Source organism: Vicia villosa, unplaced genomic scaffold, assembly GCF_029867415.1.
Source record: "Vicia villosa cultivar HV-30 ecotype Madison, WI unplaced genomic scaffold, Vvil1.0 ctg.001464F_1_1, whole genome shotgun sequence".
NCBI classification, from domain to species: domain Eukaryota; kingdom Viridiplantae; phylum Streptophyta; class Magnoliopsida; order Fabales; family Fabaceae; genus Vicia; species Vicia villosa.
Window position 1 is genome coordinate 362,920 of NW_026705626.1, and position 67,416 is coordinate 430,335.

The 67,416-nt window shown below is 35.9% G+C and overlaps 9 protein-coding genes across 10 annotated transcripts in view; 7 read left to right on the forward strand and 2 right to left on the reverse strand.

The window, feature by feature from the left end:
* The window catches only part of LOC131635314 (protein NRT1/ PTR FAMILY 5.2-like), a 2,799-nt gene extending 1,082 nt beyond the window's left edge, over nucleotides 1–1,717 (forward strand). The window contains exons 3-4 of the mRNA XM_058905932.1: nucleotides 1–18; nucleotides 698–1,717. The exon at nucleotides 1–18 is cut by the window's left edge and continues 551 nt beyond it. Of these exons, the coding sequence (XP_058761915.1) occupies nucleotides 1–18; nucleotides 698–1,568 (889 nt within the window). The 3' untranslated portion in view covers nucleotides 1,569–1,717. The remainder of the gene's footprint in view (nucleotides 19–697) is intronic.
* A 520-nt stretch (nucleotides 1,718–2,237) lies between these two features.
* On the forward strand, nucleotides 2,238–4,626 carry LOC131635320 (protein NRT1/ PTR FAMILY 5.2-like). Its single transcript, XM_058905940.1, has 4 exons — nucleotides 2,238–2,476; nucleotides 2,578–2,795; nucleotides 2,893–3,461; nucleotides 3,541–4,626. Exons 1-4 carry the CDS (start codon nucleotides 2,356–2,358, stop codon nucleotides 4,433–4,435), a joined length of 1,803 nt encoding a protein of 600 aa, XP_058761923.1. The 5' UTR covers nucleotides 2,238–2,355; the 3' UTR covers nucleotides 4,436–4,626.
* A 626-nt stretch (nucleotides 4,627–5,252) lies between these two features.
* LOC131635321 (protein NRT1/ PTR FAMILY 5.2-like) lies at nucleotides 5,253–7,685 on the reverse strand. The gene is made up of 4 exons (XM_058905941.1): nucleotides 7,562–7,685; nucleotides 7,258–7,475; nucleotides 6,591–7,159; nucleotides 5,253–6,260 (listed from the first exon to the last, which is right to left on the reverse strand). The coding sequence occupies exons 1-4, from the start codon at nucleotides 7,674–7,676 to the stop codon at nucleotides 5,390–5,392; spliced, it is 1,773 nt and encodes a 590-aa protein (XP_058761924.1). The 5' UTR covers nucleotides 7,677–7,685; the 3' UTR covers nucleotides 5,253–5,389.
* An 8,771-nt stretch (nucleotides 7,686–16,456) lies between these two features.
* On the forward strand, nucleotides 16,457–19,019 carry LOC131635310 (protein NRT1/ PTR FAMILY 5.2-like). The gene is made up of 4 exons (XM_058905925.1): nucleotides 16,457–16,710; nucleotides 16,845–17,062; nucleotides 17,196–17,764; nucleotides 17,934–19,019. Exons 1-4 carry the CDS (start codon nucleotides 16,590–16,592, stop codon nucleotides 18,832–18,834), a joined length of 1,809 nt encoding a protein of 602 aa, XP_058761908.1. The 5' UTR covers nucleotides 16,457–16,589; the 3' UTR covers nucleotides 18,835–19,019.
* A 724-nt stretch (nucleotides 19,020–19,743) lies between these two features.
* Nucleotides 19,744–21,992, forward strand: LOC131635313 (protein NRT1/ PTR FAMILY 5.2-like). The gene is made up of 3 exons (XM_058905931.1): nucleotides 19,744–20,017; nucleotides 20,116–20,902; nucleotides 20,975–21,992. The coding sequence occupies exons 1-3, from the start codon at nucleotides 19,894–19,896 to the stop codon at nucleotides 21,852–21,854; spliced, it is 1,791 nt and encodes a 596-aa protein (XP_058761914.1). The 5' UTR covers nucleotides 19,744–19,893; the 3' UTR covers nucleotides 21,855–21,992.
* Nucleotides 21,993–22,189: 197 nt separating this feature from the next.
* On the reverse strand, nucleotides 22,190–27,968 carry LOC131635312 (BRCA1-associated RING domain protein 1). Of its 2 annotated transcripts, none has more exons than XM_058905929.1 (13): nucleotides 27,683–27,968; nucleotides 27,531–27,584; nucleotides 27,350–27,420; nucleotides 27,096–27,191; nucleotides 26,730–27,007; nucleotides 26,285–26,620; nucleotides 26,040–26,140; nucleotides 25,671–25,857; nucleotides 25,427–25,548; nucleotides 24,309–24,402; nucleotides 23,268–23,433; nucleotides 23,063–23,181; nucleotides 22,190–22,717 (listed from the first exon to the last, which is right to left on the reverse strand). In XM_058905929.1, the coding sequence occupies exons 1-13, from the start codon at nucleotides 27,796–27,798 to the stop codon at nucleotides 22,388–22,390; spliced, it is 2,070 nt and encodes a 689-aa protein (XP_058761912.1). In that variant the 5' UTR covers nucleotides 27,799–27,968; the 3' UTR covers nucleotides 22,190–22,387. The 2 variants fall into 2 exon arrangements, with proteins under 2 accessions (XP_058761912.1, XP_058761913.1); XM_058905930.1 differs by having other exon boundaries at nucleotides 25,442–25,548; nucleotides 27,683–27,965.
* A 10,239-nt stretch (nucleotides 27,969–38,207) lies between these two features.
* Nucleotides 38,208–40,817, forward strand: LOC131635309 (protein NRT1/ PTR FAMILY 5.2-like). The gene is made up of 4 exons (XM_058905924.1): nucleotides 38,208–38,583; nucleotides 38,667–38,884; nucleotides 39,050–39,618; nucleotides 39,729–40,817. The coding sequence occupies exons 1-4, from the start codon at nucleotides 38,460–38,462 to the stop codon at nucleotides 40,624–40,626; spliced, it is 1,809 nt and encodes a 602-aa protein (XP_058761907.1). The 5' UTR covers nucleotides 38,208–38,459; the 3' UTR covers nucleotides 40,627–40,817.
* Nucleotides 40,818–41,784: 967 nt separating this feature from the next.
* On the forward strand, nucleotides 41,785–44,522 carry LOC131635316 (protein NRT1/ PTR FAMILY 5.2-like). Its single transcript, XM_058905934.1, has 4 exons — nucleotides 41,785–42,280; nucleotides 42,419–42,636; nucleotides 42,864–43,432; nucleotides 43,545–44,522. Exons 1-4 carry the CDS (start codon nucleotides 42,145–42,147, stop codon nucleotides 44,440–44,442), a joined length of 1,821 nt encoding a protein of 606 aa, XP_058761917.1. The 5' UTR covers nucleotides 41,785–42,144; the 3' UTR covers nucleotides 44,443–44,522.
* A 1,641-nt stretch (nucleotides 44,523–46,163) lies between these two features.
* LOC131635315 (glutathione gamma-glutamylcysteinyltransferase 1-like) lies at nucleotides 46,164–50,143 on the forward strand. Its single transcript, XM_058905933.1, has 8 exons — nucleotides 46,164–46,471; nucleotides 46,630–46,786; nucleotides 47,810–48,048; nucleotides 48,213–48,376; nucleotides 48,713–48,764; nucleotides 48,954–49,181; nucleotides 49,265–49,765; nucleotides 49,877–50,143. The coding sequence occupies exons 1-8, from the start codon at nucleotides 46,397–46,399 to the stop codon at nucleotides 49,961–49,963; spliced, it is 1,503 nt and encodes a 500-aa protein (XP_058761916.1). The 5' UTR covers nucleotides 46,164–46,396; the 3' UTR covers nucleotides 49,964–50,143.
* Nucleotides 50,144–67,416: the final 17,273 nt, after the last annotated feature.

Below are 67,416 nucleotides of genomic sequence, written 5' to 3' on the forward strand. Positions count from 1 at the left end.
TCACAGCTCCTCAATGAGGTTAGTACTTAATAATTTTTATTACTACAGTTTATATCACCTAATTTAACCTAATCTGAAATAGATGTAGGCTAGACCATAGGCTTCGTTAATCGATCTGACCTATTTTTATTTTTTACTACAAAGAACTAACTCATAGATACCAGACACGACCATGACTTTAACGTGTGTACACTTTGATAGTGATGTAGAAAAGGTTGAATGTAACCACTAACTACATATGTAATTGTCAATGTCAAATTCGCATTCAATTTATGGTGTCTATCCTACTTATATGATTGATGTGAAGTGGCAAAACGGATCTAGCCTATCGAACATGCCTGTTTTGTGGCCTTTTGCATAGACATTAACATCAATTTTTTCATTTTTAGGCCTTAAGGGTGCAAGGCTAGTCAGGCCCACCCGGTCCCGCCCTTATTTTTTACAGGGGCAAGCCAAGATTTTAAACTCGCGCCCTCAACAATAGCTTCTCCGCACTATTTTTTTTGGGCTTTTGCAAGACGGACGGGCATGCCCGTTTGTCACCTATATATTCACTTGTCTTTTTTTTTGCTGAATTATATATTCACTTGTTGCATTTACTGATATATATTCACTTTTTTTTTTGTTGAATTATATATTCACTTGTTGCATTTCCTGAACAAATTATTATAGTTATAATATTGACAAATGTTTATAGATTCCTTGACAAAGCTGCAGTGAAGACTGACCAAACTTCACCATGGATGCTTTGTACTGTGACACAAACTGAAGAAACCAAACAAATGGCAAAAATGATACCTATATTGATTACAACATGTATACCAAGCATAATTATAGCTCAAACAACCACACTCTTCATAAAACAAGGCACAACTCTAGATAGGAGTATGGGACCTCATTTTCAAATCCCTCCAGCATGTCTCATAGCATTTGTAAATATCTTCATGCTGATAAGCGTTGTAATTTACGACCGCGTTTTTGTTCCTGCGATCCGACGATACACAAAGAATCAGAGAGGGATCACAATGCTACAAAGACTAGGAATCGGCCTTGTGATGCACGTCATCATTATGGCTGTCGCGTGCCTTGTCGAAAGAAAGAGACTAAGCGTTGCTAAAGAAAACAACCTCTTGGGCACGTCCGATACAGTCCCTCTTACTATCTTCATTCTCGTCCCTCAATTCGCTTTGACGGGAATCGCAGATGCATTTGTGGATGTTGCTAAGCTAGAATTCTTTTATGATCAAGCACCTGAAGCCATGAAAAGTCTTGGAACCTCATACTTCACAACAACGTTGAGCATTGGAAACTTTTTGAGTACTTTTCTTCTATCAAATGTTGCTTATTTAACAAGTAAACATGGCCATAAGGGTTGGATTTTGGATAATCTAAATGACTCTCGTTTAGATTATTATTATGCTTTTTTGGCCTTGTTGAGTTTGGTGAATTTCATTTGCTTCTTTGTTGTTGCCAAATTCTTTGTATATAATGATGATGTAACACAAACCAAAACAACAGATTTAGCGATGAAACCTGCTTCATCCAATGTTAAAACTGAAATAAGTTAAATTATCTCACAGCTAGATATGCCAAATCCTAGAGAAAATGCAAGGGTTCATCTCTGTCCATAGTTGTGAATTGCGACTCTTTTTCTACGCTTATCTGTTTTCTTAAAGCTCTCAGAAGTGTGTATTTGTTGCGTAAAATCATCAATGAAATTGAGGTGATATTATTTTCTTCAAGCGATTACATTGAAGAATGAGTTGTATCCCTCACTTGTGTACATTGTTAGCATGTTAAATAATTAGCCTAAAAAATACATAAAAATAAAATAAATAAGATAAAAATGCATGAAATAATTTGATTGATTGATTAAACGTGTGAAATAATTTATAACTTATTATATTTATAGAGAATACCATCTACTGAGTCATAAAAACTAGGCAACATTACAAATGACCACCGCCTACTAGAAGGGTTACATCTTACAAACAAAACATATATAAATGCATTGATTGATTCAGATGCTATCAAAAAAGAGAATCTATACCTTTCACCAAATAAATTATAAAACAGAAATATAGCATATATAAACACTGTCATGGAGTTGGAATTTAGAAAAGCCAAAGAGACATTTTAATCAATAATTTTTATTTATTCTTATAAGCTTGTGACTTTTTTGTGCCATGTACATCAATCTCACGTCCACTTCCAATACCAATTGCATGGCCGAAAAGGTAAACACCGCCTAATTCATAATATATGTAAATAAAAAGTGATTACGAACAAGTTACAAAACAAAGAGTGCATGCATATACTCCTATAATAGGAGTTCTACCTTAGTTAGGAAATATCATGAAAATGGTTGAAGAAAAAGGGCAAGAGGATTACAGTCAAGATGGCACAGTAAACCTACAAGGTAAACCAGTTTTGAGATCGAACACCGGAGGATGGAAAGCATGTTCTTTCATAATAGGTAAACTTACTTGAAGCATTTTGAATCACTTTAAGGTATAATGTAATATATAATATGACAAATTATTAATACTTATGAATATATAATTTATGAACTTACAGTGTATGAAGTGTTTGAGAGGATGGCTTATTTTGGGATAGCATCGAATTTAGTAGTGTATTTAACAAATAAGCTTCATGAGGGTACGGTGGAATCTTCGAACAACGTTAACAATTGGTCGGGTTCAATTTGGATGATGCCACTTGTAGGAGCTTACGTAGCTGATACATATCTTGGTCGATATTGGACTTTTGTTATTTCGTCTTTCATTTATCTATTGGTATGAGGGAGATTTATATTCAACATTTGAGTATATATGTTATGTAGTTTTGATGAATTATTTATGTTTGACATGAATTTGATTTGTTATGACACAGGGAATGTGTTTGTTGACTCTAGCAGTTTCGCTACCATCATTGAGCCCGCCACAATGTGCACAAGGTATCCTAGACCAAGATTGCCCTAAGGCCTCACCGTTTCAAAAGGGTATTTTCTTCCTTGCGTTGTACATCATTTCTCTAGGCACTGGCGGAACCAAGGCCAACATTTCTACTCTTGGAGCAGACCAATTTGACGAGTTTGATTCCAAAGAGAGATCCTATAAGCTCTCTTTTTTCAATTGGTGGTTTTTCAGCATTTTCATCGGTGTCCTTTTCGCCAGCACTTTCTTGGTTTACATACAAGACAATGTGGGTTGGGCCATTGGATATAGTCTTCCAACCATTGGCCTCATTGTTTCAATAATCATATTTTTGGTAGGAACGCCGTTTTATAGACACAAATTTCCCTCAGGCAGCCCTATAACAAGGATGCTTCAAGTCTTTGTGGCTGCTACGAGAAAGTGGAACGCGTGTGTTCCAGAAGATCCGAAAGACCTACATGAGCTAAGTATGGAAGAGTATGCATGTAACGCTAGAAACAAAATTGATCACACATCTTTCTTGAGGTTGATTCTAATTACTACTTTTATTCATTCAAGTTTTGCTATACATACTCATGTCTTATCCCCGTTTACGTGCTTACAGAATCCTTGACAAAGCGGCGGTAAAGACAGGCCAAACTTCATCATGGATGCTTTGTACCGTGACGCAAATTGAGGAAACTAAGAAAATGATAAAAATGGTTCCTATTTTGATTTTAACAATAATTCCAAGCACTATGGTAATGCAAACTTTCACACTCTTCATTAAACAAGGCACCACACTTGATAGAAGAATGGGACCCCATTTCGAAATCCCACCAGCAAGTCTCATAGCATTTATAGTTATCTTCATACTGATAAGCCTTGTAATCTACGATTGTGCTTTAATTCCTGCGATCCGACCCTACACGAAGAACCCTAGAGGGATCACACTCCTACAGAGAATAGGAATTGGCCTCATAATCCATGTCATTGTGATGGTAATTGCATGCTTGGTTGAGAGGAAGAGACTCCGTGTTGCGAGAGAAAACAACCTCTTAGGCCAGCGTGATAAACTCCCTCTTACCATTTTCATTCTATTTCCTCAATTCGCTTTAGCCGGGGTTGCTGATAGTTTCGTCGAAACTGCTAAAATGGAGTTTTTCTATGATCAAGCGCCAGAAGACATGAAAAGTCTTGGAGCGGCATTTGCCACAACAAGTTTGGGTTTGGGAGGTTTTGCTAGTTCCTACATTCTATCAACTGTTGCTGATATCACACAAAGACATGGTCGCAAAGGTTGGATACTAAATAATCTAAACGTTTCTCGTTTAGATTATTACTATGCTTTCATGGTAATATTATGCTTACTCAACCTCATTTGCTTTGTGGTTGTTGCCAAGTTCTATGTTTATAATGATGTAAGGCAAAACAAACCAAGCTTGGAGATGAAGCCCAATCCATCTCAGGATAATTCTAGAGTAAGCCAATGCAATCCACAAGAGATTGATGAATCATAGGGACACCATTCCTTGACACGTTAAAGAATCGAGTGAGAGTGGAGAAAGAATCAAGTTCACTGGTGTAAGATTCTTCAAAAGTGTAAGATTTATTTGAGATTAGGATACTATGCAGTATGCACATGTTTTGTTTCCTTAATTTCTAATTTACTTATACATTTAGTATTATTCAATGTAAGTTACACATCAAAGACTAAGATGTTAGATAAGGCCATTGTAATAGTATTATTCAATAGCACTAAAGCAGCATATTCCGAGTGCATTACACATGCATGCACACAGAATGTTGTAAGGGATTGATTACCTAAATGATCGAGCTTAAGTGGTTAACCGGCTCCTGTTAAACATGAATTGTTCGGGGAACCCAAGTTCGGATCCGAGCTGAACAACATTTGACCAGACTTTATTTCCCGGCCGCACTCCTGATTGAACTACATTAAATTACCAGAGAACAGGAGGGTTAAGCCAAAAATCAAGGTTTTGAAAGGGATTAGAGGTGTGTGAGTTGTATGATCAAGATCAAACTGTTAATATCATCTTGACAGTGTGAATTCGTGAAAACTACGACTGCAGGTGATTCAAATCACTCATTCACGCTGTCAAGATGATATTAACTGGAGTCACAAAAAAGCTTTAATTTTCTCAAAATTACCTATTTTAAATTAGAAACGTCCAATCAAAAGGTTAGATATGTTTGAATAGGTGAATGCGGACTTTGTTTACCGCAGCAAATCTGAATCCGGGATTAAAATTCGGATTAGAGTGGTCCCTTTGAAAAATACTGAAAACAACAAATACACCATGTGCAAACCTTCCTTTCACCAACTTTTCCAATAACTCAACATTCAATATACATGGCAGGGACTCCGAAATCGTGTACTACACTAACATATAAATGACGATATGACTAAATTCTCCGTATTACATTTTTTAAACATCAACGGTTCAGACATTTTAACTTACTTCAGTCTTATCATTAGATGAAGCAGGGTTCATCTCAAAGTCTGTTGTTTTGGTTTGTGTTACATCATCATTATATACAAAGAATTTGGCAACAACAAAGAAGCAAATGAAATTGACCAAACTCAACAAGGCCAAAAAAGCATAATAATAATCTAAACGAGAGACGTTTAGATTATCCAAAATCCAACCCTTATGGCCATGCTTACTTGTGAAATAAGCAACACTTGATAGAAGAAAAGTACTCAAAAAGTTTCCAATGCCCAATGTTGTTGTGACGTATGAAGTTCCAAGACTTTTCATGGCTTCAGGTGCTTGATCATAAAAGAATTCTAGCTTAGCAACATCCACAAATGTTTTTGATATTCCCGTCAAAGCGAATTGAGGGACGAGAATGAAAATAGTTAGAGGAATCGTATCATGTGCGCCCAAGAGGCTGTTTTCTCTAGCAACGCTGAGTCTCTTCCTTTCGATAAGGCACGCGACAACCATTATGATGACGTGCATCACAAGGCCGGTTCCTATACGTTGTAGCATTGTGATCCCTCTTTGATTCTTTGTGTATCGTCGGATTGCAGGAACAAAAACGCGGTCGTAGATTACAACGCTTATCAACATGGAGATATTTACAAATGCTATGAGACATGCTGGAGGGATTTTAAAATGAGGTCCCATACTCCTGTCTAGAGTTGTGCCTTGTTTTATGAAGAGTGTGGTTGTTTGAGCTATAATTATGCTTGGTATACATGTTGTAATCATTATAGGTATCATTTTTGCCATTTGTTTGGTTTCTTCAATTTGTGTCACAGTACAAAGCATCCATGGTGAAGTTTGGTCAGTCCTCACTGCAGCTTTGTCAAGGAATCTATAAACATTTGTAATTAATATAATCATATTTTGTTCAGTAAATGCAACAATTGAATACATACGTATGTTTATAAATCATATAAGTTGGATAGACGCTTTGAATTGAATGCGAATTGGACATGACACACATAGATTGTAAGTGGTTACATTCAATCTCTTCAAAATTAATATCAAAGTGTACGTGCAAAAGTTGTGGTCGTGTCTGACATTTGTGTGTCAGTTCTTCGTAGTTGAGAATCAAAATAGGTCAGGCTGGTCAATAGCGCTTATGGTCTAGCCTACATGACTCTCGGGTTAAATTAGGTATTAAAAACTTTTAAATACGAACCTCATTGAGGAGCTGTGATTAATTCTACTCCTTCCTTTATCAGTATATTCTTCCAAGGTCACCTCATGCAGCTCTTTTGAATCAATTGGGACATTAACCTTCCACTTTCTCATAGCAGCAACAAAGACTTGAACCATTCTAGTTAAAGGGCTTCCAGAGGGTAATCTATGTCTATAAAGTGGAGTTCCTAACACAAATATCAATATGGAAACACCAAGTCCAATGGTTGGAATCCCATAACCAAGTGCAAAACCAACATTGTCTTGAATGTAAACCAATACCGTTTGGGCGAAAATGGTTCCAATTAAAATATAAAACACCCACCAGTTGAAAAAGGAAAGTTTTTGGGATCTCTCTTTAGGCTCAAACTCATCAAATTGGTCTGCTCCAATAGCTGAAATGTTGGGCTTAGTTCCTCCTGTGCCAGCTGCAATGATGTACAAAGCAAAGAAGAAAATACCAATTTGAAATGATGAAGCCCTATGGCAATCATTGTCAGCTATACCAGTAGCACATGGTGGTGGTCTTAGCATTGGTAGTGATACTGTTAGAGTCAATAAGCACATTCCCTATATAAAACAATATAATCAAAGACATGTCACGTTTATATGCGCGGTGTGACGGTTACGATTACATTATAAAGTATATGAATAAAATCATTTTGTACCAAAAAGTAAATGGCGGATGATACGACAAAAGTCCAATATCGGCCAAGATAGGCGTCGGCTATGTAAGCTCCAGCAGCTGGCATGATCCAAACTGTGCCTGCCCAGTTGGTGACATGATTTGAAGATTTGACAGTACCTTCATGGAGCTTCTTTGTTAGATACAAGACTAGATTTGATGATATCCCATAGTATCCCATTCTTTCAATCATTTCATATCCTATGATAATAAACACATGGATTTTCAATATTAAGAAATGAAAACAATTGAAGTTAGTAAACTCTGAATTATTAGACATTTTTTACCTACTATGAAGGAACAAGCCTTCCATCTTCCTGTATTTGATCTTAAAACTGGTCTGCCTTTAAGGTCCACTGTGCCATCTTGAGTGTAATCTTCTCTTTCTCCTACCATTGCCATCAAGTTGGAGGATTTTGTGTTGTTTCTAACCCCTCAGCTTTAACTTTAATTTATATCTATATTTTAGAATTATAGCTTCTTCTACCTATGCCCATGCATTAACTGATGGTCCAATATCTTGAAAAAATATTGTTGCAACGTATGTCTTGTTTACAATTTGTTTCTCTCTATTCTTTTTTAGTAACATTATTTTATACTTTTGTCATTTTATTTACAATTTATTTATCTCTCTATTCTTTTAGTAACATTTCCTTTAAATTATTTTGAGACTCACAAGTCACAAAATGTGATAAGCTAAAACTCAACAAAATAAATTATGTACCAGTTAAATTGGCAAATGCTCAATTTAAGCATACTTCAACAGTGATAAATCGTACTACCTCTGTTTTTTATTATTAGTCGTTTTGTATTGTTCACATATATTAATGAAAAATAATAATTGTCCATTCATTAATAACATATGAAAGATAAATTTACATAATTGAAAGGAGAGAGGAGGGAGAATAATAAATATTTAAAGATATAAAAGGAAAAATACCATTAACTATTCATTGAAATTGTAAAACGACTTATATGGTGGTACAATTTTTTTCCAAAGCGACTTATAATAAAAAACGGAGGGAGTATAAGAGATTCTATTAAATAATTAATAGATTAACCGTGATAAATCGTATAAGAGATTCTATTAAATAACTAATAGATTAACCGAGATGAATATCGAGCATGTGTCGTACCCCATGTTACACATCATTTTACACATGCTTGTGATCGGGTTCAGCAAACGGTGACTAGGAGACAGGGAGAAGACAGACCTATCATATGGTTCCGAGAGAATAAGAAGGTGAACGGGATTCCCAACACGGAGTTTCTATTAGTCGTAATTGTTGCTATAATGAACCAAACGGTGTTAGGGTTCCTTAATGACGATGGGAGATCTTGCAATGTCATGTACACTAACATCTTTATGAAGCTAAGGTTACACGATCGACATCTCATATTATATGAAGGAAGGAATCATCTAGCATTCAACGATTCCACCCCTCGCCCTTGCGGTGTTATAGAGTTACCATTTTGAAAGAATAAGAGGATCATGAGCGTGTGTTTCTTAATAATTCCTTACCAAAGCGTCTACAATTGCATTTTACGCAGATCTTTCCTCACAAAATTAGATGCGGTGACTTCTACTCTCCACCTGAAGATAAAGTATCACAACAACTTCTGTGAACTAGTCATTATTCTGGTCAATCTACATGGAGCTCGTACGATACAAGAAACAATACTAAAGAATCCTCATGTGAATGCCCTCACATCCGAAAAGAAAATGAAGAAGACTTCTACATACACCATTGTCGCAGTCGGTCTCGGTGTATGAAAAGTTGAAACCCTACAAGATGACGAACTCATCTTACAACCGGAAATCAAAACAAAGGCCCAGAGAATGATCACATATGAAAACTTTGAAGTTGTACAACTCAATGAGAATCCGCCAAGATCGGTCTATGTGGGAGCTTATTTTCCAACTGTGGTAAAGGAATGACTCATTCAAATCCTTAGAGCCAATGTCGATTTTTTTTAAGCCTCTCTAGATGATATGCCCAAAATATACCACATTATAGCCTGTTACCTATTGAATTTTGACATCTCCGTCCAATATGTTGCCTGGAGAAGGAGATGACATCCCCCCAAAAGGCTGAAGTGGCCATTAATACGGTCCAGAGCCTACTCAACGCCAAATTTACTTCTGAAGTAAGGTCTACCAAATGACTATCCAATGTTGTTAGTCAAGAAAGCATATGAGAAATGTAGAATGTGTGTTGACTACATTGACCTCAACCAATCATACTCGAAAGAATCGTATCAACACTATTTGGCGGATAAATTAACTCGTGAAAAAAAGTATAAGAATATTTCCTTTAAGGTTAGCTCATTTCTCAAATAGTTACCCAGTAAAACAAGATGTCATGGGACCGGTAGTACCTCTACTCTACTGGTCATAATATTGGATATTATATAGACCGGGAGATCTCTCCCAAACTTTGATAAACTAGTAAACAACTCAGTTGGCTAGAAACGGTCATCATTCATGGACGTATATCCTGGCTACAATCAGATACGCACATATGAAGCATACAGGTACAAAACTATCTTTATGACATAGCGGGCTAACTATTGATACAATTTCATGCCTTTTGGCTAGAAGAACACAAGAGCAACTGGTAACTCTAAAACGCATAACATATTTGACTCGACTTGCACATGTTTTATCATTGATTTATCTTTATTTCTATTATTATGCTGGTGTTTTTTCTTTATTTCGGGTACTTAGCCATATGAAATGCCTACGCGAAGAAACGAAGAAAATCGGATGAAAAACGGAGAAAGAAAAAAAGAGTAATTTGCACTCACGGAGTTCAGCATGGTGTTCACCATTGAGGTGGCCATAAGAACAATGACGTGTCCCACATTCTAATGGGAAAAAAGACAAAGTCTTCTCACTTTAAGAAGGTGGCGTTCTCCACAAGGGATGGCGCTTGCCATCCTTTGTCTTCACTTCCTTCACTCCTCCCTACATCCTCTCACACCAAGTCAGTAGCCACCACTTGACATTTTAGGTTTTTGGAACATTATAAATAGGAGTAACATTGCTCTTTTTAAAGCATTCAAACTTATTACAACTTAGTCATAAATTTACATTTCAAAAGCTTTAATTCTTCACATCGGAGAGTTATTGTGTTGCTGTTGTCGGGTTTGGAGCACTTTACTTTGAAGTTTTATTTTCCGCATTTACATTTTGTTGAAATTTATTTTTGCGCGTTTACATTCCATCGAAGTTTATTTCTGTTGTAACAGATTCAAGTCTCCGTTTGGAGCAGGTTCTTATTATAATTCAGCATTATTTATATTTTATAGCTCTGTCTACTTTATTTTGCAAGTTTATTTTATTGCATGTTCTTAATTTTAATTGAATCGCTTAACATGTTTAATTTCGTATTTCAATCAAACGTTTTTAGTTTTTACTTTTATCATGATTATGTGCTGGAATGTGAGGATCGTCGCTTCGAAGGTACTCTATTTGTTATTTCTTAGGATTGCTATTGTGGGTTGTTTTGGTTTTTATGCATTTTTTCTGAACTTAATCTGATCGATTACTATGAAAATAGAGCCGTGAACACGTCGGGTAAGAACGAAAGTCCTCTGATACTTAAGACTAAAAATGATTTGTTTTTGGTTAATAAATAATGCGGAAGCACTTTGTTAATTAATAATGAGAGTTTAATATTTCTAGAAAGTGATTTTAAAACTATTTGTGGACGCATTCATTAGTTTAGGATCTGGTTATCCGAGCGAAAGTCGGAAGCCCTTTTAATTTAAATTTTCCAATCAAAACTAATTTTCAACTGACTAAAGAATTTAATTTCTTAAAATAAGTTTTGCTACTTTAACGCATAACACGTCGGACACGCGAGAGCGGGTGGTATAATTTAGAGAGTAAAATTCAGTTCTGAATATGCGGAAGCGACAGTTCCTGTTTATTTAATTCTTTTTCAAGGTAGAAAATATTGTCTCGTAAGTAATCCAATTTAGAAATAATAAGAGTATTGTTGATCGATTAGATCCACACTCCGACATTATTACTCGAAATTTATTCAAAGTTTATTATTTTATTTTGTTCAGCTTATTCCAAACCTTCTAACAATCGCCTTAGATAAATACCGTAGCAAGAGTAAACGATAGACTGACTGTTTGGTCTTTGTGGGTTCGACAATCTTTTATATTACTCTGATACACTATGTATACTTGCAGAAATAATCCATCGGCTACATACAAGAGGATGATGAACAAAATCTTTGAAGGAAAAATCAAGGAAATACTAAAAGTCTATATAGACAACATGATCGTCAAAGAAGAATGACTAGAAGTGAACATGTATAGCATGCTCCATCGGGTTTGACAATACAATATGAAGCTCAATCCATAGAAATGCACCTTCATATTTAGATCTATCAAATTCTCAGGCTTCTGTCTAAATGAGAGAAACATGAAATCAAACCAAGACAAGTGTGAACCGATCATCAAGAAAAAACATCAATTATGAAGAAGGTAATGAAATTAAACGAGATGCTCACGACCTTAAATAAATTCATCTCGAGGTTTCCCCGGCACGTCTCATTGTTTTACAAGTTGATAAAGAAAGTAGACACTTTGGTTGAACCCCAACATGCAAAAAAAAAAAATAAAGATTAATTTAAAAATAAATTTGTCTACTATGTTTATATAATTAGATTGTAAGCCACTAGTTGATGGAGTCGCCAATAAACTAGTTCCCAAATTGAATGTGGCATTATATTATATGCCTTTAAAACTTCTTTACCCTTGTTATAAAACTTATTCACAGTAGAATATGATCACCTTTTTCTAGTAGCCAGAAATGTGATCATATTTTATCATGTATTATAATTGTTTTGATGAATGAAATAACATAAATGGGTTTTTGTGTTCTGAATTTTTAATTTTTAATATACTCAGTATTTTAAAAGAATTATTAAAACATAAATTATTATATTAATGAAAAAACCGTGATACAAGTCAAAACTCCACAATACTACTATTGTAAGTTAGAATCTTCTTAGTCTTCATAGCAATCAAATGTTGAAAATTAACATCTCTAGAGTGGTGGCACAATTGGCTAGGTTTCATAGTGTCTGAGTTATCATAAGGTCAAGAGTTTGAGCTTCTCTCATTCTAAAATGTAATTTTTCTTTGCTATTAGTCTCGGAGCCGTGTGATGATGAAATATTGAACTTTTTGTTTTGCGTTTTACTAAAAAGAAAAATCTATTCAAAATTAATGAGACTAACTTCAAAATTGCAATTTTTCTTTGCTAAAGTTATTGAGACTCACCCGAAAATTACAATTTTTCTTTGTTAAAATTAATGAGAATCTGCCTAAAAATTGTAGTTTTTCTTTACTAAAATTAATGAGACTCGGAAAAAAATCATAAAACGCAACAATTGTATATTTATTTCACAGCAAATCCTACAATATCTTCATTAAGATTTCCTACTAAAATTTTCAACTGCTCTCTTCCCTCAAGATTTTGCAATATCTCTTTCACTTTCTTTTTTTCCAATATTATTATCATTTTGTATTCAAAATATTATTATTATTATTATTATTATTATTATTATTATTATTATTATTATTATTATTATTATTATTATTATTATAGAAATCATATGTAATATATAATCAATTATTTATTATAAGAATAGTAAAATTGTTCCATTGTAGAATCAGAAATAAAGTAGATTGCAGAAATTGGGGTGGAGTAAAACTTTCGAAGCGATTCAAGATGTGACATTTTGGATAGGAGGTTGTGATCGTGATGTCTCTTTGTTAACTCTCTAAATTATGGCATTTATGTTTGACTAAAACTATAGTAGCAACAATATGTATCATAGGATGTAAGACTTGCTAATAGAACACAGGTACAAGACAAGAACGGGTTGAGCAAGAAGTCTTATCTCATGTTAAGCCATGTTGTGCTGAGATATCTCAACATCCATATTGACATGTAGTATGAGATGTCACGACATCGCACCTGAGCTAAAGTGAATCAGTTAAATCTGTTAGGATTTAACAGTTGCAGAATAATCAGAAATATGATGCGAGATATTAAAGAGGATATTGTGCATTCTTAGTGGGGAAGATTTAAATATTTAACAGGTCAAAAGAATCAATCAGAAAGATCAAAGAATATACAGTTTCAAAATAAATAGATTATTTAAGAAACAAATTATTGAAGACCTTTCTTGTAGCAGAAGTAACTGCTGATTTGTAACAGCAAATTAGTTGTTTTTAGAAGCACAAATCCAGTTGGGTATAGGATATAAATATAAGAATGTGTAACCTAGTTTGAGAACGACTCAATATGTAGAAGTCTATGGTTTGTCTAGGTAAATCTCCCGGGTTGTAGGAAGGTCGTCATGTTCTCCTCGAAGCTGTGAAGCAAGAGAAGTAGTGTCCACCTTGAAGCCTGTAGGCAAGAAGTGTATTGTTCTTGGAGGAAGCTTCTAAGTAACTCTAAGTTATTGTTTGTACTCATGAGTCTTGGCTAGGTATTGTCATGAAAGTGTGTCTTATAGTTGTTGTTTAAATAGTTGTTGCAAGATTGTAACAGTTAGGTATCACTAGGGAGTGAGTGAAGGTTCTCTTGTCTTAGATAGAGTTCTAAGATAAAGGTTGTATTGGGTAGTGACTAGTTAAACCGGAGGTTGTTTATCTGTAAACCAGAAGTTGTTTAGATAAAATAGTACTACTGATAGTGAAATCTTCTTCTTGACTTGGTATCCCCCATAGTAGGTGAGTTTGTCACCAAACTAGGTTAACAATCACTTGTGTTCTTTAACTTCCAGTACTGCGTGAAATTGTTTATATCATGCTTGTGTACTTCATGACAGACCGGATGTCTCGACATCCTATAGGACATTTGGGTCTGTTGCACCAGAATTTCACTCTTGAGTTGGAGACGTTGATCTTAGGTTGACGTTGTTAATCTTCGGTACGATGAACCAAAGTGGGGGTGTCTGCATGGTTAGCACTCCAACACCCAAGTCAATTTAGGGTTCAAGATAATCATAATGAAAGTGGAGATTAGAGATTGTGTACTTGGAAACCCCTATGAAGGTATTTATACCTTGGGCTCAATGAAGCGGATATGATAAGTGTGTTTAATCTTATTGGGCCTTTGGTTGGCACAGAACAATTGTCCTCAAGCCTCTACGCGTGCTTTGGAAGCCATAAGAGTCTTTTAACTAGCATGCATTGCATTTTTACCAAATCGTGATGGAAAATTTGAGCATTAAATGGTGTTTCATCATTGAAACGTTTCATCATTTTTCTTTTCACATGCGACTTAAGGCAGAGAATGGCCTAGCCCTGCTTGTTGTAAACTCGACTGCATCAAAGGGATTGATGAAGAGGTAGTCAAATCCAATAGTTATAAATTTGTGCAATTCGATAGTCAGGGGTTATGCTTCCTGGGCAAAGAAATTGTGAATCATAACGAGGGTAAACCTACTAGATATTTCAATGTCGTCCTCAAGAAACAGACGTCTGAGTGTGGAAAATTTCAAGATTTCCATGTCCCTTACTCAAATGTTATTGCAGCGTGTTCAAGCATACGACAAGATTATTTTTGTGCATATAGCTTATGTGTTCAAAGTTGTTAGCGTCTTTAAGGTCTACGAAGAAAGCTTTTTTGGGGTTTCGACTGAAACAATGTGGCTTTAGTATGAAGGCGACACTTTTTGCCACAATGACAACATGCGAATAAAAAGGAAAGGTCGTCCAAACAGTAGCCACATTAGAACTTTAATGGGCAATGCTGAAAAATACAAATTGAAATGTGGTATTTTTCGCGAAATCGCCCATATGCACAAAAAAATTGTCCAAACAAGGTTGGATCTTCTACCTAATTATGATTGTTGTTTTAGTTCGTGAAATCATTACTTTCTTTCATACTATCTTGTAATTTCTTTAAGCAGCAACGCCAAAAAAAAATTAAAACTTAAATCTTACACTTACACCATAATAGCGATTACAACAAAACACTGATTTAAACTAAAGTTACAACACAATAACGATTACATCAACACACAAACTTTAAATAAAGTCACATCAAATCAAGTCTAGCATACATCATGTTAGATTACTCAACGACAACATCTAGAACAAGTGGATCAACAACACCTCAGTTAACTTCTCCACTATGTGTTTCAAACATATAATTTACATCTAAATTATTTGGTATATGTTGCCAATAAGATATCATTTGGGTTATCATTCGTCAAGGTTATGTATGGCCAATGATATTCTATTTTTCTAACAGTACCACCTAGTTGTTGAAAACTTATTTGATGGAAACAACTTGTCTTTTGAAATTTCAATGCGGATTTAGGCATACCCTCATGTAATTATCCGTTTCAAAGAACACAACATATCAAATAGACATGATTAAGGAAAATGTAAAATTAGTATAAAAAATTTGATATAACACCTTCTTACACATCCTTATTTATAGAAGGTCATGCCCCAACACAAATAACGAGTCCTTCTGACCAATTTTGTGAGTGAAAAAATATTGAACAATAAATTTTTATTTAATTTTTTTAGTTTACATAATTATTAAATATTTTATTTTTAAAAAATACACAAATACTAAAATATATTAAAATTTTAAAATAACAAAAAAAAATATTAACTTTTCATTCATTTTTAATTAATTATTAATTTTCTAAATTATTTAACAATAATAAAAAAATTAAAAAACAAAGGAAAATTAAGAGATGAGAGCTTAAGTGTACCATCTAAGATGACAAATTTATTTTTTTATTATTAAAAATCTGATGAAAAATGGAAAAAAAAGTGGATGTTGAGAATATATTTTTAGATGGAGACATATTGATCAAATTTTTTAAAGTATGTGGCATGCAGGTCAAAGTCTCTCATTTATTAGGGCATAATCCTTTGTTTATTTCCCTTTTTTTCTCATCATGTAACTAAAAAACAATATAATAAATAGTACTAGCCCATAAGTTAGTTGACAGTTATTTCAAAAAGCATAATATGATAATAATGGTCAATGAAGTTGATACCTTAAAATTTAGTTGAGTACAGTAACTGTTTATACAAACTAGATTCTTGTATATGTGTCATCTATACAAAACTCTATTGATCATGTGTCATCTTCACAAAACTCTTCATTTTAACAGACTTAATGTTTTCAAACCTCTATGTTTCCGAACTTCTATGTTTCCAAGTTTCTATGTTTCCAAGTTTCTATGCTTCATTCATACTCATACAGTATATAGCTAGCTTATTAGAATAGCCAATTTGTTCATTGAGAAAGTTATGGCAGTAGTTGAAGAAAAAGGTCAAGAGAAGCACACTGAAGATGGCACAGTAGACCTACAAGGTAGACCTATTTTAAGATCAAAATCTGGAAGATGGAAAGCATGCTCTTTTATAGTAGGTAAGTTTAATCAACCATTTTGCTAACAATTACTTATGAGTTGTTTGACTAATTAAGGTTCGTTCACTCGAAAGATTGTGAGTTCAGTTTTCTTTGTTGATATGATCGATAATATGTAGTTTTTAAACTTACAGTGTACGAAATATTTGAGAGAATGGCTTATTTTGGGATATCGACAAATTTAGTAGTGTATCTTACAAACAAGCTTCATGAGGGTACTGTGGAATCTTCAAACAACGTTAGCAATTGGTCGGGTTCAGTATGGTTGATGCCAATTGCAGGAGCTTACGTGGCCGATGCCTGTCTTGGTCGATATTGGACCTTTGTAATTTCATCATGCATTTACCTCATGGTATGACATGTGAGAATTATTTTCGCTATTTTGTTTAACATAATACTCCCTCTGATTCGGTTTATAAGAAAAAATTTACTTTTTAAATTTATTGAATAACCAATGTATCTGAACAATATTTGTTTTGAAACAGGGTATGTGTTTATTGACTCTAGCAGTTTCACTACCATCATTGAGACCACCACAATGTGCACAAGGTATCCTAGACCAAGATTGCCCTAAGGCATCACCATTGCAAAAAGGTATATTTTTCCTTGCCTTGTACATCATTTCCATAGGCACAGGTGGAACCAAGCCAAACATATCTACTCTTGGAGCAGACCAATTTGATGAGTTTGATACCAAAGAGAGATTCTATAAACTCTCTTTTTTCAATTGGTGGGTTTTTAGCATTATGATTGGTGTCCTTTTCTCCAGCACTTTTTTGGTTTACATACAAGACAACGTTGGCTGGGCCCTCGGATACGGGCTTCCGACCATCGGGCTCGTTATTTCGGTAACAATATTTTTGGTAGGGACGCCGTTTTATAGGCACAGACTTCCCTCAGGTAGCCCTATAACTAAAATGCTTCAAGTCTTTGTGGCTGCTATGAGAAATTGGAAAACACATGTTCCGAACGATCCTAACGAGCTACATGAGCTAAGTACGGAAGAGTATGCATGTAGCTACAGAAACAAAATTGATCACACATTCTTCTTGAGGTTGAACCAAGTTACTTAATTTCATTGTACTTGCTCTGATCTTAAATATAAGCAAAAGAAAAACCTATATACATCTATCTTTTTGCTTATATTTAAGATCAGAGAAAGTACTTGTTTATCGGTGAAGGAGATTTGGTATGATGTATTAAACTTACATATGTGCTTGCAGAATTCTTGATAGAGCAGCGGTAAAAACTGGCGAGACTTCACCGTGGATGCTTTGTACAGTGACACAAGTTGAGGAAACGAAGCAAATGATAAAAATGATTCCTATTTTGATTTTAACAATTATTCCAAATACTATGGTAACGCAATCATTCACACTCTTTATTAAACAAGGCATCACGCTAGATAGGAGAATCGGACATAATTTCGAAATCCCACCATCAAGTCTCGTAACATTTATAGTTATCTTTATGTTGATAAGCATTGTAATCTATGATCGTGTTTTCGTACCAATGATCCGGCGCTACACGAAGAATCCTAGAGGAATCACAATCCTACAAAGACTAGGAATCGGCCTCATGTTGCATGTAATCATGATAGTAACTGCATGCTTGGTTGAGAGGAAGAGACTCAGTGTTGCAAGAGAAAACAACCTCTTAGGCTTGCATGATAAGCTTCCTCTTACTATTTTCATTCTTCTCCCGCAATATGCTTTGACAGGGATTGCTGAAAGCTTTGTAGAGAATTCTAAAATGGATTTTTTCTATGATCAAGCACCACAGAGCATGAAAAGTCTTGGAACATCGTATACCACAACGAGTTTGGGTTTAGGAAATTTTCTAAGTACTTTTCTTCTTTCAGTTGTTGCTGATATCACCCAAAGACATGGCTCTGAAGGTTGGGTTTTGGATAACCTGAACATATCCCGTTTGGATTATTATTATGCATTCTTGGTGGTACTAAGCTTACTCAACTTCCTTTGCTTTCTAGTTGTTTCGAGGTTATATGTATATAATGTTGATGTAAGACAAAACAAATCATGCTTGGAGATGAACCCTGTAAATTCATCTCAGGACAACTCTAGAATAAGCCAAAGCACTACACAATACATTTCTAAGTCTTAGGGGAAATAGGAATTTTTTTTGTGTTGAAATTTCTCTTTGGAAGTGTTTTTTGTTTGGAACTGTGCATGCTGTGGAAATCACTGCAGGCCCAAATGAAGTTAGATTTTGTTGTGTTTAGTTCTACCAAGTAACTGTATGTTTCTTTCAGATTTCTACTATTTAAAGGTTATCACATTTCATCTCAATAGGCTTATTGTTCAATAACTAAGGTCTAAGATCTAGCAACAGTTTTCTTAACCATATCACATTTTGTGGGTGCGCACAAGCGCACGCGTGTGTGTACTGCTTTTGCCAATTACAATACTTTTTTTTCATTTTAGTTTCAAGCACTAGTTCAAAAATAAGAAAGGTCATTAGAAATAAAGAATGAACAAGAGAGAAATAGAAACCTTTCATTCAGCCATGGCATTATATATCACCAGTGACTAGAAAGGAAATAAAACATATATATACACAAATACATTTTGGGAAGCAGAGAGGGTTAGAGATTATGTGACAGGGACTATGTGAAAGAGAGAGACGTGTAATACGACACGGTCCAATATACTTAGCAATCAAGAGATTCTGCATATTCATACCAAAAAAATGTTGCATAAGCTTTCAATCAAATTATTTATGATGTAGTACTTTATTATGTTAATTCTTAAAATATATTTATATGGTAAGATATAATTGGATGTATGTGAAAAATAAATTACATACAAATTAAATCTGTCATGGAGAGGTAGAAAAGCCATTTTAATGTATTTATTTTTGTAATCTCATGATTTTTGGGCCATGTCAATTTCAAAGATCTAATAGCTTGGTTGAGAAGGTAAACAGCCAGCTAACATGCTAATAAAAAATTAATGAAAACTATAAAAAAAAATGACATGCAGAAGTACAAACTAGTTTTTGGCCTTTGGATTTCTACATCATATTGGCTCATGCATAATATGTAAAATATATAAAACCAAACTTCCATAAATACATCAAAAGTTAATAGGAAAGGCTAGCAAGTAACAACCTTGTAAGATTCTCCGCACTGAAGAGCTCAAGTAGTTGGTCTTGTTCAGTATCATGGAAATCAGTGAAGAAAAAGGGCCATTAGAAGATTACACTCAAGATGGCACGGTAGATTTACAAGGTAGACCTGTTTTAAGATCGAAAACTGGAAGATGGAAAGCTTGCTCCTTCCTTGTAGGTATAATGAAGTCTTTTTCTGCGTTATATAAGCTTTAAGAATGTGATTATGTGACATATATGTGTTATGTGTATCTAACACATATAATGTGATTATAGGGTATGAATTGTTTGAGAGGATGGCTTACTATGGAATATCAACAAACTTAGTGGTGTATCTAACAAATAAGCTCCATCAGGGTACTGTGGAATCTTCGAACAATATTAGCAATTGGGGAGGATCGGTGTGGCTGATGCCGCTTGCTGGAGCTTACATAGCAGATTCTTATCTTGGTCGATATTTGACCTTTGTAATTGCATCGTGCATTTATCTCATAGGAATGTGTTTGCTGACTCTATCAGTTTCACTACCATCACTGAGGCCGCCAGAATGTGACGAAGGCGTCGCGTTCCAAAACTGTCCCAAGGCATCTCCTTTGCAAAAGGGTGTTTTCTTCCTTGCCTTGTACATCATTGTTTTAGGCACGGGCGGAACCAAACCTAACATTTCTACAATGGGAGCAGACCAATTTGATGACTTCGATCCCAAAGAGAAATCTTATAAATTTTCCTTCTTCAATTGGTGGTATTTTAGCATTTTGATTGGTGTTCTGTTCTCTACTACTTTCTTAGTTTACATACAAGATAATATAGGTTGGACCCTCGGATACGGCCTTCCAACCATTGGACTCGCGTTTTCAATATTGGTGTTTCTATTAGGAACACCATATTATAGACACAAATTGCCCCAAGGGAGCCCTATGACAAGGATGCTTCAAGTCTTTGTGGCTGCTCTGAGAAAATGGAATGTGCGTGTCCCAAAAGATACAAATGAGCTACATGAGCTGAGTATGGAAGAGTATGCATGTAATGCTAGAAACAGAATTCCTCATACATCTTTCTTCAGGTTGAGTCTACTTACTTCTTATCTTTTAAAAATTTCACCATATAACACTTATTAACTCTTCTCTGTATGCAGTTTCCTTGACAAGGCGGCTATAAAGACCGGACAAAACTCACCATGGATGCTTTGTACAGTGACACAAACTGAGGAAACTAAGCAAATGACAAAACTGATTCCTATTTCGATTGTCACAATTATTCCAAGCACATTAGGAATGCACATTTTCACACTCTTTGTTAAACAAGGCATGACCCTAGACAAGAGAGTGGGAGATCATTTTAATATATCTCCAGGAAGTCTCGTGTCATTTACAATTCTATTCACGTTGATATGGATTCCAATGTATGATCGTATTTTTGTGCCTTTCATCCGACACTACACTAAAAATCCTAGAGGAATCACAATACTGCAAAGAATAGGAATTGGTCTTGTTTTGTACATCATTATATTAGTCATTGCATGCTTAATTGAGAGAAAGAGGCTCAAGGTTGCAAGAGAAAATAACCTCTTAGGTATGCATGATACAATACCTCTTAGCATTTTCATCCTTCTCCCACAGTTTGCCTTGTCAGGGATTGGTGATAACTTTGTTGAAATTGCCAAGATGGAGTTCTTCTACGATCAAGCACCGGAAAGCATGAAGAGTCTCGGAACAGCATGTGCCACAGCCTCCTATGGTCTAGGAGGTTTTCTCAGTACCTTCTTTCTATCTGCTGTTGCAGATATCACCCAAAGACATGGTGGTAGAGGTTGGATTTTGGATAATGTTAATGTCTCCCATTTAGATTATTATTATGCATTCATTGCAGTAATAAGCATACTAAACTTCATTTGCTTTCTGGTTGTTGCCAAGTACTTTGTGTATAATGATGTAAAATACACCAGACCAGCCTTAGAGACGAACACTACTTCATCTCCGGACAGTGGCACTTCACAACCAGATGCCAAGTACTAGGAAAATATGATTGTTGTTTCTTTATGTTTAAAAAATGTAAGTGGCTGATTTGCTTTGTAAGTGGAACATTTGCTTTTGAGCTTTGAATTTGTCAGTAAATTAATGGAAATAATGAATATGAATATTTACATTATGTAATCCCTAAGCCATTATTCCTTCTGTTAGCTTTCAAAAAATAAATTGCTTTTTATTGCAACATTTTTCTTCAATTTAGCCTTGCCAATTTCATATCCTAAAGCTAATTGCAGTGTCTTTTTCAGTACCTTCCTTAGTCTAACAGACTCTTCAGGAGAAACTTGACAATACTCAACTGAAATAATAAGGAAACCCCACAATTTAATCTATTCCTCGCGGATTTCATTAACCATTAGTGTTACATAGCATCCCTCAATATCTAGAATGCCAAAAGAAGATGTATCTTGAACATCCGAACAAGATATAAATCATGTAGATATCTTGTCAAAATTGATCAGATCTTTTGCAAATAAACACACTATTAAAGGATGGACAAAATATCTACCACAAAATACATTTTAACTAACAAAAGGCTGCAGTTTGCATGCAGCAATTGACTCCAGAATCCAAGTGTGACCAATGACTTGGTAACCAGTATTGGCAGCTAGATCCTCTGCTTCACTCAGTCTCTGCCAAAGAATTGAAACTTCCTCCCCCAGCTTACATCCTTGTGGGGGATCGATATTGTAAACCACCAGTACGTTTGCATCTATTCTAACTTCCAATTGATCTTTGCTTTTCAAAACAGCACCTTCTCCCACTTCAACTAAATCTTCAAGATATTTCTTAAAACTCAAATCATAGTCACCAGAAAAATAAAACTTTAAGCCACTGAATATCTTTGGCTCCTGCGATCAATCAGAATAAAGAATAATTCCATATAATTTAACAAATGAGTATCAACAGACGAGAAGGATAAAATAAACTAAATTTTAAAATCACTAGTGACCCTATAGAGAAAGGTGATCTTAAATTCTGCAAATGAAATTGCAACAGAATTTATGTAATATTTGTAACCTCATGAAAACAGAAATGCAATGACAATAGTCCAATTTTCATTTGTCCAAATCTTTTCTCAAAACCGAAGATCAATAAAACCATAGTTCAAAACCTTAACCAAGATGCTTGATATTCTTTGACAATGTTATTTTATGGACTTGCAAGAACATAAAATGGAGTGAAAGAATATTTACCTTGGCCAGTGCCATAAGTCTGCCAGCTTTTGGGCCACCACGGCACCCATGATTGTCTAGATCAACTTCATAACATTCTTCATCTACAAGATAAGTCTCTTCCATGCATGCTCTTATCCCTAAGCAAATCATTAATGCTTGTCAATAATCAAACTAAAATGAGCATCAAATCAGGAAAACAAAGTTAGAAGCCTAAATTACATACAGTCTACTTTAAGGATCCATTGTCCATTTAGAATTGCCTTCAAAACTTTTATCGTCCTGGAGCATGCCCCATTTGCATCCATAGCTGCAATCACATGGGTGACATTTGAGGTCCAACACTTTGTCACTGTAGCACCAACCTTGCTTGCAAAATTAATCAAAAGCACCTACACCATCAAAAAAAAACATATTGATTAGTTTAGTTAATAATATGATAGATATTTGTGAAAATATTTTATTTAAGTGATGTAATAAAAAATATATATTGCCATTGAACAATGGATAATATTTGAATGAAGTAATGTTGAATGAACCAAGTTTGATTCATATCCTAAAATAATGAGATATTAATAGATATACATCTAGAAGTAATCTTTTAAAAAAAAAAAAAGATTACAAAAAATAATAAAAAATTATAATCTTGGAAAAATTACTACTATGTTGCTAAAATATATGAAATGTAGTATATAAAACTTATTTGAGATTGTAATAAATATAAAATAAGTGAATGTGGAGAAACAACAAAATGCTAATTGGAAGAATTGAAACATAATTAAGAGTAATAAAAGTATAGTGTGTCAACTAGGGTTTGAACACATGCACATTTAAATGCACCGAAAAAGCTTTTACAAAACTCCTTTCAACTTTTTTATTTGCATATTTCTTCTCAATAAAATGTCACTTTGTTGTAGAGCGTTTCTTAAATATTGTTTGGCCCTGCTTCATTAAAAGCAGAAGAAAAGTCAGGAAAGGGCAGGCCAAACAATACATAAGCCCCTTGAGAGAGAAGCTTACCCACCAATATTTCCATGAATCACTTCATACCTCACATCCACTCATATGAACACATTATCATTCCTAAAAGTGACTACCCCTTTTACTAACCACCATATCAGAAGTTTATAATGCTGCTAAGCCATAAACATTCTCAGTGCCATCTTCCTACCCTTCTTATACCATTTGGTCTATAGGAGAGAAACAGTTATAATAATGAAGGTAATGAAAGACTCAATCACAGATAGAAAACAACACTCATACTAACCTTTTCTTCATTTGATAGGGCAGATCCACAGAAAACCATCTTTTTACCATCATTCTTTAAACCTCCCAACAGGTTGTTTGGCTGTTGAAATGGCCTACAGCAACAGTGAATATATATAACCTTAGAAACAGTGTTGAAACGAGGAGAAAAGGAGTATGTTCATCATAGCAAATTAATAGCTTCCTTACGTACAAATACTATCAAGGTAATGAAATTTGCAAAGAATTTAACTCTGAAATTCACTCAATTATAATAAATATTTGAGGGAGCTATTGGAGCATATTTGTGCATAACTGCATATTGTTTTAGCCTTCAGCCCTAACTGAATTGCAGACTGGACCAATGACCATCTGCACTCAGTGTTAAAATATGTCTGCAGTACATTAGAAATTGATCCTGTTATCATGAGCATTCTCTCAGTCCAGGCACCTATTGCATTACTTGTATATCTCTTACTTTATGTTAAGGCCTTGGGCCCATATATGATCAGAGACTGGAGCTATGACCACAAAGTGTTATGATATGTCTGCTAAAATAAGTAATTGATTCTATTATTGATTGTATTTCCCTCAATAGAGCACATCTTAGGTCCATATTGGGTCAGAGAATGGATATATGAGCATCAGCACTTAAGTCTTAAGATGTGTTTACTAAACAAAAGATTGGTCATGTGTCTACTACACAAGTGATTGGTTATGCTCTGAAATTCACTACCAAACCTCATATGCTGCTACAATCACATTACTGCATCAAATCTTAATCAAACCAGTTTACAAATACTAGCAACAGAAGCAACCGACTCAATGAATCATTGTAGGCATCAAAATGTGGTTCTTCCTAGTTCCTATTGTACCTCAAAGATAATTCTCAAAAGCAGCGTTTCAAATTCTCTGAACTTGACATTATAAAATACCATTCTAGACAAACACTTAACTTTTAATATTATCTGGTTTGGGAGATGAGTTGTCATATATATAACAGTGGGTTATGCTCTAATATTCAAATATAAATAAACTGTTGAAAGTAAATAAAAGAATTATGTATTAACCAAATGTTGGGGAATAAGCAGCACATGACATTATAAAATACCATGATATCAAACATAAATAGAAGATTACTTCAAATAAACATACAGTTGAGATGAAACAGGATGCTTCTGAGTTGACTTTTTCTTACGACTGGAGTCCTCACTTGGAAATTTGACATCTGAATGAGAGGGACATAGCAAGAGATAATCCACCTGAACAAAAGAAATGAACAAGGTTTTAAAAAAAAAAACACACACACACACAGAAACTCTAAAAGAAATACTGATTTGGAGAAAAAAATTCCAAAAACACTGGTAATTGTAGAAAGTAGTACATGATCCCAGCGGCAGGTAGAGATGTTCATTGCACAAGGGACATGATAAGTTCTTTTACATGATTTGACAAAGCAACCAAGAGCAGCTCCCTTTAGACTGCATTGGGTGCATTTAAGCTTTGCTCCCCTGGCCACTTCTTTCTTCAAATTCTTAACAGTTTCACCAACAAAGTAAACTTGTGGAGCCCTGGTTTCCCAAAGTTAAATAAGTTTCCATCAGCCAAATACTAATGCATGTTCAGAAATATTTGAACAATCCATGATCAATAGAGATTTAATATCTAGTTTTAGAACAAATCCACCTAAAACATACATCCAATGATCTATCATAAAAAAATTATGCATACACAGGACATCAGGCAAACGTACCAGTCAATACAAACTTTATGCACATGCATAACATTTGGTTGCATTGCAGCATCTCCTGTAACTAAAATCCCTTCTTCATAATGAAGCATAGGCCCAGTAGCCTACAAAAATTCACTTGAAAATCAGGAAAACAAATTGACAATGTTGAATAGTGGGAAATATGAGAATAAGATAGCTCTCATGGAAAAAGGAGTGGCATAAGGCAACAAAATAAGTGCAAAAAATTGATGCATGTGATATCTTACCTCTGAAATATTAAAGGACTGGCAAAACGAGCACATGCTTGTACTTGGGCACAAGTCATTTGGTGTATTTGAAGAGATGATTACACCAGGGTCCTTTTCAGATCTAAGGTCCAAGTCACAGCGGGAATCTACAGGCTTATTATGATATGAGGTGCTTTGTTGAATAATAGCATCACCATTAGGAAGATTTTTTTGTTTCTTCATATCTCTCCTAAGACCCTCGTTTTCAGAGGCAGAACTTTCAGACCTGAACTGAGCCATTTTTTCTTTCAACTCACTTTTCCCTGTGGTTGCACTTTTTAATGATGAATATTCAGATTTCATAACATTGAGTGGCTGAAATGGAAAAGTTAAGAGAATGAGCTGCCTACTAAATATAGGAAGTTGCATTTAACTACTTCAATAATCAAGACCATAATATTAAGTGATAAATAATAAATCATACCTGCTCACTGTCTTGACAACTGCAGCAGTTATCAGAGCCTTTGGTGTCACAAAACGGAGGGCTGTCCGGAGCTGATTCTGTCACTTGATTCAAATCCATTTCAACACGATCCCCAATTTCTTTCTGAGAACATGTTATTGAATTACTATTCCTGACAATAAGGTCAGCAGCCCCAAACTCACTTGACATACATGAATTCAGCAGAACCTTATCAGTATTCTTATTACTACAAGCTGAATTCTGAAGAGTTTGGCACCGCTCCAAAACCATCCTATCATCTACATTAATCAATTCACAAAAACTAGCATCAAACAATAAGCTTTATTTTTCTCATACTCAACAAATGCAAAAAGGAAAACAACTCACCAGATGAGCGTTGCTGAAATGTATTAGCACAAAAGGTTGCATCCAAGTTCTTATAAATAGTTACCATATTGTCCACAAAAGGCACATGCCTTAAATCTACCACCAAAAATCAACAAATTAGAGAATGCAACTCAGCGCAAGCAGTTAAACAAAGCCTAAATCGAGAAAAAAACAAGTACTACAAAATATAATCAGCACTCTCTTATAACGCGAATCTAGAACAACATAATAACTGTATGTTGATAATAAGTTACCTATTTGAGCGTATTTGGTGTTACAGAGAGCACATTCAGAACCAATCGTTGCACTCTCCGCCATGCAAGAACTGCCAATAATGAAAATTTAAAATTAAAATAAAAAAAATTAAAAACAAATAATCACAACTGAAAAACCTAGAAATGCTAACATAGATATCATATAGAAGAAGAAACGAACCTGCAGAACAAGTGGTTGCATGGAAGCAAAACTGGTTGCTTGAAAAAGCTCAAGCTACAAGATCCATCACAAAATCAAACAAAATCTCAAATCAGCCACGCAAAACCCTAAATAACAAAAAAAATAATGAAATAGAAAACAAAAATGCGAACCAGAGAGGGCATTTGAGTTCGAGAGCGAGTTTCTGAAAATGGAGCATCCATGGATTCAATAATTTACTGCTACTTTTACCCGCGATGTTGTTGATGGATTTTCCAGAATCCTCCATTTTTCTTTTCTTTCTGTGTTTTGAGATTTGAGATTGCTACGGTTCAGATTGGAGGTGTTTTTGGAAATCGAGAAGAAGTGGAGATGGATGGTTGATTTCTTTCTTAAGGCGTTTTGTGAGATGACGTGGACGGCTGAGATTTTGTTTTGGAAAAGACTATAGACGCGGGGAAAAATGAATTTGATAATATTGGCGCTTTGCAACGGTGACGTTTTTGCTTAAATTGAAAACTGCTCGCGCTCTTTTTTGGGATTTTGGAGCTAGTTCCCACCACTTGTTCCCGCTATGACTTGATGTTTTTTTGCTTGAACTAGTTAACTTGGGCCTTAATATCTAGAATAAAAAGTACACTTTATGTCAGAAAAAGTACATTTTCAAAAAGAGAAAAACTATTTTTATACTTCATTGCTTAAATCAAAGTTTTTAAAACCGTTTTAAAAACCATATCAAATCTGCTAGTTCAACTTATTTAACTTTAATTAAGAAAATTTCTTTATAGACCTCCCAACCTTATAGTCCACCTCTGGTGAAAAACCCAAACTATCCCTGACTTTAGAAATGCATTTCCTAAATGCAAGAAAAAGGTGTTTTCGGAGATGCATCTCCGAAAGCGCCTTTTTTTTTTGAAAAATTGTCTTATTTCGGAAATGCACTTCCGAAAACAACATTTCGGAAGTTCATTTCCGAAATATTGCGCGTTTTGCAGATTAAGCAAAACAGCCCCCTCCCCCATTCAGTTTACCCTAAATCTTCTTCAAACTTCCTCTCTTCAAAAATTTCTACAAAAGCAAGTGTGCAAAAGCAAGTGTGCATTCCAAAAGCTTCCCAAACTCAACCTAAGTCATCCTAATCTCTTCAATTGGTAAGTTTTTGAATTTTTTCTATTTTTAGATATATTATTAAAATCTCTATGAGGGTGTTTAGAAATTGCAAAAACCACATTGGGGTAGGTTGGTACTGATATTTAGGGTGTTTAGAAATTGCAAAAGTAGTTTTTGAGTCTGGTTTTGGGGTCTGCCATGGAAGTTGCAAAAAACTTCATCGCAGGGATGTTTCGGAAGTTCATTTCCGAAAACACCTTCATCCCAGTTTCGGAAATGAACTTCCGAATTGTATCAGAAGTTCAATTTTTTTAGTTTTTTCTCTTGTGTGACATATTAATTGATTTCAATTGTTTACAGGAACATGTCAGGCAACCAACCAGCACGCATCAGACAGGGTAGGGAGACCCAGACTGCGTCGGCTAGACGCGAGCGGGCGGCGGCGCAACTGGCGTCGACACAGGGACGGGGGCAGGGTCGGGGACGACGTGTGCGAGTTCCCGTGGGCGAAGGAGAGGGTACATCTGCTTCAGGATCTAGGAGTCGGCTGACTCGGGTATCTTCTTCCCGCCAACGAGAGGAGGAGGAGGAGGAGGAGGAGGATGAGGAGGAGGTGGCGGCAGTGCCCTACCACGAGCCGGATGGGGTACCGGATGTTGACCCTCCAGCCGGGGAGGAGGATGAGCAGGAGGATAGCTATCCGAGAGGGCCCTTTGACACTTCCGTGCTGATTCACTACCACGATCACGTCGCTCGGCGTATCTGGGAGGGAGAGGTATTTTTTATAATTTAACCGTTTATTTGTCACCATTTTTTATAATTTAACCGTTTATTTTTCGCTTATTTAATATATGTCGCTTATTTGTTTTTTTGTAACAGGAGAGAGAGCCGTTGAAAATGGTGAACCACGCCCGAAATATTTTCAGTCTGTTTAAACCAGCAGCTGAGTGGTTTAACGACCATGTGCGAGGTTCAGGGCTTAGCGGGCTCTGCATGACGGGGTACACCACCATCAGCACCGGCATGCAGGGGGCATTTGTGGAGCGTTGGCACAAGGAGACGTCCTTTTTCCACTTGCCGGTTGGGGAGATGACGATCACCTTGCATGACGTGCAGTGTCTTTGCCACCTACCGATTAGGGGGTCGCTGTTGCACCACTCCCGGATCCAGAGGGTCGAGGCCATTGAGTGGATGACGCTCTATTTGGGCATGGAGCACGAGGTTGCTCACTTTGAGTGCGTCACGACATCTGGGTCCCATGTCCGGTTCACCACACTTAGCTGCTATTTTGAGCACCACCTGGACGCGGCGGCCGAGGCTGAGGAGGCGGGTGACGAGCTATTCACACACTATCACCGCGGCTGCGCTCTCCGATGTTGGCACATGCATGTGGTAGGCGCTGCATGCTTTGTGGACAAAAGTGCAATGTACGTCGACGTGACCTACCTCCGCTACTTCATGGACCTGGATACCGTTCACCAGTGGAACTGGGGGGCAGCTACTCTGGCATACCTCTACCAGAAGTTGAATGAGGCCTCTAACTGGAGGACGAGGCAGTTGGTCGGATCCTGCACACTACTTACGGTACGTTTTATTTTAATACATTATCGTATTTATTTATTTATTTATGTTTCGTATTTATTTTTAATACATTATCGTGTTTCTGTTTCAGAGCTGGATCATCTCCTACTTCTCCCGCATCCACGGCTTTCACATCGATCCTGCGTACGTGGACGTCATGCCCAGGGCCGCCAGATACGTTCTCCAGAGGGGGAACGATGCGATGGGACCATACCGTGGATACCTGGACCGCACGATGCACGACGACGTCACCTGGAGGCCGTTCAGCGACTACGCTCAGATTGTCCCCTTTGACGGCATTGCTCTATATTCAGGCTGGCTGGCATGCGGGACTACCATCATGGTCCGGTATCTCCCTGAGTTGTGAATGCGTCAGTTCGGATTCGTGCAGCGGATACTCAGGTCACCCTTTGAGGCTGCTCCCGACACAGTGACCCGAGTGCAGCTCACTGCCATATGGGAGGACTGGCAGCATCATGTGGTACTGCAGGAGTACCGTCTCACTCGGGTCACTCAGGACTAGCACAGTGAGGAGGGATACGTCACATGGTTCTACCGGGTGTCACATCCTCTTCTGAGACCCGACGTTCCCGGCGCTCCTAGGACAGCACACGAGGAGATCCTAGAGAACCAGCAGGCCGAGGATGACCACGCCATTGATCTCATGCCGATCTGCCAGCGGATAGAGATGCTTGGGCGGGACGCGTTGGATCGAGGTGTCGTTCAGCAGGGCGGTCCAGAGGCAGTCGCCGTGATGGAGATGATCGTCACTGATGCGGGCCGTGCGGCGACATACAGGCGGCAGAGGAGGTCCCAGGGAGAGCGGGTTAGGCACACCCAGTAGTGGTCGGTTTATTTATTTTTTGTTTTCGGATTGTATCTTTAGCACATTATTATTATTATTTGGATTTGGTTGAGCTTGTATATATTTCTTTTTTTTATCATATTAGTATTTTCACCTTTATATGTCGTTTATTTTGTTCGGCGTTTTTCGTTTGATTAAAAATACGGGACTGTTAAGAAAAACATAAAAAAAAATCTCTGTTTCTGCATAATTCGGAAGTGCATTTTCGAAACCCCTCAAAATCTGAACAAAGGTGTTTTCGGAAGTTCATCTCCGAACACACCCCCCATGAGGTGTTTTCGGAGATGCACTTCCGAATTGTGGAAATTTTTTTAAAAAAATCAAAGCTTCGGAAGTCCATTTCCGAAGCAGGGGTAATTTGGGTTTTTCGCTGGGGTGACCCCCATAGGGAGGTGGCTAAAGAAATTTTCTTAATTAAAGTCTAATTTCATTCGGGACAAACAAACCCTTAAGTCTATAAACTATAAAATTGGGATAAATTTTATTTTTAATACAATGGAGGATCTAAACCCAAGGAAAATAATAAGCGGAGAAGTAACTCGAGACGAATCCTTGACCAACACACTTAAAAGATCATCTAGACAAACATCATAAACATGGTAATCAGAATCACGTTGAAAACTCCGTTTAGCTAAGGCGTCGATACACCGATTAGCTTCTTTGAAAACATAGATGGATTTAACCAGGTCACTCAAGTAGAGCTCGTTGCTAAGTACTAGGTTATTGTGAACGATGGTCTAGTCGATGCTCAAAATAGCTTTGAAAATGTCGCGGTCCAGCTCAAGGTCCTGAATCCCAAGGTAGACCTCCGCATAGAGGGGAGCAGTTTTATGTATTCATTAATTGACGGACAGGTGGTGGTTCCTAATTTCCCAAAGGATCTTGACATGTTGGGGGAGTCACTTCGACTTGTTCCCGAGGAGCCCAACCTCAAGGAGATTGCCCACTGAAGTTAGGCACCGAGGAGCAGCCAGGCCAGGATGCCCAGATCATTGTCGAGGAGGAGTAGTTGCATGTTTAGTTGGTTTTTTATTTGTTTGGCATGCACGCTGTTGATTTTGTAATCTCTTGTTGTTCTGGCTCTGCCCGTTTATTATAATTCATGAACAATAGTGTCCTTGTGGACCTTTTTAATCTTTGTCAAGGCTTCGCCCCCGCGACTTGGGAGTTCTACCAGCATGGTACGAGTACGAAGACGGTGGGGCACGGTCGAGTGTTCCCCGTCGAGCAGATGATTTTCTCGTTATAGGAGCGTCATCTTGCCTTTTGTTTCAATCGTGATGTTGCACTTGTACCTGGGCGCACATACTTGGTCGAATTTGCTCAGACGGTTGGTGCCTCGAGTTATACGACGGCTATTGGCCTTGACAGTAGTATTGTTTCACTTTTCGGCATTCCATGGTCGAGCGAGTTTTTCCCCATCTAAGTGTTTCAAGTAATAGGCCTCGTTCTCCGTTTTTGCTCAAACTCAATAAGGGTCTTCTCAGTTTGCTGTGAATTTCCCTTCGCGAAAGTCTTTGTGATTCCTTTTTAGGACGAGGCTGCCGACCTCAAAGTCTCTTTGTATGACCTTGGCGTGGTACCTTATAGCTATTTTTTGTTTTAATGATGCTTCTCATAGGGATGCCCCCGACCTGACCTCTTCGACCAGGTCGAGTTCCTCTCTTAGGATCTCGTTATTTTCTCCTGTATCCATGGGAGCCTTTGTCCGTCTAGAAGGTATTCGTATTTCGACGGGGATTACTGCCTCAGTTCTGTAGGTTAACCGAAACGACGTCTCCCCGGTTGTCGAATGGGGTGTTGTACGGTAGGCCCATAGCACTTTGTGGAGCTCCATGATCCACCTCTTCTTGGTTCCGTCCAATTGTTGTTTGAGTCGTGCAAATGACTTTATTCTCGGCTTGTTCATTTATTTGACGGTGTTCGACGGAGGCGAAATATTGTGTTATGCCAACAGCTTTGAAGAAATCACTACACGGGCGCAAGCCGCGTTCGAGCAAATATTTTTTCATATCGTCCGTCGTGGAAACCTGGACGACTTCGTTATTGAATCTTTCGATGAGTGCCCGGAGGGACTCATTTTTCCCTTGCATGATGGTTTCCAATGACGCTTCTGATTTGGGATAACGCCGTGAAGCTGTGAAGTTTTGGGAGAAGGTTCTCCCTAACTGCCTCCAGGACGTGATGGACCCGTCGGGAGACTTTTATACCAAGGCATGGCCCATTTCCTCAAAGTGGTCGGGAATAACCTGCATTTTATCGTGCCATTGACGCTGCATTAGTCGAGGAGAGCATCAATATTCTCTATGTGCTCGTCATGGTCGGTAGTGCTATCGTATGCGTCCAAATGGGGAGGTTTCTCCAGACCCTTGGGTAGTTTGGTGGCCAAGATATCTACGGACAATGAGACTCGTGACTCGTCCTTGTTTCTGGAACAGGGAGAGCGAGCAGGGGATCCTCGGCGTCTGCGATCCCGACGGGGGACACGGTTCTTTATTGATCTTGTAGTGGTGTTCGTCGGATTTCTTCCCGGGATTCTCCATACTTTTCTTGGATGTCGAAGATAGCTGATTCTATTAGCGAGAATTGCGATCGTGTTTCTTGGCAACGGGGATCTTGGGTTCCCCTCGGTTTGGACGGTGCTCTCGGATCCGAGAAGAAGGACTTCTGGAACGTCTTCGGTGTCTCCAGGAAGGAGATATTGAAGGGTGTGTTTCTTTTAGGGCTCCAATCCTCTCGTTTTGTTGGAGGATTAGAGAGTTGGTCTTGTTGATTGCTTCGTACAATGCGGACAAAAGAGGGTCAGCGTTGGTAGGAACAGACAACTGTTGAGATGGTTTTGGAGCATTTTATTCGGATTTCCTGGATCTGTTTGTTTTTGTATCTTGGACGGTGAAGTCGCGAGTGTCATCCGGGGAGGGAGAGGCGGTTTCCCCGTATCTTCTTGGAGGTATTGCATCCTCCAAGAAAGGGTTGGTGAAATCGACGTTGGACTTGCGCTTTGGAGAAAGAATGATGGAGTGAACATTGTGGTCGTCGTATTGATTGGGTGTGACGTGATTGTTGAAGATTGCTTTGGTCTACGTTCGTAAGGGAAGAGAAGACGGGGGGAGCAAATAATTCCCACAGACGACGTCACTAATCTGACCTGTTGATCTAAACCAAAAAGGGCCAGAGACGTCTGTTCAGTGTTAGTGAAGATGGAAAATGGGGGGTGTACCTGCAAGGCACTGCGACAATCAAGTAAGCAGGAGCACAAATACATTTTAGTGTTTCAAGGGTTTGAAATTGTGTTACCTGACCCTTTCTAGTGAGAGGTTTATATAATGCCCCAAACACTTGGCCATTGGTCTACGTTTTGGACGAGATCATGGATTTAGGCCCAAAACGCGTGACTGCCAGGATTTTAGGAGTAAACTTAGGAGTCCTAGGTGGCTTCCCGACACTAGTCGTTAGTCTGGAAGAAGGGCATTCCTGGTTGTCAGGGATGCTTAACGAGCGGGGATACTCTGCTTCTCGACGGGGAGCATGATATCTGCCTTGTTGTTGGTGTGGAGGCTGATCTGGTCGAGTGCAACGAGGGTGAGCTACCCTTGACATGAAGGGGAGCAAGCCCGACATTGAGACAGGAGAGATTGAGTTCATACTGCCCTTAGATGATTGGGTGAAGACTATTGGGTCATTCTGAGAGTAGGAGCGGATTGGGCCATGCCTAGTCATTAGGCCAATCCATAACACTTAGTATTTTGATCTCTGTCGATTAACTATTTAGTTCCGGGTCGTTGAAAACAAAACAATTCTTCTCGCCGAAGAATCCTATTAAGCTTTAATTTAAAAGATAAAGTTCTTACTTTCTAATATTAAATATTCATTTTCTTTAGTAAAAAATCACTTTTATCCTTTATAATTTATTTTAATTTAAAATAAAATAATAATGTATTAAATATCTTTATGTCATTTTACATTTATAAGTTACTTGAACCGCTAATTTTACCAAACAATTCAATTAGCTTATCAGCTATTAGTCTCAACCATCAGCCATAAGCTACTGTATATGTCATGTACCACCAGCTATAAGCTATTAGCCAACCCTATTTTTACTAAAGAGATTCTTAATATGTAGATTATATACTTTCTTCATTTCAAAATTAGAGTCGTTCAAAATTTTTGCACACAAATTAAAAATTGTAATAATATTGTCATAAAACATTGTACTTTTACTAAATTACCCTTATTAATATATTAAGAGTAGTGTAAAGAGTAATAATTAAAGGGTACAATTGAAAAAATAACAATCATATTTACATTAAAAAATGAAAACGGTACTCATTTTACAATTTTTTTCTAAAACAATACTCATTTTAAAAAGAGGAAATAACTAGAAGACACAAAGACTCCTTGGGGACAGTGGTTTGAAATCCCAGCTATTGCAAAATTTACATTGTTTTTAAAATTTTGATAATTGTTAAAATTAAAATAATTAGAAAAAAAATGAATATTACATAGAATTTAAAATAATTCACAAATAATATTATTTTTTTTTTCAATTAGCGCACCACATAGATGTTTTTGACGTTCGGCTTTGCAAGAGATTAAATAATTTTAAAATAATATTTTCATATGTAATTTTTGGGAGGATTAAAATGAATATGCATTCTTCAAATAAATATTTGTCTCTAAATAAGTGTTACTTGATGTAATTTTAACTTCTATAAAATAAATATGTTTATTATTTTCTACATTATATTAATAATAATTAAAATACACTAAAAGTTTATAAAATAATTTGGTAAAATAATTTTTTTCTCAATCTTTTATTTATTACTCAATCCGTTCCTTTTTAATTGTCACATTTTGACTTTTTACACATACCAAGAAAACTAATAATAATTGTTACTTTTTAACCTATAATTTTTCTTTTGTCTATAATACCCTTAACTTTTAATTATTTCAATATATTTTTTCTCTCTCATAATAATTAGTTATGGGCAATTTTGACAAAACTATAATGATTACTACATTAAAATTTGAAAGTCACAATTAAATTGAAACAAATTTTTTCATAAAAGTGACAATTATAAAGGAAGGGAGGCAGTGCATTTTTAAGTCCATGTAAATTGTTAGATATGATCTTTATTTTATGACAAAGAAGTGTCTTTTTGTGACACACATGTTGCATATGTTGATCATTTGTTCCCTATCAATGATGTTACTTTCTATGTAATCGGGTATTTAGTTGGTTAGAGAGATATACTAACTCCAATCCAAATCTATCTATTATCAATATTTTTGAAAGCTTTGAGATTTTCATAGGGTAACAGAGTTTCGTAGGGGTTGACAACAATGATATGACATTAAGTGGTTTGATATTTTTGCAATGTTTGTTTTTCAGAAAAACTTCTACGGTCGAGTGAGAGAGATTGAGAGAATATTACCAAAGTTAGCCCGTCCCAATCCCACACAAGATGATTAGTTTTGGTATTGAATATTGCTTTGGTCTTCTTATGATTACTTTCTAGCTTGCTTGACCCAAGTGTCTTACTCATTTGTCGTTTATGCTAGTGGTTGTTTTCGAAAGTGATTGAATGTCTTCTTTTCTTGGATGTTATTTTTTCCTTCTTGTATACTTTGGTTTTGTTTTATGTTCTGCCGTGGTTTCAAATTTGAGTATTACTCATACTTTTGTATATATATATATATATATATATATATATATATATATATATATATATATATATATATATATATATATATATATATATATATATATATATATATATATATATATATATTTTCTGTTTTCTCTTTGATTTATGTACCTTGCTATTTTCCCCAAAAAATTAAATGATATATCTATTATCTACAAGACAATTTTTATAAATTACATGTAATTACATTTTATCGGTGTTAATAAAATTCTTAATTTTTAAAAAAATTATTTGAAGTCGTCATACTATTTATGTTAATTAAATCAACGCAAATAAATTAAATCATGATTAATGATGGTAATTAGCTTTATATAACATTTCTTTGTTTGATGCAATGCACAATTAATTGAATACTTTATTTTTTATTTCTTTATGGATACTCGAATTAGTCGGATATATAAAAATAAATATTTTGATACTTTATTTTCTATTTTTTTAAAAATAATTGACTTTATATATATTAATATTTTATTAAAGTTAATGTATTATAAAAAAAACTACTATCATGACTCCCGAACCAACCGCTCACACACATATTTATGTGAAACTCTTAACATACTCTATCACGCTTAAAATTGAATTTTTGGAGCGTAGAAATAAAATAGCGGATGACTTGATAGGTGATGGTTCACTCGGTCTCAAACGAGACTCTTTATACGATATTAAGAAATGAGATTGACCCAAATTCACTTTTATCAAAACTAGCTTAATTAGTCCCACTTTATAAAAAAATAATTGTTTGATGTAAAAATTTTAACAAGTTTGTATAATCAAATTAATTTTAATACATATCAACAAACATGTGTGTTGTTGTTTGCAATTCTTCTTAAATTACATTTTACTAGAATATCTATCTACTTCAATATTTTGAAGTTTTACCCATGAGTGTTACTAATTTTAGTTTTAAAATAACAAGAGCCCGTGCTGAATTAAGAATGAACATGAGATAGAGACACGTACACAGAGCCAAAGCATTAAAATCATCAATGATGGCAATTAGAAAAGATAAATAGTGCACAACATTTTGTACCATGTCGATATCACGTCCTCTTCATAGATTTAATAATAGCTTGGTCGATAAGTTAAATGTAAACACCAAGCCGAACTTCACAGAAGTATTCGAAAACATAATTTGATATATATTTCTCGTCTGTAACGCGTTAGTTTGATGGTGCAGCTGCAACTTCTCAAATTTAAAAACTCACACCAAATGTCCTTATATACTGATCTTGAACCCTCTAAAAAATATAGTATGCAATGCTTTGCACCTCAAATATATAGCTTATGTCAACTCTAACTTAAAGTCAAAATAAAGTTTGGATTTATCTATTTTAAGTTATAAACAGATAGACCAAACCTTTATCTTTTTTATATATAAAAAATAGATAAATAAATAAAAACAATTTGGGACTTTCAAGATGACATATATGAAGAAAGAAAGAAAAAAACGCCAAAAGTGGAAAACACAAGAAATGCAAAACAAAAATCTAGCTGATTCCAATTTATTCGGCTTAAAACATATGTCTGTTAGCTCATGCAAAATGGACAAAATATAAATATATAGGTAGGTAAAGCCAAGCTTCTGAAATCAAATTTCCCGTCCTTAACTTGTGTATATCAAAAACTACCAAACCTTGCATGACACCTATCACAAATCACAACTAGTTGTTGTTCTTGTCCAACATCATGGCAATGGTTGAAGAAAAAGGCAGGGAACAAGATTACACTCAAGATGGTACAGTTGACATGAAAGGTAGACCTGTTTTAAGATCAGAAACCGGACGATGGAAAGCTTGCTCCTTCATAGCAGGTAAAATGAACCGTTTCGCGGTCTTAAATATCGTGCATAATTGGATCATGGTGATATTATGCATGCTTTTTTGTGATTTTTAGGGTATGAAGTGTTTGAGAGGATGGCTTACTATGGGATAGCGTCGAATTTAGTGATTTATCTAACAAGCAAGCTTCATGAGGGTACTGTGGAATCCTCGAACAACGTTAGTAATTGGGCGGGTTCGGTGTGGATGATGCCACTTGTAGGAGCTTATATAGCTGATGCTAAATTCGGCCGTTATTGGACCTTTGTAATCGCGTCATGCATTTATCTCGTGGTATGTTATGTTACTATCACACAAACTCAACAGAAAATTTGGCACATATCTTAAGCTTATTTGCTATATACTATTATTGGTTGCATTCAAGATTGACATAACTGTCATTTAGTATGTTACTTATCTGATCAAAACCAAACATGTCATTCTTCTGTTTGATCACAGGGAATGTGTTTGTTGACTCTAGCTGTTTCAGTATCGTCTTTGAGGCCACCGCATTGTGCGCAAGGAGTTGCAGACCAAAATTGCCCCCGGGCGTCACCATTGCAAAGGGGTATTTTCTTTCTTGCGCTGTACATCATTGCTGTAGGAACAGGCGGAACCAAGCCCAACATTTCAACAATGGGAGCAGACCAATTTGACGAGTTCGAGCCCAAAGAGAGATCCTATAAGCTTTCCTTCTTTAATTGGTGGTTTTTTAGCATTTTCGTCGGTACACTTTTCTCCAACACTTTCCTAATCTACATACAAGACAGAGTGGGCTGGGCTGTAGGGTATGGCCTTCCTACCGCCGGGCTTGCCATTTCAGTATTGGTATTTCTGATAGGAACTCCGTTATATAGGCATAAACTTCCCTCAGGCAGCCCTATAACTAGGATGCTTCAAGTATTTGTGGCGTCTATCAGAAAGTGGAAGGCACGAGTCCCAGATGATCCGAAAGAGCTACACGAGTTAAGCATAGACGAGTATATGTCCAATGGGAGAAATAGAATTGATCACAGCTCTTCCTTGAGGTTAAGTCTAACCACTTTTTATCCCTTCCAATTTCACCATCTTTTTTCATGTCATGAAAATAGGATGTTGATAATTTAACTTGCATGCATTACCTCTTCTTTGCTTGTAGTTTCCTCGACAAGGCGGCTATGAAGACCGGCCAAACATCATCATGGATGCTTTGTACAGTGACACAAGTTGAGGAAACCAAACAAATGACAAAAATGATTCCTATTTTGATTACAACAATCATCCCAAGCACATTGATAGTTCAATCGACCACACTCTTCATTAAACAAGGCACCACACTAGACAGGAGTATGGGGCCACATTTTGATATCCCTCCAGCATGTCTCACAGCATTTATAACTATCTTCATGCTAATAAGCATTGTACTCTACGACCGTGTTTTTGTGCCCGTGGTCCGGCGATACACAAAGAATCCCAGAGGAATCACAATGTTGCAGAGATTAGGAATTGGTCTAGTGTTGCACATTGCTATAATGGTCACTGCATGCTTGGCTGAGAGGAAGAGACTCCGTGTTGCAAGAGAAAACAATCTCTTCGGCCGGCACGATACAATTCCCCTTACGATTTTTATTCTCCTCCCTCAGTTTGCACTGGGAGGGGTCGCCGATAGCTTCGTCGAAATTGCCAAACTAGAGTTCTTCTATGATCAAGCACCAGAAGGCATGAAAAGTCTCGGAACATCATATTTCACAACCAGCTTGGGCTTAGGAAGTTTCCTAAGTACTTTCCTTCTTTCAATTGTTGCTCATATCACTGAGAGACATGGTCACAAAGGTTGGATTTTGGATAACCTTAATATCTCCCGTTTAGATCATTACTATGTATTCATGGCAGTGCTAAGCTTACTCAACTTCCTTTGCTTTGTGGTTATTGCCAAGTCATTTGTATATAATGTTGATGTCAAACAAAACAAATCAGGTTTGGAGATGAACGCAGCTTCATCTCAGAGCAATGTTAGAATAAGCCAAAGCAGTCCACGACAGGATGCCAAGTCCTAGGAAAACACGACCGTTAATCCTTCTATTCGCATTTCGGTAAATAAATAGCTTCAGATCTGTCTCTGAATGAGTGATCTTTTCTTGTTTAGAAACCTTAACATGTTCATAAATAGTTTCGAATTAATTGTGTACATTTAAATTTATAGTCTATTATTCTGTTTTCCATTATCATAAATAATGCATAGTAAAATACAAGTTTATGAAAATAGTGTTTGTAATTTGTAGGAATATTTACTATTTGTTAGTCATTCTGTAAAGGAGAAAGTAATTAATATAAAGTTCAATTTAATTTTTATTTTATTAAAAAATTTATAAACTTAGTTTATTCCCACCTTTCGGTGTAATTTAATTAATCAAATGTAATCAATTCCTTGATACTCTTAGACACTTTTTTTTGTCAAAATTTGGTTTTTTCCGAAAGTGCATTTACGGAAGTATTTTAAACTGAGAAAACTTTAAAATAATTCAACATTCCGTAGATGTACTTTCGGAAAAACCAAATTTTGGCAAAAAAAATTACTTCCTGATGTGTATTTCCGAAAACCATAGATATTTTTGGAAGCGCACATGGTGCCTAAAGACCCCGAGAAGGAGTGGTGTAAGAGTTTCTCAAAAAGTTTTACTTCCTTTTTTATCTACTTTTTCTCTAAAATTTTCTTTCTAGATTTAAGAGTGTGAAACAAGTCACAAGCATATTCCATAAATGTTGTGCCTGCCGGCTACATATGATAATGATATGAACATGATGAATGATGATGCTAACATGCAATGTTATTCTAATCAATTACTAGTGATGAATAGTGACAGTAAACTGTCATATATCTTTGTTTGAGGCAGGGCCGGCCCAACCCGTTTAGAGGCCTAAAACAAATTTTAAAGTAAAGTCTTTAAAATGTATTTCAAAATATTAATTTTGTGATTTTTAAGAGTTGAATTAAATACCAATAGGAAAAGAGGACTATATATTAACAATTCATCTACAATAATATATGTAATTCAAATGTCATTATATATTTTTATATCTAAATAAAAAAATCTGAGGCCTTTTTTAAGCCTAAACTTTTGAGGCCTAAAGCCCTAGCTTTAGCAGCTTGGCCCGGCCCTGGTTTGAGGCCACTAGTCTTTATCATTAGTATAAAAAATATTAGAGATAGATACAAGAGAAAAACCATCATAGCATTAGAGTTACCAGCTTCAAAAGATCTAATAACAGTTTGGTGGGTAAGTTAAAGGTAAAACAGCAAGTAAGTCAGTTGAGAAAGAAAGAGATGAAAAATGTGTGATTCACAAGAACTACTAAACAAAAAATCCGGCGGAATAATCGTTTTTTGTTTTTAACCTTTAGATTTTTGTTTGTTGGCTCATGTAAACTGAAAGTCTTACAACTTAAAGGTACTGAAAGCTAAGTTTCTAAAATCAAAGTCTCTGTCCTTAAATACATCAGAAGCTCAAGAAAAAAAGGTAACAACCTTGCATGATCCTATATAAGAGCTTAAGTAGTTATTCTTGTCCAGCATCATGATGGCAATGGTAGAAGAAAAAGGCTCGGCAAACGGGGAGGAAGATTACACACAAGATGGCACGGTAGACCTGAAAGGCAGACCTGTTTTAAGATCAAAGACTGGAAGATGGAAAGCTTGCTCCTTTATAGTAGGTAAAATGATGCATTTTGCTGCCTTAATATTTTTGAGTACCCCAATTCTTTCACTTTTTTCATTTGATTGTTTTCACATACAGTATAATGTATTATCATTACTTATGAATATTGCATATACATTTTTGTCATTTACAGCGTATGAAGTATTTGAAAGGATGGCTTTCTATGGAATAGCATCAAACTTAGTGGTGTATTTAACAGAAAAGCTCCATGAGGGTACGGTGGAATCATCAAACAACATAAGCAACTTAAGCGGTGCAGTATGGATGATGCCACTTGCAGGAGCTTACATAGCCGATGCCTATCTTGGCCGATATCGGACTTTTGTGATTGCATCAGGCATTTATTTCTTGGTATGAAGTGTGAAATTTAATGTCATAATTTGAATATACGCTACTTAGTGATAAAGGTAGGACTTGGTAGCAATATTGGATGCACAATATGATTGTTTTGTAACATATCATAACAACACATTTGATAGCATAACCTGGCCCCAAAACTTAAGTGATTTACTATGCTACCTATCTTAGGTGATTATTATAAAGTATAAACAGACAGCCCTTGATTTCTTTGACTACAGGGAATGTGCTTATTGACTCTAGCAGTTTCGTTACCATCTTTGAAGCCACCACAATGTGCAGAAGGCATAGCAGACAATAACTGCCCCAAGGCGTCACCATTGCAAAAGGGTGTTTTCTTCCTTGCCCTATATATCATTGCCGTAGGCACAGGGGGAACCAAGCCCAACATTTCCACAATGGGAGCCGACCAATTTGACGAGTTCGAGCCTAAAGAGAGATCCTACAAGCTTTCCTTCTTCAATTGGTGGTTTTTTAGTATTTTTCTGGGTACCCTATTCTCCAACACTTTCCTAATTTACATACAAGACAATGTAGGTTGGGCCGTTGGATACGGCCTTCCGACTGCCGGGCTCGGTATTTCAATATTGGTTTTTCTGGTAGGAACTCCGCTGTATAGGCACAAGTTGCCCTCAGGTAGTCCTCTAACCAGGATGCTTCAAGTCTATGTGGCAGCTATTCGAAAGTGGAAATCATGCATCCCAGAAAATCCAAAAGAGCTACATGAGTTGAATATGGAAGATTATGATTGTAAGGGGAGAAACAGAATTGATCACAGCTCTTCATTGAGGTTAAGTCTAGTTAGTCCTTATCTCTTCGACTCTCACTATACTTGTTTTCCATGTCAGGATAATTTGGCATGAATTACTAATTTGCATATACTACGCATTCTCTACTTGTAGATTTCTTGACAAAGCTGCTATAAAGACTGATGAAACATCGACATGGATGCTTTGTACCGTGACACAAGTCGAGGAAACCAAACGAATGACAAAAATGATTCCTATTTTGATTACAACAATCGTGCCAAGCACATTGATAGTTCAAGCAACCACACTCTTCATTAAACAAGGCATCACGCTAAACAAGAGCATGGGACCCCATTTTGATATTCCTCCAGCATGTCTGACAGCGTTTATAACTATCTTCATGCTGATAAGCATTGTAGTCTACGACCGTGTTTTTGTGCCACTGATCCGGCGGTATACAAAGAATCCCAGAGGAATCACAATGCTACAAAGACTCGGAATTGGCCTTGTGCTGCATGTCATTATAATGATCACCGCATGCTTAGCTGAAAGGAAGCGTCTCAGTGTGGCACGAGAAAACCGTCTCTTTGGCCCACACGATACACTTCCTCTTACTATTTTTATTCTCCTCCCTCAGTTTGCCTTGGCAGGAGTTGCTGATAACTTCGTTGAAATCGCTAAGATGGAAATCTTCTATGACCAAGCACCCGAAGGCATGAAAAGTCTCGGAACGGCATATTTCACAACCAGCTTGGGTTTAGGAAGCTTTCTCAGTACTTTCCTTTTGACAGCCATTGCGAATATCAGCCAAAGAAACGGTCACAAGGGATGGATTTTGAATAACCTAAACATATCGCGTTTAGATTATTATTACGTATTCATGGCAGTACTAAGCTTTCTCAACTTCCTTTTCTTTTTGGTTGTTGCCAAGTTCTTTGTATATAATGTTGATGTAACGCAAAACAAATATGGTTTGGAAATGATCATTCCTTCATCACAGGACAATGGTAGAATAGGTCAGAGCACACCACAACCAGATGCCAAGTCCTAGGGAAAATAGGATTGTTGTACCACTATATGATATCATCTAATGCACTCTCTCAAATAAACATCGCATGAGTTGCACTAATTTTCGACATGAATTTCATTATATATCAGTATTAGCATCCATCAACATCTAGAATACGAGAGAGCAAGATAATTAGTTTTCGATGCCTAACTAATTATCTCTCGTGATTGCAGTTGCCGAAATCGAACCATGGTCCTTCCTACCAAGTCCAACCCCAATCACCACTGGACCAACTAAAAAAAATTAAATATTTTTAATTAATAAAGAAAAATATAAATATTAAAAAACACTTCTTTAAATTGTAATAAGATCGGATCTTGATACACTAATTATGTAAAAATATTTTTACATTTGTATTCAATCAAATCTCTCTACTATTTTTTAAAATAAAAATATCAAATATTTATTTAGCATGATTAATGACTTTTTTTATATAGCTTGATTTAGTGAGTTAATTAGATGCATAGGTAAGAAATTTTGACATTATCATAGAAATCTACTATATCATGCATATGTTCTATATATAAATCAAATAAATAGATTTTATGGTTACTGAAAATATCAATTTAATCATATGTTCTATATATAAATCAAATAAATTTCATAATTAAACAAAATAATAAAATCATCAATTAAAAATTTAGTTTGATTTAGTATTTAACAAATAACACATCAAGCCTCGGTAAGATTTTATATATATATCAATCAGATACAATTATAATTTAATAGTAATTTTTATTTTTTATTTTTATGGTGAATCAATAGTTGCTATGTCAAAGTTGGAAACATGTTACTTATAAATAGCACCTTGCACTTGTATATTTGTAATAACAAAAAATAAGCTAATTGTTTTCTCTTAAAAGAAAAGTAAGACAAAGAAAAAAATTATGATGAATGGATTTTATAAACGACCTCTTCCTCCTCCTGCAATTGATTTCGTCTCTGAAGATGGCAAGGTCAGTGTATGTTTTCAATTTGTTATGTTTTGTATGTTATTGCTAAAATATCTCATATACATCAAATTTAATTGAACTTTTTGGTATAATTATAATGTTTGCATATTCAACAAATGTTAAGTTATTGAGTGTTCTTCATACAAAATTTATACCAAAAAATTTTGATATAAAATTTATATCAAAATTTATAACAAATATTATAAGGTTTTAAAATATTCAACAAAATGTTAAGTTATTGAGTGTTCATCCAAAATTAGAGACTTTTAAAAGTTTAGTTAAATTTTTTTAATAATATAGAAAAATAAATATTAAATACTATCACGAAATTGATTATTTTTTAATAAATATATTTATAGTAAATTATTGAATCAAGTTTACACTATGTGATTTAAAATAATTAATAATAATAAAATTAGTACTACTAGTAAAAAATAAAATAATAAATTTAAGACCTACAAAATTGTGAGGATAAGACAATCGTCTCACTCGCCATTCTTTTGGACCAACAGGATATTAGTGACTTGTATTCTATGGAAAATCAATCTTAATATCTTAGTCACCAAGGTTTAGGAAGTCTAAATTAATGTTATGTATAATAGTCTTAAAAGAAAACTTAAATAAAAAATAAAAATTAAATATAGTTTTAGTTTTTATAATATTTTCAAAAAAAAGATTATAAATTAATTAATAAAATAAATGTGATGATATACTAAGACGAATGAGCGAGTGCAAAATTCGTAGTAGAAAACAGTGGAATTGGATTCATTCTCGCAAATAACTTTCTTCAAACTCTAAACTCTCTAAAATCGCAAAACCCCATCATGTGAACCCTTATTAGAACCGACCGGGACTGTGCAACACGCGCCGAAGTTACGTTTCCAATTCGGAGAGCTCTCTCTGCCGTAGCTTCTAGACGAAACTTATCTCAATTTCCAAATCCAAAACGAGTCAATAGTTTTCTGAAACGTAAGGAGTGTATCATGGCAATGGCGGGATTGTATAGACGCCTTCTCCCTTCTCCCCCTTGCTTTGATTTTGCTTCATCTCATGGCAAGGTTGCCTCTCATATTCTTATTTCTCAACTGCTTATGTATGCTATTATTGTGTACTTGCCACGTTTCTGTATGCGTTTCTGTACTTGCATGTTTGTGTATGGTATTGTGTACTTGCAATTTCATTTTGTGTTGTTCACGTGTTTGTTTTATTGTCACAGCAACTTTTTGTTGAAAGCATTCAAAATGGAACGATGGAAGGCTTTTATAGGCTAATATCTTATTTTCAAACACAATCAGAACCCGCCTATTGTGGCCTTGCCAGTCTGGCCATGGTTCTCAATGCTCTTGCCATTGATCCTGGCAGAAAGTGGAAAGGTATTCTTATCTTCCTTGCTTATTTATCATTTTTTTTATTAGCTTTTTATTTATTAATTTTTAGTAAGACTTTAATTTACAAAAACATGTGATGAAACCTCCCCATATTATATTATCATATACTATTACATTTTGTTTATTTTTGAATTGTTGGTGCCATCAATTCATTGGCAGTATCCTAGGAAGATGCTAATTTTGATGAACTTTAATTTGAAAAGGTAAATGTTAAGACTTAACTATACTGCCATCAAACTTCAAATATATCGTTTGTACTATGGTGTTGGTAACAGCTTCACCTTCAGAGACGTAATGATATCTTATATTTGAAGTTTGCATTAAATTAAGATATAGTATGATAACCTACTAAGATAAAACACTAAAATATGATTTTGAAATGTTTGGGAACAAGTCAAAGTTGCATGTAATGCAACTACAGACAGAGAAGAAGGTGAGTTCAACATTTAGGTCTATAATTCCAATCTAGATAATAGATATCTTCCCAAACAAACAAAATCATCACATACCACAGTTATAAAAATCATTATTATTATGAAATAGTACAATGGGAGAAATTGGTACACTGGGTTTACAACACTCACATGTATTTTTTTATCATTAAGTCAGCACCTCATTACATTTGATCAACTATTATTAGACAAGAAAAATAAAGTAGGTGTAGAAGAGTGTGTGCAACTTGAAGGGTAGGTACAAAGTATAAACATGGCAATGACTATGACACCAGTGATGATTTAAGAAAAAGAATGGAATGTAACCACATGTATTGAACATTAATTATGCTGTTATCAAACCTCAAATATATCTTCTAGTAGCTTTACCTTCAGAGACATAATTATATCTTATATTTGGTACGGTGTTTTGAGCTTTAATTTTACATTTTGTATATTTTCCTTTACATTTATCCAATAGTTTAGTTTATATTGCAAGTTTTTAAAATTTTATGGTTTGCAAATTTATAACTAAAAACAGCTGTTTGACAATATGTTTGTCTTTTGGTCGATGCAGGACCTTGGAGATGGTTCGATGAATCCATGTTGGATTGTTGTGAACCTTTAGAAATCGTAAAAGCTAGAGGTATCACATTTGGTAAACTTGTATGCTTGGCTCATTGTGCTGGAGCCAAAGTTGACGCTTATCATGCTAGTCAGAGCAACATCAATGAATTTCGTAAATATGTCCTCAAATGTTCAACTTCCGATGACTGTCATTTAATTTCATCCTACCACAGAGGTGCTCTCAAACAGGTATGTATGTAGGTGCTTTCATTATTCTTTTTTATCATCTTGCATACCAAATAGTTCATATGAAACTTTATTTTTTAATCAGCTTCTTTGTAAAATTTAGTTTATTAAACTATATATGACTATAGAAGAAATGTTGACAATGTTTACTCGATTAACAATGACAGACAGGAACTGGTCATTTTTCTCCTATTGGAGGCTATCATGTTCGAAAGGACATGGCATTAATTTTGGATGTTGCACGTTTTAAGTATCCTCCACATTGGGTTCCACTTACCATGCTTTGGGAAGGCATGAATTATACTGATGAATCTACTGGAAAATCTAGAGGGTAAATTTTCTTCTATAAATTTATACAACTTTACATTAACCTTGTAGTCTAAGTTAATCCTATAGTTACATTTTTGTCTAGCAAAACTGTTAGGAATGTTAGAGATTAGGGAATGTTGAAATCAATGATCGTAAATCCTTTTTTGTCTAAGTGTTGGTACTAATAAATCAAGTGAGTTATTTTTACAGAAGAAATTAAATACTATTAACAGACCCAGTCAATTTAAACACCAAGATAATTTCATAAATTTTGAATTTGCATTCATTATATGGGTTAAACATTATCTGATCATCTTTTTGCCTATTGTATGTGTAATTTTGCTAATTATTTCTCCAGGTTTATGCTTATATCAAGGCCGCACACGGAACCTGGCATGCTTTACACTCTGGTATTTTTCCTTCCACTATGTAACGAGTCTGAATTTGACACTTCAGCATACACTAATTGACTTCAGTGTGGGTGTTATGTTGTTTGCATCATGCTTGTGATCTTTATTGTTAATGTGTGGGTTGCAGTATGCTTTTATAGTTTGTGTAGTGTTGTATTTGTTATATCATTCCTTCTTCTGATCTTGCAGAGTTGCAAACATGAGAGTTGGAATAGTATTGCAAAGTTCCTAATGGATGATGTGCCTCTTCTATTAAAATCAGAGGATGTGGAAGACATTTACAAGGTTCTTTCAATTATATTCACATCCCTGCCATCTAATTTTGAAGAATTCATCAAATGGGTTGCAGAGGTCAGACGGCATGAGGATGGCGATTCAAGCTTAAGTGAAGAGGAGAAAACAAGGCTCACTGTCAAGGTTTGATATGTTTTATCTCTACTAGCCGTGATTTATTCACTCTTTTCTTACTCATCATATGCTTTACTTCGTTGGTTATGCAGGAAGAGGTATTGAGACACGTGCATGAAACGAAGCTTTTCAAACACGTGTCCTCTTTTCTGTCAAGTTCTTGTGGCAGACAGACACTAACTTCAGGTGATGGAGACGCCTTACCTTCCATCGCTGCAAGTGTTTGTTGCCAAGGAGCAGAGATTTTAGGCGGAAAACTTAGCTCACCGGCAGTGTATTGCTGTCCAGAAACATGTATGAAATGTTGGAAAGCTGAAGATGACAAATCAATAACAATGGTTAGTGGGACTGTGGTAAATGGTAACACAGAGCAAGGGGTTGATGTACTGATTCCTTCATCGTCTGGGAAACTATGTTGCACTTGTTCTAGCAAAAAGAACATTAGGATGCACCCAGCTAGCTCTGATGTGCTAACCGTGCTTATACTGTCCTTGCCATCTACAACATGGGATGGTATCACAGATGAGAAGCTTTTGAAAGAAATACATGATCTGGTTTCACATGAAAATCTTTCTACTTTACTTCAAGAAGAGGTAGTTTTCTGTAGAAATTTCCCCATGAATAGAAATACTTTGATATCTGCTACGGTCAAGTTTGTTCCATCTTTTTTTTACTTGAACTTATCGTATAAGTTTGCATTTCAGGTTCTACACTTAAGGCGTCAACTACATATTCTAAAGAGATGTCAAGAGGGTAAAGTAGACGAAGATCTTGATGCTCCTTCATCTTAGCATCTCACATATTTATTTTACACACGGATAGGAATAAGATCTTAACAAATTTATTATGTAAATGATTTTTTTCTCATATTCATTAGTCCTCTGCGGTCAAATGGCTGTGAATTTCTTTTTTCCTTTCGCATTACATTCAATCGACTACTGATTTATATGATTACTTATATTTTTTATTTATAGATAGATAGTGCATGAGTAGTGACATTTTCACAAAATTTTAATTAAATTTGAGATAACAAGTGTCCTTTGAATAGAAACAAACAACATTAATAATCCAAATTATTCTTATCCGTAAAGAATTTGATCTCGGAGGTAACGAAGCATTGATGAAAGTCACCACTATAGATGACAGATGTATCTAATCTAATGGGAACAAAAAAAAGGCTTAGTAGTGAAAGATTTAAAATGAATAATGGTTATAGGATTTCTTAATGCATCCCATATCCCATAATCTTCTAGCTTAATCTTCTAGCGTAGGGTGCAAAAATATTATAATGCCTTCAAGTTTTAGAGATGTATCTCCGGACGCACTAAACGTGTACTGAAATGTCAATTATTTTGGAGATGTATTTACATAAAACTTTCGGAAGTGTATTTTCAAAATATTTCGAAGTAGAAACAAAAATAGAATGGAAAAACAGCTTGGCAAAATAAAAATACCATTGATATCATAAAATCATCAATACATAACTTCAATATCTAGGTGGACATTGCAACATCTTGATAATATCATCGACCGATGTCGAAACAGTTGCATCCAGCTCGATCAGAATTTTTGATTCTAAACGAAAAAAGGTTCTCCACAAAGCCCTTGAATCATCGGTTGTCTTTAGCTCATAGTTGCTGAACTCAAGCTTCCATTGTTTGTTAACTGATAGCGAGCGGTACTCGATCTTCACAATTTTGTGATTGTCACCATATGATAGAAGCTCCTGCAGTGTGTATGGAAGATCTTCAAGCTAGGTGTACTCAATGATATTAAATTCTCCTGATGGTGTATTGCAGGTAAAGTGAAGAGTTCTAACATGTCAAATGATGTTCATTATGATGTATTGTGTTTTGGTATGAAACAAAATGACAAGTGATCTAACATAAAAAAAATGACAAGTGATCTATATTTATACTAGTGAGAGACAAATATGGACCTCAGAAACCCTATCTTGTACCAGGACACGTTCCAGAAATGTATCTCCAGAATCACCCTTTATTTCAGAGACGTATTTCTAAAACCTTCCCTGACATAACATAACATAAATAGAACATGACATAAACATGTAATCAATGCAGAACTTTTTTGGCAAACTTCAAAATGTATATATTAGACATCATAACACGTTAATACAATGTCACTTACAATAAATTGATAAATAACTACAAAAATGAACTGAAACACTTATCACCGTCCAAATCTACAATTATTGGTGGTACCCCATTTGACTTTTTCCTTCTATTTATGTCTCTTTCAATTTTGCTCAATTTGGTGAACTCTTGCATTCTTTCAACAAATTGCTCAGACCAAGTCTCGACTTTGGTTGTATAATGAGCTGTCCACTCCGGTGATGTAAGTGTATAGGATATCGCAGTTTCAAATAAACTTGAACAAAATGCTGCGGATTAAAAACCCACCTAACACAATTAATACGATCATTTGGATTTGGAGGTGGAGTAGTGCACATTGAAATTTTTTCTTCGAGAAACCGTATCTTGTAATATCAATACATACTCTGTCATACGCACTTGCTATGAGGTGACCCATTTGAGAAAAACTCATCAATTTATCCTTCAGTTCAGGTCCACTAATGCAAGGAACATGAGAGTGCTAAATTGCCTCATTTTTATTTATTTATTCCCGAATAGCCGCGTGTATAATTCTTTATTTCTCCTCAACTCTTGGATAAGAGTAAGGCGGACAAGTGTGTGGTCCTCTTCTCCTATACCGAGTAAAGCAGAAACAACTCGGAAACCGCAGCTACCGTCACCTTTGACAATGACGAATCGTTCAATGTAATTGTGCATAAAAATTGACATTTGCTCGATGAATGGAATTTTTTGTGGAGGCGATGAGGAGGTGGTTTGCTAATGCAAGCTCATTTAAAACATTTTACTAAGATTTCATAGTCGGTGAATCGGGAAATATTTTGTCAACGTGTTCAAAATATGATGGACTCCGCATTGTTGAATAGTCACTTGGTGTAGGATCCTTCTTAACAAAGCTATACTTTTTACATGGTTTACTTAAATACTTTTTTTAACAAACTTTGAGGGATTAATAGCAAATGTAAACTTTGGTTGTAATGCCTTGTCCAATTTTGTTTTAGGAGAGTTAACCTCTTTTTGTCGAATGCGACAAGTTTCACAATCGAACCATGATGGTTCTTCATTCTCATTCTTAACTTTCCAAACATCTACTATAGATTGCTTTAGAGCTTCCATGATGGTTCTTCATTCTCATTCTTAACTTTTGGGTTTCTAAAATCTTACACTTCTAAGTATGAAAATATCGTTTTGTTTGAAGTTAACTTTTTAAAAGCGTTGATGGCTTCTCTGTGTAGATTTTCAAAAGCTATTTGTAATTCAAAATAAGACATCTTATCAACGAGTTCATATTTCGAATGACTTACATTGTTTTTCTTCTTTTGACGTTAACGGGCCGAAAGACATACATTGGCCCTTTCTTCACTATCACTTGAGCTTTCTTCACCCGAGGAGTCACTATCACTTGCCCAATCAACATAAGCTTTTCTAGACTTTCTAAATTTCTTGTGTTGACCATTTTGCTTGTCTTTGTCAAGCAATGGACAATCTGACTTGTAATGACCTGCTTTGCCACAATTGTAACATGAACCTTTTTATTTTCCTTTTCTATTATCATCTTCCTTTGAAGAGTTTGATTGTCTTCTAAATTTGATGAAGTTTTTGTCAGAGTGCCTTACACCAATTATTTTGAAGTACCTATTGTACATTTTCACAAACAACCCCATTTGTTCATCCTTTGAATTCTTGTCGTCATTAGTATCACTATCACTTTTCTCAATTGTTGAGGATCTCAAACTAGAAGCCTTTAGAGCAATACATTTTTTTTCTACCTCCTTATCCTTGCCTTTCTCCTTCTTTAGCTTCTTCTCGTGCATTTTTTCATGTTTCTCTAAGCAAGTGAGTTCTTGCTCACGTTCTTCAAGCTTACCAAATAAAGTAGTGAGGTCTAGATTCATAAGATCATTAGAAACCTCAAAACTTGATTAGTAGAAATTTCATTAGAAACCTTTGATTTTCATTCCCTATTGAGACACCTCATAACTTGATTGGTAGCAATTTCATTAGAAATCGACTTGCCAAGTGCATTCAAACGGTTTATGAGATGAGTGAACCTCTTTTGCATTTCGGCAATGGTTTCACCATGGTTCATGCGAAATAGTTCAAAGTCTTGGTTTAATGTATTGATTCAAGCTTGTTTGACTTCATTAGTTCCCTCATGGACAACTTGTAATGCGCCTCACATAGCTTTTGTGGTTTCACAATGAGAGACACGATAATATTCACCAACACCAAGTGCATATATGAGAATATTTTGTGCCTTCCAATCATAAGACCATAATTTCTTTTCGTTATCATCCCACTGTGCTTGTGGTTTAGGTACGAAAACACCATCGACATTGGTCGTTGTTATTTGATTTGGACCATTAACAATGGCGTTCCATACTCCCTTATCAAGTGAGTTAATATATATATATATATATATATATATATATATATATATATATATATATATATATATATATATATATATATAGACACACAAACACACATACAAGCTTTCCAATAACCATAATTTTCACCGTTGAAAATAGGCAGTCTATTGTACACCCCTTTAGGTTCGGTAGCCATAATCTAATAAGCGTTTTTGAAGCACAGAATAAACTGGAGTTCATGATACCACTTGTTAGACAAAATCAACTTGTCTAGGGGGTGAATAGATCCCCAATTAAAATTATTTGATGAAAATACTATTTTAAAACGTTTTAATTATGGATAGCGGAAAACGCCTATATCAATTCGTCTAATTTGAACTGTTATTGGAAAACTCAGATATGCGTTAAAACCACTAAGATTAAAATGATAATAAAAAGTAGTATAATCAATATTTCAAAAATCAACACAATACATTTTAATTTAAACACGCACATAACCTATTTCCAATGAAATGATTAAATAAAAATTGAGAGAAGCAATTTATCGAACACGTATTGTGCAGTCAATTTTGATCCAAATTTTCTTAAGGTTTTGTTGATTTGAAAACCAACTACAATCACAAGGATTATAATCAACACAACAAAACTATTTTGAAATGATATATAATCTTTCTAATCGTATCTATTGCATAATTTTAGAATTCAATAATTTTTTATAGAAAGTAAATGAAAGATATATATATATATATATATATATATAGAGAGAGAGAGAGAGAGAGAGAGAGAGAGAGAGAGGATACAAGGACTTGTTTAGACAGTTCACCAAGTGTCCTCGCCATGGCTATGTTTTCCCCCAATTCAAAAAAAAACTGAGATGGTCAATCTTACTTTGTAAAATATGTTTACAAGAGAAGTGTAGCAATCCAATCGTACAAACCCTATGTTTCGTGTTAATCATAAATCTTTCTCTTCCCTTGATCTTGAGCCCGATCAAAAACCCGATAATATCAATTGATCCTTCAGTTATAACTACATCTTCGACAATATCACTTTCTTCAAAGTTTTCACTCAGCTGAATCCATTTGTGAAATATCGTGACCCAAGACTCCCAAATCATCCTCCTGTTACTGCCACTCCTTCCACAGAACCACCTTCTTCGAAGCTTTGACTTGGCTGAATCCGAATTGCGAAGTATTGTGCTAAACCCCCAAAATCAACACCTTTATCTTGAAGGATAAACCCTCACAGTTTTTCCCAATGAAACCACCAAACATTCTCAACTCGAATTGCTATTCTACATCCTAAAATACGCGTTATCAACCTATAGATGGCACCCTAGCAACAAATGATTATTGATCCGCTGTCGCGCGCGGATGAAAAACGACTTATTTTGAATAAAACCGTAGATAGCGATAAGTGACTCGAGTATCGTTCTCACGAGGATTCTTGTATTATATTAACTAATCAAAATCGATTTAGGGGGGTTTGGTTTAGGATCGATATAATAATAACAGAGTGAAAAGTGATTAAAATAAGTGATTATGTAAATAAGCTAAAACGACAATTCTACTGATTCGATTACCGACTTATCACTGATTCAATAAACTTCAATCCCCTAAGTGGATTCTATTCCCTACCGATTACAACACCAAATAACAAGCGAACTTGATATTATAAGATTTCATTCCTATTTTCCGAATTAAGCAAACGGATCAGCGCAATCACGGATTAAGCAAATGTGATTCTAACTTACGCAGTTTAACAATTAAGCAACGATAAAATACGATAAAGGTAAAGGAACATCAATCAATCGGTATAAATAAATAATATTCTATACAACTTGAATTAAGAAAATAAGACATATAGATTAATATCGAAAGAGAGAAGAAATTAGATTAAAGATTAAAAACCTCAAAGTATTGGAAAGCGTAACAAGCAAAAATTGCCTTCAGGGATTAGTTTCTCATCATTCGTACAAAGCTTTCAAAATTATTTCGTGAAAAGTAAAAAGTGACAATGAACACTACAACCAGACCTATGTACTAGAGAGAAACAAGAAATCGGGTCATAACCCAACTGGGTCAAACAGACATAACCCAGACCCAAAACAAACGATCCAAAACTAAATAAAACTAATGTTGCAGCTTCAAACGAAATTCTGGAAAATATGCGCCCCGAATATGATTTCCACTTCAACACGAAAGTTGTAGCTCTTTCTCTTAGCTTTCTGGAGATTATTAGAACGCGTCAATTGGATTCTCTGTATAGAGATATGATACTGTATATGGAATTGATAATTTGTTATTAGTTTCTGTCAGTATAAATATACAAGCTGTTAGACCTAATTTAGGAGAGAATCAAGCTAACAAATCTCCTACTAATTCTCCTCTAATTAAGTTCTAAACTTTTACCTAAAGAATAGGAAACATAAATTTTACCTAAAGAATAGGAAACAACAGGTTTATAGAGAAATAACAGATTTAGAAATCTAACTAACTTAAACTAATTAATATTGTTGATATCCTCCCGCAAGTTGGATAATCTGGAAGAGAGATGCAACTTGGACAGTAGGGACTCGAACCGAGGACGAAGTAGAGGCTTGGTTAGAATATCAACAAGTTGATCATTAATAGACACAAAAGACACTCGAAAACTGCCCCGTTGTACATTTTCTCGAACAAAATGATAGGCTAAGGCTATATGTTTCATCCGAGAATGGAAGACAGGATTAGCACTTAGATTTGTGGCACCGAGATTATCACAATATATAACCGGATTGGTTGTTGGCGTGTGACCAAGTTCTGTGAACAAGGAAAAGACCCATAATAGCTCACTAGCTGTGTCAGCCAAGGCTTTGTACTCTGCCTTAGTTGATGATCGAGCAACAGAACATTGTTTGCGTGAGCTCCATGAGATGGGAGTGCTACCAAGATACAACAAGTAACCAGTTGTTGAGACATAATCATCCTTGTCACCTGCCCAATCCGCATCCGAGAAGGCATGAAAGGTTAGTGGGGAATTCGCCGAGATGAAGATTCCTTTGTTACAAGAGCCCGCCAAATATCGGAGCACTCTTTTGAGTGCAGACCAATGCGCCGTTCGTGGGTTCTGCATGAATTGTGCAAGTTTGTTGGTGCTGAAGGCGATGTCAGGGCGTGTAAGACTCAAGTATTGGAGACTTCCAACGAGTGCTCGGTACTCAGTTGGAGAAGGAAGAAGATCACCCGAATCCTTGAGCAATGGAACACTCGCAGACAGTAGAGTGGATGCTGGTTTCGCATCTGCCATGCCTGATTTATGTAGCAGATCAGTGATATATTTCCGTTGTGAAAGAAACATACCGGCAGCGGAAGGAATTACTTCGACACCCAAGAAATAGCTGAGACATCCAAGGCCTTTCAACGAAAAGCGAGCAGCAAGTGTGATCATGAGCTTCGACAACTCGGTACAGGAACTTCCAGTGACAATTATATCATCAACATAGACTAATAAATATAGTGTAACACCTGGTTGTTGGTATATGAATAGAGATGCATCTGCAGTTGAATTGACAAAGCCAAGGGAGATAAAAAATACTCGAAGCTCCGTATACCAGGCACGGGGCGCTTGTTTGAGCCCATAAAGTGCCTTTTTGAGGCGACAAATGTAACACCCGAAATTTAATTATTTAATTAAATTGTATAAGGAAATTATTTGTTGGAATTAGTCGAAGTTAGAATTATTGGCATTATTATAAGAGGCGTAATTGGAATTATGAGTTGTGTTGGGCGGATAAATTAATGATCGAGAAATTAGTAGATTTAATCGGAGAATAATATTAGAGATAATATTACTATAATGGACTATTATTAATTTAAGTTGATTTAAGCCGTAGAGAATGATATTGAATATGCTGAGTTGGTGGTTCGGACGATTTATTTTATAGTCAGTAGTTAGTCAGTTTGGTGGAGAGAAATAATAATAGAATTAATATTATGGATTATGAGAGTGTTTTATTTAAGTGGGCTTAGACGTTGCGTTGGTGATAGTAATCATGGGGGTGTTAATTAGTAAGCCCAAATGAAGATTATAATTATAATAATAATTATAATAAAATAAAGGAAATAAGAAGAGAAGTTAGGTCTCAATAGACGTGGAGAAAGAAGAAAAGTTGGAGAAAGAGGAGAGGTGAAGAAGAGAGCCATGGCGGAAGAGAAAATTTAGAGGAAGTCCAATTTTCGCAGCAAGTTTCTGCAGTGAGACACCTTAGTAAAACGGACGTTTCTCCCAATCCAACCGTTGGATCGTCGCGGTTCTTGGACACAACTAGGGGTGCTCACGGTGCGGTTTGGGCGGTTTTGACGAAAAAATTATCCGAACCGCAAGAGAAAAAATAGTGCGGTTTGGTTTGGTTCGGTTGGCTTTTAAAAAAAATCCGAACCAAACCAAACCAAACTAATGCGGTTTGGTTCGGTTTGGTTGGTTCGGTTTTTTACAAATATTTTATTGAGCCATACATACACATATAGATGATAACATAATTTTGTATTTATACATTCATACACTATCAAATAACAACAAAACTCGTCATATTTTGACAACAATTTTTCATTTAATATGTAAAAATTAAATTAGACAAAAGTGAAATATTAAACATAAAATAATACCATAAAACAATATAAAAATTATTATAACGAAACAAAAAAAAATAGAAGAGACGAAAGATTAGTGAAAGTGAAAAAGAAAAAAAGTGTTGAGAGATTAGAGAAGAAGATATGCGATAAAAACGAAACTGAAATACGGAACATTTACATAAAAATGAGAAGGTGAAAAAGAAAGAATATAAGAGAGTAGAGATTATAGAAGAAGAGGGAAGATGTATGTGACAAAGAAGGTGTGATAATGTTATTAGAGATTTTATAAGATCAGGACTGAAATTATATGTGTAAGGATGAGAAAATTGTTCGTAATCATAATGCTAATGTATAATAAGTTTAAGTTTGGGTTGGATGTGAGTTAGTAAAATTTAGGTTGTAACATAGTGCGATTTGATTCGGTTTGGTTCGGTTTACAAAATACAAACCGCAAACCGAACCAAACCGTGCGGTTTTGTAAAAACTGACCCTAACTAATCCGAACCAAATGCGGTTTTTTGCGGTTTCGGTTTGGTTTGGTTTGGTTTGCGGTTTTCTATTGGGTTGGTTTGGTTTTGATCACCCCTAGACACAACGTTCCAGACTCGTAGAGGTAACTTTTGACCGGAGCGATTTTTCGTTTTGATGATTTTAAGTCCGTCTGACAAAGCAATTTCCGAACAGGTTTTTGGTGCGTCTCTCTCTGCACGTTGTTAGAAAAGATTTTCGGAGAAAAGTTGGAAGCGGCGACATAAGCTATGGCAACCGGGAGAGTAGAGCAATCTCATATCCAAGGTAAGGGTGGGGTTCTAGCTCTATAAACGGGATTATGATGAATGATATGTGGGGGTTATGGTTGTATGATTGCCTCTGTTTTGTGTGTTGTGATTGTATTGTTGAATGTTGAAATTGATTGACGTCGGTGAATAAGGTTATAAAAGTTCAATCAATGGTTGTGGGAAATTAACCTAGGGTTTATAATTATTATTGAGGAATTAGTTGTATAAAAGTGCTAGATGTTGGTGGAGTATAACTATAGTATTGCTATGTTCCTGTGATGGTCGAAATTGAATTGTACTGGAATCGAAGGAAGAAAATTGAGTTTTAATTTTGTTGGAAGATGCTGTCAGCGCAGGTAAGCGCCAAGGTTTGGACGCGGCGCGAACTAAAGGTTTCTGTGGTGTTCGCGGCGCAAAGAGAGATTCGCGGCGCGTGCTATACGAGTTTTAGAAATATGTTTTGATTTCTGGCTGTTGATGTTTTATGTTGGTTGTTGGGATCAAACCTTAGTAGGATTAACTTGAGAAGAATTATAATTATTATTAGTGAAGAAATTGGTTTAAATTAATTAGAATATTATACCGTTGGAATTGATTAATTTAAGGCTTAATACTCAATTTGGTCCTCTACCTTTACACTAGGGTCCAATTTGGTCCTGTACCTTTTAAAAGTTTCAAAATGGTCCCATACGTTACCAAAAAGTATGCACGTTGGTCTTAACCGTTAAAATGCTTCAAACGGTGTTAACATTTGATGACATGGCACGTGAGATGGATCAATCACTGTTCATCATCTCTATTATAATTTGGGTTCTTACTGCAATTTTCAAAAAATCCCAAATCCTCTAACCTAAAATCCTGTAACTCAATCTTGTTACAAATTGACTACAAAATTGCACAAGAAAGCATGAGTTCTGGGCGCATTTCATCCTCAACATCCAGAAATGTGATTGATTCGCAAGTTTACACAGGGTTTGCGAAGCTTCTATGCGCGTGTGGAGACGAAGCAATATTGCGTAGGGCGAAAACCGTTAACAACTATGGAAAGCTATTCTGGGGATGCAAGCATTTTAAGGTACTACGAGTTCTATTATTGTTCTGAAGTGTCTTTTTTTTCTGTAACCATAACCATCGTTCCCAATATCTTCATAGGGTCATTCCAGTTCTGGGTGTGGTTTTTTCGATTGGTTCCGTGAAGAATGTAGAGATGAGAAGGAAGACACCTTGATGAAGCATGAATGGAAGATTCAGGTGCTGAGCCAAGAGATGGATGCTGTCAGGAAAGAGACAGAAGATTTGAAGTTGAAAACATTGGAATTGGGGGAGCTAATTGAGAAGATAAAGAAATGGAAGAGCATTTGGAATTGTTTTGTCTGTTTCATGTTTTTAGTTCTTGTAATTAAGATGGTCTAGTTATGTGTTCTAATGTATTTTGGAACTGTTTTGTCTTGAATTGTTTTGAGACATGTAGTTTGCAAGATGTGTTGCTTGTAAACATAGTATCTTGCTAGAAATAATTGTAATGTTATTAGTGTATTGAAATGTATTTTGAGACAGTATTTTGAGACATGTATTTTGCAATATGTTATTAGATTCAAGTCATTTGCAAGATGTTTATGAGGTACTCAAAACAGACTGCCCAGGTCAAGTCATTTGCAATATGTTCATTAGAACATGACACCAACAAACAGACTGCCCAGGTCAAGTCATTTGCAATATGTTCATTAGAACATGACACCAACAAACAGACTGCCCAGGTCAAGTCATTAAAATAGACTGCCTAAATTATTTGCATCTAAAAGATGTTCAAAACAGACATGGAATCAAGAGTAATAGGTGCATCTCAATAAAGGCAATAACAACAACAAACAAACTGCAATCAAGAGTAATAGTTTTCATCACAACACCAAACTGTTTCAGCTTCATCCATGACATTTAAACAACCCAACATTCAGCTTCAACCCAAAATATGTTCAAAATAGAACAGCCCAAAATATGTTCAAAGTATACTAGACAGAACCAAAATATACTAGTCAAACATTACATTAATTCAACCCAAAATATAGTTAACAGACCCTAAGAAACTAAATGCCCTTCTTAGTATTGTTTCTTTTTGTGGGAGTGGTCCTCCTAGTGGTAGGACCAACTGCATTTTGAGATGCACTAAGCCTTGTTGTTGGACCCACATGTGCTGGTTTCCTAAATGGTATCTTGTGTGGCCTAGCTGTTGGCATCTTTTTCTGAGTCCCTAGTGTAGGTGGTGCCCTTGAAGCTTGTGTTGGTTGAGTTCCTTGTGTCATTGAAGTTTGTCTTGATTGAGATCCTTGTGTTGGATGAGATCCTTGTGCCCTTGAAGATTGTCTTGGTTGTGACCCTTGTGTTGGTTGTGATCCTTGTGTCCTTGAAGCTTGTGTTGGTTGAGACCCTTGTGTTGGTTGTGATGTTTGTGGTGGTTGAGTCATCTTGCAGGTGGATTTGTTATGCCCAATTTGCCTACACCTTGTGCACCTCATTATCATACCTGTCTTCCTCATTTTTCTGTCTGACCCATCAATTTCACCAGCCTCACGATTCCTCCTCTTCTTAGGCCTTCCAGGCATTTTCTTGTACTTTGGTGGTTGGACATCTGGGAACTCTGTTCTGACCCATAAATTTGTTCCATTTACTGGATAAATTATAGGATCATAAACAGACATATACCTAGCCTTTTTATAAATGTCAGAAATGTAGTCTTCAATAGGTAAACCTCTGCTCTTCAATGCAGCAATAGCATGCACACAAGGAAGCCCTGTTAGTTGCCACTTTCTACACATGCAGTTGTATTCCTTTAGGTTGACAGAAAAAATGTCACCTGGGTTCTCAATGTGCCTAACCTCATAAATGTATTCAGCTGACATCCTATGTACACAAAATACAACAGAAAATGAATAACAGAACAATACAACAAAATATACATAATTAGAACTTGTTAGGGAATCAATGAATAACAAAAGATACCTAACAATCCATGAATTTGTGTAGGAACTTGTTCTCTCCACTTTTTTCTTTATGTTTGGCAATACATCTTCATTACTTAAGTTGGGAAATTTCACCCTATTTGTTGCCCATTTCTCCATTATGTAGCCCCTAATTTCTTCTAGCATTGTCACAATTGGCTTACCTCTAGATTCCACAATGACACTGTTGAAGGCTTCAGACATATTGTTCAACACAGTATCAGACTTTGAAGTAGTCCTAAAATAAGACTTACTCCAAAATCTAGGTGGAGTCTGCATCATATGCTTGTATGCCTCTTCATTTATCTGCCTCATACCTCTCATCTCCTTTTCCCATGCTTGTGGGTAAGTTGCCCTAGCTGCTCTCCAGATTATCTCCTTCAACATTTTTCCTGGGAACTTTTTTCTAAAGTTGTTGTATAAGTGCCTAACACAGAACCTTTGTTCCACATTTGGAAGCAACTCATCCATGGCAGGAAGTAGACCCTGTAACATAAAGAACAACATAGATATAATCTCATAAATGTGAATACAAATTAAAAAAATAGATCAATTATAGAATGGTACCTTTTGCTGGTCAGAAATGAATGTGTAGGTTCTACATTCTTCTCTGCCACCTAGGTCATCAATGAGTAGTTGCAAGAACCATAACCAACTGTCCTTTGTTTCCCCTTCTACAACAGCAAATGCAATAGGTAACATCTGATCATTTGGATCAGTCCCAATAGCTGCTAAGACCTGACCTCCACATAATCCTTTTAGAAAGCAGCCATCAAGACCAATAATAGGCCTACACAGTTTGAAACTTTGCTTACAAGCAGCATAGCATACATATAACCTCTTGAAAAAAGGCCTTGTATCTTCAGCACCCTCTTGAACTGGTGTGACACTTAGCTTGACAGTAGAACCAGGATTTGTCCTTAGTATCTCATGACAGTAATCATATAACCTTGTGTAATCTCCTATAAATGAACCATCAACCATATCCCTAGCTAAACTTCTGGCCCTAATTGCCTTTGTCTTACAAACCCCCACATTCCATTTCTTTATAGCCTTTTCCTTAATGTCTTTAACTTTCAACTTAGGATTAGATTTCAATGAATTTTGTAACCTTGTGCTAAGCCATTTAGTAGACATCAGTGGTACATTGAATTCTCTAGAACAAGTGTGTGTATCAACAAGTTTTCTAATTTTCCAAGTCTCCTCATTAGGCAACTTCCCACAATAAGCCTCCCATTTGCAGCCTTCTTTACATTCAACCTTCACTCTCAGCTTGTCATTTTTTACAAACTTAAGAGCTCTACCAGTTTGAACAGAATAGGTTCTTATAGCTTCTTTAAAATCATTTTTTGAGTTAAAAAAAGTTCCCAATTCCCATTTATATTGAGACATGTCTTTTAATAACTTGAAAGTAGGATACCTTTTCTTTCTTATGTTACCACTATCCTCACAATCAGACTCCTTAGAATCACTATCACACCCACTATCTAATTCCTCACTATCATTGTTCAACTCTTTGTCATCACCACCATTAACTCCTTCCATAGGCTTCTTACTTTTGCTTGTTGCTCCTTCCATAAGATTGGCAAGATCCTCATCAGAATAATCCATACTAGCATCAGAGTCACTAAAATCAACCTCCATAGCACTATCACAATTATATGTCTCATCCTCACTATCATCAGAGTCATCCTCACTATCATTCACACCTGCATTATCTGCTTCAGTCTCCTCATTAATCAACAATTCCTCACTTGCAATCATAACCTCATCAATCAGATTGTTCAGGACTTCTTCATTTGAATTTAGGACCTCAACACCCTCATTGTCCATGTTTCCTTGACCTGCACTCACCCCTCCATCAGCCTCACCCTCACCCTCATTGTCCATGTTCCCTTGACCTGCACTCACCCTTCCATCAGCCTCACCCTCACCCTCATTGTCCATGTTCCCTTGACCTCCACTCACCCCTCCATCAGCCTCACCCTCATTAAGTACTTCATTAACAATATCCTGAATTGTATCATAGTTTTCTGTATCAACCCCATTCAAAGGTTCTTCAACAGTGGCTTCTTCAACAACATTAGGACTACCAATAAATTCTGGTTGGGATAAGGGGTGTTCTATGTAAATATCCACTTTAAGATGTACCCTAAAGAGGTCAGCTATATCCAAGGCACCCTTATCATCTATGAGAAGGTTCATCCCAAATGTTGGGTCATTGTAATATATGCTACAAACTTCACTATAACCAAACTCTTTCAAAAGACCCAACAATTCAAAGTAAGACCACCTATCAGCATCTACTACCAGTTTGTCACACATGCCCCCCTCATAAACCGTTTTTTCCGAGTCCAGAAAGCTACCACTATGGTGCACAATAAAGGTCAAAAATTCATCCATTTCAACCTAATAGATGAAAATACGTAGTTTTAGCTTGATTTCTAACAAAACGTAAACCAGAAAATCCAGTAAAACAGGAAAAATGAAGAAGGGGAAAAAACCCTAATTTTCATACGATACAGAAACCCTAACCTATAAAGAAGAAGAAGAGATTGAAGAAATAAGAAATCTGACCTGTGTATATTACTTCGCAATGTGATGATAAGTCGTCTTCTTCGTCTTCGCACACTCCTCTTCGTCTTCGCACAAGTCTTCGTCTTTGACACTTCTCTCCAGAAAACTTCTAACCTTGCTGAACGAAAAATGGAACATGGATAATGAGGGTACCCTATTTGCAAATGAAAATGACAGGTCATCAATATTATTACCCTACCCATGACACCTAGGAGCCACGTTGGAATATATTTAACGTTTCAAACGGTTAAGACCAACGTGCATACTTTTTGGTAACGTATGGGACCACTTTGAAACTTTAAAAAGGTAAAGGACCAAATTGGACCCTAGTGTATAGGTAGAGGACCAAATTGGATATTAAGCCTTAATTTAATTAGTAGAAATTATAGTGATGATTCTTAGTGATGAGATATGTAGTTAATGGATTAAGTTGTATAAAGATGGAATTGATGTGAAGAAGAAATAGCAGTAGTAATAACAATGATATATGTAGCAGGCTGAATTAGTAGCATAATTGGAATTAATAATAGAATTAACGAATAGTAGAATTGGAATTAGAATGATAAGAATTGTTGGTAGTAGATTCATTAATAAATTGAAGAATTAGTACCTAGATGTTTAGGGGCTGTTTTGTAATGATTAAGTTGATGCAATTGATGCATGTTTAAGTTGTTGTTTTCGTTGTTGTTGTTCTGGTTGTTGTTGTTGATACGTTGATTAAGTTGCAGGTCTTATGATCAATGTTGTTTAAGTTATTGATGATGCGTTGATTAAGTTGCAGGTCTTATGACCAAGGTTGATTAAGTTGTTTGCGCTTGTTGCATTGTAGTGTTGTGACGTTGTAGTTGTTGTTATTGTTGCATGCATACATTTGCATATTACGTTGGCCTGGATTGGCAAAATGTTTAAGTTGGCCTTGACGACACCTGTTTAAGTTGGCCTTGATGGCACCTGTTTAAGTTGAAATGCCTCGATAACCTGGCATATGTTTAAGTTGGGAGTTCTGCTCCAATGGTACCACATGCATTTGCACAGTTGAGTCGCATTTGAAGTTGTTGTTGTTATTACGTTGTTGTTGTTATTACGTTGTTGTTGTTATTACGTTGTTGTTGTTGTTGTTATAAGTTGTTGTTATTATACTTGTTGTTGATAAATAATTATTATAACCGTTGTTGTTATTTGTTATTATAACTGTTGTTTGAATAAGTATGAAGTGGTGAAATTGTATGATCTAATCTTAATATATTATTTATCATACGCTTGTTTATATTGTTGGATATCTCACCCCTTATGAATGATGTTTCCCTACCATGGGAAATGGACAGGTATTCAAGATAGCGGTGGAAGTTTGAAGTGATTTTATGAAGTCTTTAGTTACTGTTAGCTCGAGTTGGGTCTTGCTCTGATACGTAGCACTCGGGGGGGATGAACGATTGTCTTTTAATTGTTTTTATAACTATAAGTTGTTAACTTTTAAGTGGAATTTATGAAGTAATATGACGTTGGTGAAGTTGTTTTAGTTTAATAAAAATATTATGCAAAGTGAAGTTGAATAATTGATATTATTATTATTATTAATAAAAGTTGTTTTATTTTTTAAAAGAGTAAACAGGTTTTATCGTTTCATCCGAGTTATGTGCTACGTATCTATGATATATGTGATTAAGTTGTTTATTATTTTACGTTGAATGTGACATCCCAATTGTATATTGAATTTCCGCACTCTGATTTTATTAAATATTCGTTGGGTAGATTTGGGGTGTTACAACAAACGTGATCAGGAAAGTTCTTGTCGATAAAACCAGGTGGTTGTATCATGAAGACCTCCTCTTTGAGCGTCCCTTGAAGGAACGCATTGTTGACATCAAGTTGTCGTATGGACCATCCGTGGCGAATTGCCAGTGTGAGGACAATACGAATAGTTACCGGTTTGACGACTGGGCTGAATGTTTCCATGTAGTCCCATCCAAGGCGTTGGTGAAACCCTTTGGCGACTAATCGAGCCTTGTAACAATCAATCGATCCATCTGGATTTCGTTTGATTCGAAAAACCCATTTACAACCAACCAAATTTTGAGCAGAGGAACGACTAACAAGATCCCAAGTATGGTTGCGGTGTAAATCATCAAATTCGGCTTGCATTGCCGAGCGCCAATCAGGGTCACGAAAAGCTTGGGTTATGGTACTGGGTTCGATGATGAGGGAGGAACGGACATGAAGGTTAAGCTTTTTGAGGGGTTTAACGATGTTGTTTTGAGACCGGGTGACAATCCTACCGGCATTAGATTGCTGTCTCAGGGTTGGGATGATAGTCGGTTGGGGTTGCGGGGCAGAAGGTTGTGGGCATGGTGGTGAGGTTGGAGGGGGTGAGTGAATGGTGTTGGTGGGTTCGGTGGAGGTTGGAGATTGGGCCAGATCCAGGAAGGAGGTGACAGTGGGAGAGTGAGGGGCAGCAGATAAAGTTTCTGGTGAGTTTAGAGTGGGACTCACCATGGGTTGGCTTAGAGGTTGTAAAATGGAGAGTTGAAGTGGGCCTGTTTGTTGTGTTGCACTTGGACTGGATTGAGTTACTAGGGAGCTGAATGGAAAGTCAGATTCGACAAATTTGACGTGGCGAGAGGTGTAAATCCTTCCTGTTGCGGGATCAAGACATAGATAGGCATGTTGATCAGCCGAGTAACCTACAAAAACACACATAGCAGACTTGGGTGCAAGTTTATGGTTAGCATATGGTTTAATCCATGGAAAACACAAACATCCAAAACATTTTAACTTATGATAATCCGGGCTAATGTT

Excerpts from the sequence above, each read along its gene's own strand:
- LOC131635320 (XM_058905940.1), top strand. The coding sequence starts at position 2,356 with ATGAAAATGGTTGAAGAAAAAGGGCAAGAGGATTACAGTCAAGATGGC. Across the intron at positions 2,796-2,892 it reads CGTCTTTCATTTATCTATTG|GGAATGTGTTTGTTGACTCT; the intron begins GTATGAGGGAGA and ends GTTATGACACAG. Across the intron at positions 3,462-3,540 it reads GATCACACATCTTTCTTGAG|AATCCTTGACAAAGCGGCGG; the intron begins GTTGATTCTAAT and ends ACGTGCTTACAG.
- LOC131635321 (XM_058905941.1), bottom strand. The coding sequence starts at position 7,676 with ATGGCAATGGTAGGAGAAAGAGAAGATTACACTCAAGATGGCACAGTG. Across the intron at positions 7,476-7,561 it reads GGCTTGTTCCTTCATAGTAG|GATATGAAATGATTGAAAGA; the intron begins GTAAAAAATGTC and ends TTATTATCATAG. Across the intron at positions 6,261-6,590 it reads AATCACAGCTCCTCAATGAG|ATTCCTTGACAAAGCTGCAG; the intron begins GTTCGTATTTAA and ends AAATGTTTATAG.
- LOC131635310 (XM_058905925.1), top strand. The coding sequence starts at position 16,590 with ATGGCAGTAGTTGAAGAAAAAGGTCAAGAGAAGCACACTGAAGATGGC. Across the intron at positions 16,711-16,844 it reads AGCATGCTCTTTTATAGTAG|TGTACGAAATATTTGAGAGA; the intron begins GTAAGTTTAATC and ends TTAAACTTACAG. Across the intron at positions 17,765-17,933 it reads GATCACACATTCTTCTTGAG|AATTCTTGATAGAGCAGCGG; the intron begins GTTGAACCAAGT and ends ATGTGCTTGCAG.
- LOC131635313 (XM_058905931.1), top strand. The coding sequence starts at position 19,894 with ATGGAAATCAGTGAAGAAAAAGGGCCATTAGAAGATTACACTCAAGAT. Across the intron at positions 20,018-20,115 it reads AGCTTGCTCCTTCCTTGTAG|GGTATGAATTGTTTGAGAGG; the intron begins GTATAATGAAGT and ends ATGTGATTATAG. Across the intron at positions 20,903-20,974 it reads CCTCATACATCTTTCTTCAG|TTTCCTTGACAAGGCGGCTA; the intron begins GTTGAGTCTACT and ends CTCTGTATGCAG.
- LOC131635312 (XM_058905929.1), bottom strand. The coding sequence starts at position 27,798 with ATGGAGGATTCTGGAAAATCCATCAACAACATCGCGGGTAAAAGTAGC. Across the intron at positions 27,192-27,349 it reads CACCAAATACGCTCAAATAG|ATTTAAGGCATGTGCCTTTT; the intron begins GTAACTTATTAT and ends TTTTGGTGGTAG. Across the intron at positions 27,008-27,095 it reads ATTTCAGCAACGCTCATCTG|ATGATAGGATGGTTTTGGAG; the intron begins GTGAGTTGTTTT and ends TGATTAATGTAG.
- LOC131635309 (XM_058905924.1), top strand. The coding sequence starts at position 38,460 with ATGGCAATGGTTGAAGAAAAAGGCAGGGAACAAGATTACACTCAAGAT. Across the intron at positions 38,885-39,049 it reads CGTCATGCATTTATCTCGTG|GGAATGTGTTTGTTGACTCT; the intron begins GTATGTTATGTT and ends GTTTGATCACAG. Across the intron at positions 39,619-39,728 it reads GATCACAGCTCTTCCTTGAG|TTTCCTCGACAAGGCGGCTA; the intron begins GTTAAGTCTAAC and ends CTTTGCTTGTAG.
- LOC131635316 (XM_058905934.1), top strand. The coding sequence starts at position 42,145 with ATGATGGCAATGGTAGAAGAAAAAGGCTCGGCAAACGGGGAGGAAGAT. Across the intron at positions 42,281-42,418 it reads AGCTTGCTCCTTTATAGTAG|CGTATGAAGTATTTGAAAGG; the intron begins GTAAAATGATGC and ends TGTCATTTACAG. Across the intron at positions 43,433-43,544 it reads GATCACAGCTCTTCATTGAG|ATTTCTTGACAAAGCTGCTA; the intron begins GTTAAGTCTAGT and ends CTCTACTTGTAG.
- LOC131635315 (XM_058905933.1), top strand. The coding sequence starts at position 46,397 with ATGGCAATGGCGGGATTGTATAGACGCCTTCTCCCTTCTCCCCCTTGC. Across the intron at positions 46,787-47,809 it reads TCCTGGCAGAAAGTGGAAAG|GACCTTGGAGATGGTTCGAT; the intron begins GTATTCTTATCT and ends TGGTCGATGCAG. Across the intron at positions 49,766-49,876 it reads CTACTTTACTTCAAGAAGAG|GTTCTACACTTAAGGCGTCA; the intron begins GTAGTTTTCTGT and ends TTTGCATTTCAG.